This window comes from Papio anubis, chromosome 13 (genome assembly GCF_008728515.1).
Source record: "Papio anubis isolate 15944 chromosome 13, Panubis1.0, whole genome shotgun sequence".
Lineage (NCBI taxonomy): Eukaryota > Metazoa > Chordata > Mammalia > Primates > Cercopithecidae > Papio > Papio anubis.
The window spans coordinates 96,209,409-96,273,214 of record NC_044988.1 but is presented as its reverse complement, the minus strand read 5'-3'; the positions used below and the strand labels follow the sequence as shown (position 1 = coordinate 96,273,214).

General features: G+C 44.9%; 1 protein-coding gene across 6 annotated transcripts; it reads right to left on the bottom strand.

Moving 5' to 3' along the window:
- Positions 1 to 15,238: 15,238 nt before the first annotated feature.
- On the bottom strand, positions 15,239 to 50,286 carry ZBTB43 (zinc finger and BTB domain containing 43). Of its 6 annotated transcripts, none has more exons than XM_003911938.4 (3): positions 49,880 to 50,013; positions 46,093 to 46,215; positions 15,239 to 20,973 (listed from the first exon to the last, which is right to left on the bottom strand). In XM_003911938.4, exon 3 carries the CDS (start codon positions 20,948 to 20,950, stop codon positions 19,547 to 19,549), a length of 1,404 nt encoding a protein of 467 aa, XP_003911987.2. In that variant the 5' UTR covers positions 20,951 to 20,973; positions 46,093 to 46,215; positions 49,880 to 50,013; the 3' UTR covers positions 15,239 to 19,546. The 6 variants fall into 6 exon arrangements, 4 of the variants coding, with proteins under 4 accessions (XP_003911987.2, XP_009187426.2, XP_017805508.2 ...); XR_004178005.1 differs by lacking the exon at positions 15,239 to 20,973 and adding an exon at positions 32,001 to 32,050 and having other exon boundaries at positions 49,880 to 50,286; XR_004178004.1 differs by lacking the exon at positions 15,239 to 20,973 and adding an exon at positions 35,212 to 36,009 and having other exon boundaries at positions 49,880 to 50,286.
- Between the last annotated feature and the right edge of the window lie 13,520 nt (positions 50,287 to 63,806).

Sequence of the window (63,806 nt, the reverse complement as noted above, 5' to 3'; positions counted from 1 at the left end):
AAAAGACTTTCCCTAATACCTGCCTCCAGTACTCCCAGGACATTCGGATAAATGGGTAACCTGCACCCATTCTCTTCAACAGAACTTTCAGACCTGAAGTCTAGTTAGGGGTGGTTCAACTTCTGGTCAAGCAATAAATTAAGGACACAGTTTCCATTGCCAAAACTCACTGAACAAAGAAGATGCTTAACTTTTCTGAGCTTCTGTTTCCTCATCTATAGAATGGAGATAATTGTTTGATCCCACAGGGTTGTTGGGAATAGCCCTAGGAGATGATTGTACAGTGCTTTACAAAGTGCCTAGTGTGTGATAAACATGCAATAGACAGTAGTTCTTACATCCAGGTTGGAGTTTATTGAGGTGAAGTCTTATTTTCCTGCAGCTTCTCTATCACGCCCAACTTACCTGGGAACTATCACACTGAGCCTGGACATCTGCTGTCAGGCATAAGCAGCTTAACAACAGGGACCTTGTGTTGCTCTCTCGTGGTTCTTAGGAGTTACCAGCATCTCCCATTGTCACGGGCATCCTGCGATTTGAGGGCAGGGACTGTCTTATTTCCCACTGTGGTCCCTGAGCGTAGCACCAAGCTGGGCACAGGCAAGTGTTCAATAAATGTTTTAAAATAAGGAACAAAGGAAGGACAAAAAGAGGTCAGGCTCCTGCTAGGATGAGATGGCTTGGAACCAGGGAACGCAGATTCGTGGCACCCTCTGGATTAGGCAGCATTCCAACCACCCTGCCTGTAGGCAGACCATCTCCCACCATGCCAGCCTTCCTGGGTCCTTATGCCAATATCATCTCAAAACTGCTGCTCACCGTGCGTTTCCATACAGTTGAAAAACAGGCAGAGTCCACTTGTAAGAGAACCAACGGTGAAGCACCAGGGGGGCTGGGTGTAACTGACCCCGTTCTCTCTCCCCGTGGGAGAGTCACCTGCAACAACCTCTCCTCCATCATCACTCTTGTACCCACAGTATGTTCCAGAAACCCACTTGTGGGACAGCGATTCTTTTTATTTTTTATTTTTATTTTTTTGAGATCGAGTCTCGCTCTGTCCCCCAGGCTGGAGTGCAGTGGCACGATCTCGGCTCACTGCAAGCTCCGCCTCCTGGGTTCATGACATTCTCCTGCCTCAGCCTCCTGAGTAGCTGGGACTACAGGCGCCCAACACCACGCTGATTTTTTGTAGTTTTAGTAGAGACGGGGTTTCACCATGTTAGCCAGGATGGTCTTGAGACCAACCTGGACAACAAAGGGAGACCCTGTCTCTACAAAATAACATTAAAAAATGTTTGCTAGATATAGTGGCATGTGTTTGTGGTCCCAGCTACTCAGGAGGCTGAGGTGGGAGGATTGCTTGAGTTCAGGAGGTCAAGCCTTGGCCTCCCAAAGTGCTGGGATTACAGGAGTGAGCCACCGTGCCCGGCCTGGACAGCGATTCTTTTCAGTGAAATGGATGGAGCATTTCTTCATGTTTGCTGATATCTTAGCTTTAGATTCCTCTACCAGTTAACCTTCTTCAGCAGAGGCCGGGCGCAGTGGCTCATGCCTGTAATCCCAGCACTTTGGGAAGCCAAGGAGGGCAGATCACGAGGTCAGGAGTTCGAGATCAGCCTGGCCAACATGGTGAAACCCCGTTTCTACTAAAAATACAAAAACTAGCCGGGTGTGGTGGTGCATGCCTGTAATCCTAGCTACTCCGGAGGCTGAGGCAGGAGAATCGCTTGAACCTGGGAGGCGGAGGTTGCAGTGAGCTGAGATGGCACCATTGCACTCCAGCCTGAATGACAGTGAGACTCTCAGAAAACAAACAAACCAAAAATCTTCTTCAGCAGAAAGGCCTTGAATTCTAAATCACACTCCAAAGACAGTCGGATCATAGCCTTCTTGATCAGGAGGCTATGGAAGTCCAGAAACTCATGAGAAAGAATTTAAAGCAAAATTGTACACGTGGCCTTTTCTGTGCTCATTACAGTTTAAGCTATATCGTTTTGCCCATGCAGCTCCCCAGATACCTATGGTTACTTGCTTGTGTCATGTTCCTGTAGACAGGAATGCTATGGTTAGCAGGATGAAGATTGTGTACAACTATCTTAATCATAGCTGGAACTGTCTGCTGTGGAGTATGACACTCTAATGGAACTTGAGCTGCAACTTGGGGGGACACCCCCTTTAAAGAACAAATGAATTCAGAACGAGTGTGGGGAATTCCAATCACAGGCAACACGGACAAAGTTCAGAAACATAACATTGAGAAAATGAAGCCAGATGCAACAGCATTTGCTGAATGATTTTTTTTGAGTTGAGGTCTCACTCGGTTGCTGGAGTGAAGTGGTGCAATCGCTGCTCACTGAAGCCTTGGCTTCCTGAGCTCAAGCGATCCTCCCACCTCAGCCTCCTGAGTAGCTGGGACTACAGACACACACCACTGTATCTAGCAAACTTTTTTTTAATGTTATTTTGTAGAGACAGGGTCTCCCTTTGTTGTCCAGGTTGGTCTCAAACTCTTGGGCTCAAGCAATCCTCCCACCTCAGCCTGCCCAAATGCTGGGATTACAGATGTGACCCACCGCACCTGGCCACTACAATCCCATTTATACTGAGTTCAAAGACAGGTGAAACTACTCTATAGTGCTACTAGTCAGGATAGGTTACCCTTGGAAAGAAGAAGGAGGGAAATTTTGAGCTTCATGTTTTTTGATCTAGATACTTGGTGACATGGGCACATTCATTTTGTGAAAATTCATTGAGTTGTACATTTATGATTTGTGCTTTTATGCTTGATCATACTTCAGTTACTAAAAAAAAAAGTGAATGTGGCCAGCAGGAAATCCTGAGGTCCATAACTGAATCACACAATGATAATGCAAGCTTTTGTGTAAATTTCTTTAAATTTAAACTAACAGCGCAATGGAAAGAATGGTGCATTCAGTCCAGTTCTCTTGTGTCCATAGGGGTCATTAAACTCTACCAAGAGAAAACTTTCCTTTTCTAGTGAATAAGGGGTGGGTGGGGAGGGGGAATGCTTATCCAGGGTCTCTTCCTTGGATCACTGTCTGTGCAAGTTCCGTATCATTACCCCCGATGCAGGCCAGGGGTCAGTAGCTGCTGGAAAGTGCAGCTGTTACAGGAGAAAATCTGTAAGAGCATGTAACAATTTTGCCTGGAGCAGATAAGGGTCATATTTGGGGAGGGGCTGCCAACCACAAAGGAGGCTGCCCTTCCACCCGGCAGAATCCCCCCAGCCCCCAACTCTGATCACAGGACAAGCTGCCTCCCAGGCATTTGGTAGAATAACAAGTTGACTTTCATCCTGCCCAAGGTAGAGGGAGGCAATCTGGGGTCCAGACTTCTGAAAGGGAGGTTTGTGACCCTGATAAGATGACTCAAAGAACAAGAGACTGTTTTTAAAGTCAGCCAAGCCAGTCATTTTTCTAAGTTCCAAAAGCAAATCCAGCCTGAATGACCATGGGCCTCCATTTGCAGAGGGTGCAGAGACCAGGAGGCGCAGAAGCAGCTAGGCCAGGGGTGGAGTAGAGGGTGGCTGACGGACGGCCCGGTCAGACAACTTTAGCTTGTGAACAGTGATCAGTTCCTGATCCCAGGCGCCGCACGCCAGCTGTGACAGATGCTCACGGGCCAGGCTGGTGGAGGAGCTGCAGGAGCTTCTTTGTGGCTCAGCACATTTCAGTCCCCAAGAGGGGAGAAACTTGAATGTGACAAAGCTGACCTGCGACACCCAGTAATTTCTTTTTCTTTTCTTTTTTTTTTTTTTTTTGAGACAGAATCTCGCTCTGTTGCCCAGGCTGGAGTGCAGTGGCGCGATCTCAGCTCACTGCAAGCTCTGCCTGCCAGGTTCACGCCATTCTCCTCAGCTTCCCAAGTAGCTGGGACTACAGGTGCCTGCCACCATGCTTGGCTAATTTTTTTTTAATATTTTTAGTAGAGATGGGGTTCCACCGTGTTAGCCAGGATGGTCTCGACCTCCTCACCTCATGATCCACCCACCTCAGCCTCCCAAAGTGCTGGGACTACAGGGGTGAGCCACCGCACCTGGCCAACACCCAGTAATTTCTGAAGCGGGTCCTGCCTGGCTTGGGAGTGGCTGGTAATGAAACATCTGTATTTACTGGATGATTGAATTTACAAGAGGCAACACAACCAGTAAGGGTGCAGTTTCGTACATTTGTAGCTCTCACCAGAAGAGGAATTGGGTATCTCTGGATCTCAGGGAGTATTTTGGTTTTCCCATTCTCTCACCCTGCTAGTGCCACTCCCAAGCCTGGCTCAAGACCGTAGGAACCTGCTGTGACCTCAAATGAACAAGCACCAGTTGGGGGCCAGGCCCTAGGCTGTAAGGAAACAGAAGTAAGCTGATCTCGCAGCCCTGTGGTCCTCACAGAACTAGAAATGTGCTCGAAATGATGACTGTGTGCAGGACACAACCTAAGCTTTATGGGGTTCTAAGGAAGGACAGATGATGCTGGGCTAGAAGGGCGGAAGTTTCTTAGAGGAGTTGGCATTAGAAATAGCCTTGCCGGCCGGGCGCGGTAGCTCACGCCTGTAATCCCAGCACTTTGGGAGGCCGAGACGGGCAGATCATGAGGTCAGGAGATCGAGACCATCCTGGCTAACACGTTGAAACCCCATCTCTACTAAAAAAAAAAAAAAAAAAAAAAAAGCCAAGTGAGGTGGCAGGCGCCTGTAGTCCCAGCTACTCGGGAGGCTGAGGCGGGAGAATGGCGTAAACCCGGGAGGCGGAGCTTGCAGTGAGCTGAGATCCGGCCACTGCGCTCTAGCCTGGGCGACAAAAGCGAGACTCTGTCTCAAAAAAAAAAAAAAAAAAAAAAAAAAAGAAATAGCCTTGCCTAGGCTGGGCACGGTGGCTCATGCCTGTCATCCCAGCACTTTGGGAGGCCAAGGCAGATGGATTGCTAGAGGCCAGGAGTTCGAGACCAGCCTGGCCAACACGGCGAAACCCCGTCTCTGCTAAAAATACAAAAAAATCAGCTGGCTGTGATGGCATGCGTCTGTAGTCTCAGCTACTTGGGAAGAGACACAAGAATCACTTGAACCCAGGAGGTGGAGGTTGCAGCGAGCAGAGATGGTGCCACTGCACTCCAGCCTGGGAGACAGAGCAAGACCTCATCAAAAAATAAAAAATAGGCCGGGCGCGGTGGCTCACGCCTGTAATCCCAACACTCTGGGAGGCCAAGGTGGGTGGATCACCTGAGGTCAGGAGTTGAAGAACAACCTGGCCAACATGGTGAAACCCTGTCTCTACTAAAAATATGAAAAATTAACCAGGTGTCATGGCATATACCTGTAGTCCCAGCTACTCAGGAAGCTGAGGCAGGAGAATCTTGTGAATCTGGATGGCGGAGGTTGCAGTGAGCCGAGATCATGCCACTGCGCTCCAGCCTGGGCAGCAGAGCGAGACTTCATCTCAAAAAAAAAAAAAAAAAAAAAAAAAAAGCTTTGCCTAATTGGTAGGATTCTAGCAGGAGGAGAGAGGACAAAGGGGGCATCCCAAAGGGTACAGCATTAGCAATGCCTACCTCCGGACACAGGGGAACGTTCAAGGAATATGAGATTTGGCTGCAGAGTAGAGTAAGTAGGATGCAGAAGTGGGGAAGGAAACAAACCAGAAAGAAAGTCCAAGCCTATGGTCTGGACTAGGCATAGGTCTACAGTACGTATGCTTTGGCAGGAACTGGGAAACCCGTGGAGGTTTCTGAGCAGCCTGGCGGCATGAGGTTTTTGAAAAGTGAGGCGGATAGGAATGTGTAGGATGATGTGGAGCGGGGAGGCCAGGCTGCAGCAATCATCCAGGTGAGAGACAATGAGGATAGGCGAGGACAGCCACCTTCCAGGTATGAAGGACTGGACCTCTGAAGTATGTGTGTGGGATGGGGTTCTTGACATTCCCTGCCAGCTGCGCTTCCCTGCGTGAGCCTCATGGAAAGGAGGACATGAGCATGGCTCATCCTGAGGACGCTGGTGGAGCAATGCTTGGGTTATATGAAAGGAATTGCTCCTTGGAGTTTCGCTGGCATACATGACTGGAAGGTTGGGTGACCACTGCCAGAGGCAAAAGTCCCATGGAAGAAAACCAGATTTAGGAGCCTCTGCTTGTTCTCAGATGGCCCTACTTAGGCTAACAACAGCCCCCCATTAGGCTACTAGGAGTTGGGTTTGCCTCATTTCATCACTGACTTTGAATTTGACCTACCTGGGCTCCTGGTGGCTCCTCCCTCCAGGCACCTGTTCCACACCCAGGAGACCATATTGGTAAGCCTATTATTAGCCACTCAGCCCACGTAGGGAATGCAGTGCACACACCACGTCCTAGATCCTATCATATCAGGCTAATCTTCCTGGCAGCTCTGATGAGCTCCTATGAAATCAAGTCCACTGCTCCTCAGCCTGGGATCTGCAGCCCTTCGTGACCTTGTGCAGCAATGCGGTGTCATCATCGTGAGCTGGGATGCTAGTGTCAGACGACCTAGTTCAGAATTCCAGCTCCATCACTTAACCTGTCTCAGCCTGTTTCCCCACACCTGTCAAGCTGGGTTGTAGTATGGACCTAATGATATTACACATCTGGAAGGTAGCACAGAGCCTGGCATAAGTAAATGCTTGCAAGTTGATATCCATTACTATGGTAACAATCTGGCCCCCAACCTACCTTTCCTACTCTCTTTCCACAGCTACCTCCACACTTTCCCACCTCCGTGCCTTTCTTCACACTTTGGTGTTGGTGGTGGATGCCCTCTTCTTCACTCCAATCCACATTTCCCAAGGTCAGAATTCCACCCATTCATTCTTCCTGCATCTTTCCTAGGTATTCTGTTCCTACATGAGAGTCCGTGGTACTTCTCATTAGCATTGGAGAGGGACCACTCTTATGTGTCTTTAGAATGTGAACTCCAGGACAGCAGGGATTTAAAAAATCTATTTTATTTACTGCTGTATCTCCAGTGCTTAGAACAGCACATAGTATTAGGCTCTTACGGTTTTTTGAAAGCATGACTCTGCCTACTAGATGGATAGTGCTGTTTGAGTGTCTGATTTATTCTACAGCTTCCATGCTGCCCTTGTGAAGTCGACGTGCTGAACTATGGCAGGTGAAACATAAGAAAAAGGTTCTGCTCAAAAAGGGGAATGGCAAAAGCCTAGGAGGCAGAAATAGAAATCTTTGATGGGGAAGTTTTGCCCCTTTTCAAAGTCAGGTGACAAGTTATGAGTTAACTGAAAGCGCCCAGCAAAGGAGATGTGATTGAAGGTAGCTACACAGCTATTACAAGAAGTGGCCTTAACTTTGGTCTTGTCCTACAGATCAATTAAGCTCAGTAGCTTGGACCACATTCACAGTTAAGAGTGTCCCAGTTAGGCCGGGAACAGTGGCTCATGCCTGTAATCCCAGCACTTTGGGAGGCTGAGGTGGGCGGATCACAAGGTCAGGGGTTCGAGACCGGCCTGGCCAACATGGTGAAACCCCATCTCTACTAAAAATACAAAAATTAGCCAGGCATGGTGGCGCATGCCTGTAATCCCAGCTACTCGGGAGGCTGAGGCAGAAGAATCACTCGAACCCGGGAAGCGGAGGTTGCACTGAGCTGGTATCGCGTTACTGAACTCCAGTCTGGGCAACAGAATGAGACTCTGTCTAAAAAAAAAAAAAAAAAAAAGAAAGAAAGAAAAAAGAGTGTCCTAGTTACCAAGCACAGTTAGCTTTGTTTGAGAATTGTTCTCTTTAAGTTGATGGTTAAATTTTATTTACAGGTCTGGAGTCTTAAGGTTTAGCCAATTATGAGACACAGACAGCAAAGGACTTATCTCCTTTGTGTACTGGAGTGATTTTCACAACCCCTGAAGACAGGGAATCGCCATTGTAGACCCAGCCCAGAGTCAAAGCTGACGGTCAATAAATATTTGGTAAATAAAGGAGTGAATGACTAAGCCAAAGAACAGACTCTGGAAGGATATAAAGCTACTTTTGAGGTCTCCCATATATTTGCACTACTACTGATCAATTGTATATTTTTTTGAAGAACAAATATAAATGCATTAAGCATTACTGAATTCATAATAGTTTTGTGATTTTGAATTTTTCTTGACCAACTATTATGTGGTGGAGGGGACACTCTGCAAAATTTTCTAATGTCCAAAACAGGCCGGGTGCGGTGGCTCAAGCCTGTAATCCCAGCACTTTGGGAGGCTGAGGTGGGTGGATTGTCTGAGCTCAGGAGTTCGAGACCAGCCTGGGCAACATGGCGAAACCCGTCTCTACAAAAAAACAAAAAAAAAAAAAAAAAAAAAAAAGCCAGGCATGGTTGTGCGCACCTGTAATCCCAGCCACTCGGGAGGCTGAGGCATGAGAACTGCTTCAACCCGGGAGGCAGAGGTTGCAGTGAGCCGAGATCATGCCACTGCACTCCAGCCTGGGCAACAGAGTGAGACTCCATCTCATTAATAAATAAATAGATAGATAGATAAATAAAAATCCATCATTCTACAGTACTTGAAAAGATTGGAAACAGTTGTCCTAAGATGCTTCTGAAGCCCCTGCCAGCAGAACTGCATGGCATCTTCTTGGCAGAGCTCCTTGTGTGAGTCACAGACTTCACTCCTGCCCTTTCTAACTTTGGGTGGTCTGAACAGGCTCACACCATACTCTTCAGAGCTGATTCACACGAAACAGTTTTTTATTACGTATAACCTCCTAAGTTATCTAGCCCACATTCTGTGTTTCCTGACTACAACGTGCTACTGTTACTTGAAGCTCAGATTGGTGAAATCACAATCTGAAAGTTGTCCAAAAGCAACTTTCGGTCCTTAATCGATTGCCACAAATTTCAGTATTAGATGAAGCACCAAATAACATGTAACCATCTGCTTTAGATTGTGCCAAAACCTCACTGAAAATATGCCCTTCTAGAACAAGCTTCCCAGCAGAAATTAACAAAATTAGTCACTTTTTACAACTATAGGTCTGGTATATTTAATCGAGAACGTGTCAATTCCATTCGTTCTACCTCCAAAGCTAGTTGCCAGCTGTCATTCTCTTGACACACACTGACTCTACCAGAAACCCTTTTCTGATCAATCCCACTGCCGCCTTCTGCCTGACTTACATAAACCAGTGTCCAGTATTTCAGCTGAGTGTCTCCTGAGATATAAAATCTTTCATTTGGGTTAGAAAAGAAGACCCATACTTATCTCAGAATTCTCAGCTAACAGGCAATTTTGGCAACACTTAGGTGACATTCAGTTGGAAGAGGGCACTTTGTAAGATTGTCGTGTGCCTGTACTTCCTAAGATCTTGGAAGCAAAAAGTCCATGGCTATAACTGGTAGATAAAAGACTCAAGAGTGAATCTGCATTCATTTAAAAAAAAAAAAAAATTCAGCAGTATTGATTGAGTGTGGATCAGGACTGTGCCAGGAACGGGCAGACAATGAAGTCATAGTTCCTGTTTCAGAGGAGCCCGCTGTCTAGCAGGGGGCATGTGGGTGTGTGTGGCAGGGAGGGGAGTGAAGAACGGATGGTATATACAAAATTACAAAGTGACAAGTGCCACAGCAGAGCTAAGTTCAAAATGAAATGGGGCCAGGCATGCTGGTTCACCCCTGTAATCCCAGCACTTTGGGAGGCCGAGGCAGGTGGATCACTTGAGGTCAGGAGTTCTAAGACCAGCCTGGCCAACATGGTGAGATGTTGTCTCCACTAAAAATACAAAAATTAGCCAGGCGTGGTGGGAGGCGTCTGTAGTCCCAGCTACTCGGGAGGCCAGGGTAGCGGAATCGCTGGAATGCAGGTGATGGAGGTAGCAGTGAGCCAAGATCATGCACTCCAGCCTGGGGGACAGAGGGAGACTCCATCTCAAAAAAACAAAAAACAAAAAAACAAAAAAACCTGTAATCCCAGCACTTTGGGAGGCCAAGGCGGGTGGATCACAAGGTCAGGAGATCGAGACCATAGTGGCTAACACAGTGAAACCCCATCTCCACTAAAAATACAAAAAATTAGCCAGGAGTGGCGGCGGGCGCCTGTAGTCCCAGCTACTCAGGAGGCTGAGGAAGGAGAATGGTGTGAACCCGGGAGGCGGAGGTTGCAGTGAGCCGAGATTGCACCACTGCACTCTAGCCTGTGCGACAGAGCGAGACTCCGTTTCAAAAAAAAAAATTGAAATGGGATCACTGAGTGGTAAGCAGCTGGGTGGGATGCTCAGGGAAGGTGTCACGGCAATAATTTTTGCAGAGTCTACAACAATAGAAAGGAGCTCACCCAGGAGGGGAAAAGTCAGAGGGGAGTGAATAGAAAAGAAGAGGAGGGAATATTCAAGACAGAATCATCATGCAAGAGCCAAGAGAAGCCTTAGGAGAGTAGCCAGGTCCCAAGTGGGGAGCAGAGGAACAGAACCAGCAAGAGGGCTGATGTCAGATCTGGAAGGGTCTTGGAGGCCAAGCTGAGGAACTGAGATCCTGTCAGGCAGACCTCACGTGGGAGACGATGGCATCAGATCTGCTTAGGAGGCGGCCTTGGAGCAGTCAAGGGCAGACGACTACGTGTGGAAGGGAGGCTGCTGTGAGGGAGTGGCTGTGCCGGAGCAAATAGGAACAGGGCAGGCCCGCTTGGGGCCCAACGACCCGGAGATAAGCAGGTTCTGCTGGTGTTGAGACCCACAGTCTCTTGGAGATAAACACTGGGGCAATGGTCAGGGGCCCAGATAAGCCCTTGGCCTTTGGAACCCCTCTCTAGGGCACCAGCAGGCAGAGTGGGGTTTCCTCTGATGTTCTGGGCCCTTGGGCCGGCAGTCACAAGATAGCAACAGGGTACATGTAGCTCAGTGGGGCCCAGGACACCAGCTGCCTGGGTTTCTTACATCTGTGAAAGTCAGTGTTCTCCTGTTAGGTAGGGACGGCAATGGCACCTACCTGGCAGGGCTGGTGTCAGGGTGAAGGTTTAATCCATGGAAAGCATTTAGAACGCTGCAGAACACAATGGGCCCCGGGGAAACGTAAATGCTAGCAAGGAGTGAGCGCTTGGCCACTGTGGCACGTGAGATTAAAACTGCTCTGGATGGTGAGGAGGGGTCAGTGCTCCCTTTCCCCCGCCCATTCCTTGGAGTAGGCCTTGATGAAGCTTTTCTACTAGTTTGAAAATCACTGGACTTTGCATTCCTGGGGTTAATTTCTACATGTATTTCCTAAACCCGAGGGTTCAAGTAGGGTTAGCTGCTGGTGCCAGGCCTAGAGCACAGTCTGGGGGTGGAGTCTCTTTTTCTCCTCAGAGAACACAGTGCAAGAGCCTGAGGGGGATCCGGCGAGTCACCCGCCACCTAAAGGCTTCAGTAGGAAAGCCTGGTCTAGGTTCTTTTTTTTTTTTTTTGAGACGGAGTCTCGCTCTGTCGCCCAGGCTGGAGTGCAGTGGCTGGATCTCAGCTCACTGCAAGCTCCGCCTCCCGGGTTAACGCCATTCTCCTGCCTCAGCCTCCTGAGCACCTGGGACTACAGGCGCCCGCCACCTCGCCTGGCTAGTTTTTTGAATTTTTTAGTAGAGACGGGGTTTCACCGTGTTAGCCAGGATGGTCTCGATCTCCTGAACTTGTGATCCGCCCGTCTCGGCCTCCCAAAGTGCTGGGATTACAGGCTTGAGCCACCGCGCCTGGCCCTGGTCTAGGTTCTTGCTCCCCAGCATCAGAAGCTGGGCTTGGTGCCCTGAGAGGGACAATTGTCTGCATCTCATTCCAGACATAGACATCCCTGCTGGCCCAGGAGGAAGGCCTTACAGAGGGGTTCCCCTGAAGAAGAAAAACCATCTCGCCAACAGAATAGGAAGCTGTCAGCCTTTCCCACTACACGAGGCCTGGAAGGAAATTCTCCTTCATGGTTCTGTTATAAATGAGTTAATCCAAGTTACGTTCTTAACACGTTAAGCATGCAGTGCATCTTCACTTAGAGCTGTTATTTTTACTCCATAATCCCAATTTTTCTTATATCTATTAAAGTCGGCATGGTGTTTAGTGAGTTGAGTGGGTGTTCAGAGTCCAATAAATATATAGAATTGCAGTAAAAAAAAATTCTCTCCAAGAAAAATTCTCTTATATTCTTCATATTATGAATAGACAAAAGAGATTCACACAATATGACACACTGTATGTGAAGCAAAAAGAGTCCTTTCTAGTTTGGCTGAAGGTCACTTTGCTGTCATGTTAAAGCCTAGAATTTCTAGCTAAGCCAGATCCTGCAGGAATTCTAGCAGCATTTACAGCATTGGCATCCACCTATCCTGAGTGGAATGCTGTGCAGTTGAGGATCTTTCCCGAGAATCCTAGTAAGTGAGATTTTATCACAGCATTGCTAATCCCAAATTAACAAGACGGTGGCAGTTCTAGAGGCAGCCTTTAGCTTCCATTAACAAAGGTTAGCTGTTGCACTAAGCAGACCAGAATACTCTGGGGAGTAACATAGTATCTTAAGTTATAAATACATTTAATGGCTTTCGTATTGGTTTCTTATTTTGGAATGAGGAAAAAAAATAGATCTCATAATCACCGTAGTCTAAGTAAAAAGCCACTTTAAAAAAAATGTGTATTAGCCGGGCGCGGTGGCTCAAGCCTGTAATCCCAGCACTTTGGGAGGCCGAGGCGGGTGGATCACGAGGTCAGGAGATCGAGACTACCCTGGCTAACATGGTGAAACCCCGTCTCTACTAAAAATACAAAAAACTAGCTGGGCGTGGTGGCAGGCGCCTGTAGTCCCAGCTACTTGGGAGGCTGAGGCGGGAGAATGGCGTGAACCCGGGAGGCGGAGCTTGCAGTGAGCCCAGATCACGCCACTGCACTCCAGCCTGGGAGACACAGCGAGACTCCATCTCAAAAAAAAAAAAAAAAAAAAAGTGTATTTACCTACAATATTGTTTATGAATTATCTTTTTTTTATAGAGCCCACAAAGTCCCTCAAAGGACAGCGGTAACTCTTCCAACTACTTGCAAGGCTAAGTTTTGGTTTATTTGGAAGAAATTAAAAGTAGTACAAGATTTTAAAATCAATTTTTTTTTTTTTTTTTGAGACAGAGTATCTGTCGCCCAGGCTGGAGTGCAGTGGTGCAATCTCAGCTCACTGCAACCTCTACCTCCTGGGAGAAGCGATTCTCTTGCCCCAGCCTCCTGAGTAGCTGGGATTACAGGCATGTGCCACCACACCCGGCTAATTTTGTACTTTTAGTAGAGATGGGGTTTCACCATGTTGGCCAGGCTGGTCTCGAACTCCTGACCTCAGGTGATCTGCTCACCTCAGCCTCCCAAAGTGCTGGGATTACAGGTGTGAGCCACTGCACCCAGCAAATTGTTTGGTTTTGATTCAAACAAGTCAAACCAGTTCAGAAAAAGTCCCCAAGACTCCTCTCCCCACCACTACTTCACTTTGTTTCCCTGTTAAAGGAAAAAAATGTTATTTGCACCCAACGTCACTCACTGAACTTTAAATGTAGAGCATTTTCTTAAAAAGAACTTAAGAGTTGGAACCGAGGGTACAGAGTTCTTATCCTTCACTTACCTGCACTGACAAAGTACATATTTTACATCATTTACGGAATAACAGACTGTTACAGCAAGTTCAAGCTTAACTCATTTCCAATGACCTGCTAACTGGTCCACTGACTGGGCAAATTCTAGAGCCCTGAACCCTCCAAGATGCCCAGGGATGGAGACTGTCTCAAGGAACGCTTCGGTGGTTTGGTGGGAAGTGGCAGTCCCTGCGTTGACTGTGACGGAATCAAAATAACCGCACAGGTGTGAAATGCTCCATGTGGGTGACACCCCTCACATCCCACCCACTTCTGTTCCCGAGCACAAAGGAACCACTCCATCTTCTTTCTCCTCACAAGAACCGCAGCGCTGCTCTCCTTCAACCCCACCGGCCTCCACCCCGGGGAGAGGCACGTGCCGTGGGGACACCTGCTTCCCAGGTGTGCACGGCTGGTACCCAGCGCCTCGGCGGGGTCCTCTGCAGGGCTGAAAGTGGGGGTCACAGAGATCACCACGCTGCAGGGACTGAGCTACTTGTCCTTGGTCAGGATGGACAAGCCCTGCCTCAAATAAAGGCTGGAAGTGTTTTTTTCTGGATGACTTCTTCCCCATACAGAGAATGGTTAATCTCGCTGAGGCAATCTGGAGTTGGCTTCAAAATCAGCAATGGGGAGGGGGAAGAACCTCACAACAAACAGTGGTAACAGAAGGTTTGTGTGGGAAGGTGGTTGAGTTTGGTCTAAAACAAGCAGTGTCTCTGGTAATGAGCTGTTGTTAGGAAATACCCGGCGCTTGCAGCCTTTGAAAGAGCACCACTGCTGCTTCTAGAGGGCAGGGTTGTGGGGGTAGGAGAGGGCACAGTGAAGGGAAGCGAAGACCCAACCAACACTAAAGTGCGTGGAGGTGACAGAGCAGTGGAGATACCCACCGCCAAGCGTGCCAGCCGCGGATCACACAGAGAAGCCCAGCTCCGCTCTGGGCGCTAGACCACCTTTGGTATCTTACCTACCTTTTCTGAATCAGTTGGCTCACTGGTAAAATGAGGACACCTAAGCTATCAGCCAGGGTCCTGGCAGGAGACAGATGGGGTACACTCAGATGGAGTGACCAAGGAGAGTTTCACAAAGGGACTATTTACAAAGGGTGTGGGCAGGGTTAAGAGACTCCATTGAGGACAGTGATGTACCCGAGGCCTGGCAAAAGCAGGGAGTGAGGACTGAGACTGGCTTGGGGGAACAAGGAGAGGGTGTGGCTACTAAACCCCAGAAGCTGCCTGACAGGACTTGTGGGCCTTGGCAGAGGAGCCCAGCCACCGCCAACCCACAGCTGGCGGGAGGGAGTCGGGAATGAATTCCCTGACTTCCCTGTCCTCTCACCTGCCAGGCTCCATCCAGAGTGTCTCTGGATCCTGACCAGAAGCCAGGACAGGTCCCCAGTGGCCAGCCTCCTGGAGAGAAGCGCACAGCAGGAAGGGGACCCAGAGGGACCCACAGAGAGCCTCTAGCACACCCCAAGTACCCGATGGGGCCAGTGGGGGTCTAAAATATTACTACAAATGCCTGCCTGGCAGTCACTCACCGCCCATTGGATCAGATTATTTGGCGTTTACTTACCAAAAGGCCACCATATAACTGTATTCTCAGGTGGCAAAACCCAGAGTCAAATACGATGTGGTCATCTACTCATAGTGAAAAACAGAACTTTTACAAAGTTGACAGATAACATTTATTAAAACATGTCATACAAAAGGGCATGATCTCTTCTATAAGAAGAAAATATTAAACATTAACATTCAATTAAGTAAAACCATGCTGTACACTGAAGACAGCAATATATAAAGACAAAACTATTCAACTTTTGCAACATAGGCATAACATTTCACAAAATATCAATAAGATATGCACCTAATGATAATCTGTTTATCATCAAATGGTTTTGTGGCCTAAGAGTCACCTGACTTGCATAAATAAAGTACTTTTCTGGACGAAACATTGGGAACCTCCTAAAAGGAAAGAAGGCAGCAGCAACTAACATGACACAGGCTTCAAGCAAAAATTAAAAAAAAAAAAAAAAAAGTCACATTTGCAAAATGTGTTCCAGCATCTTCCCATAGGGTACTATCAGTAGAGATTTGAAATAAGAAACTTGTACCTTTAAATATGTAAGTAGCAAAGAAAAAACTCCAGACAAACCCTGGTTTCACTGAACAAAGTTAGTCACCCACTAAAGCAACCTAAATCACAAAATTGGCGGCACGGGAGGGATTGGGGATAACGTGATGCTGGTTTCCAGCATCCCCAAGTTATCAGAGAACTTCCAAAAGCAAAAACCTGGCCTCGCTGTGATGGCACCCTCTCTACGCCCACCCAGGAGGCCGCAGCACATCCCCTTCCCCAGGGAAAGCACGGCTTTGCAGCTTCTGCTCTGTCTCAACTTCACTTCCACAGCAGCTCGGGGGTGTGTGAGCCTCTCAAGGAGGGAGCCCCAGAGGCTAAGCAGCTTTCCCCAGTGGTTAGAAGCCAGCCTTAGGGTCAGGTTAGTTCAGCAAATGCCTACTAGAATGGAGGGGATCCTTTTGGGCAAGCTTTTAAAGTCGTGGCCAAAAGGGACCAGATGAAGAGGAGACCTAGAAATCAGAGTCAACAGGCTGGGGCCCTGGAGCGCCTGCAGGCAACCCACAGCCTTGCAGGGTAAGTTACCGCAGTCCTTCCTTAGTTAACGGTGACAGGCACTTCACCATGTGGGGATTACTCTAATGTGTGTATCTAAAGGTAAAAGCATGGTATAAGTATGTTTTTTGTTTTGTTTTTTTTTGAGACGGAGTCTCACTCTGTTGCCCAGGCTGGAGTGCGGTGGTGCAATCTTGGCTCACTGAAACCTCCGCCTCCTGGGTTCAAGTGATTCTCCTGCCTCAGCCTCCCGAGTAGCTGGGATTACAGGTGCGTGCCACCACGCCCAGCTAATTTTTGTGTTTTTAGTAGAGATGGGGTTTCACCATGTTGGTCAGGCTGGTAACGAACCCCTGACCTCACTCAGGTGATCCACCCACCTCGGCCTCCCAAAGTGCTGGGATTACAGGCGTGAGCCACCACGCCTGGCCCCAAGTATGAATATTAAATACCACTGGTGGTGCCTTGAAGCCCTTTCCCACGGGGATTGAAGAAAAACCACAGTTAAGACTCAGAGTAGGGGACAAATAGCTTGGTTGTAGGCCACTGACGTGATCCCTGAAAGATTATTTGAACAATGTTACCCAGAACTACCCAAACTCATTAGGAAGGATAAAGATTTTCTAAAGCTATCCTGAGGTGAAGAGAAGAGACTATTCCTCCAACCCAAGGTAAAAACCAGAGTTTACAAAAATTCACTTTTAATATTCAAATGAAAGCAATCCTCTTCTCCTGCCTCTCTGAACATGGCCAGCATTTCAGACACCCTACCACCTCACAGGCTCTGGCTGCCTGATAAAAAAAATGCCAATTTTTACCAAAACCTCAAATACCACAACAAACTCAAAAGAACAGATGTGAGCAACTTATTTAAGTTCTACGTTTAGTAGCTGATGGACGCATAAGGCTTTCAAGAAGACACTCTTCTCTTCACAACATATTAAATAAGTCCTAGCACAACCGACTGCTTCCAAAACTACCACCCAAGCGTGCCACCACTCTCGGCTGAACAGAAACTCTTCCTCATGACGAGGGCACTACGCTGACTTCAGCAGAACTGAAGGACCACAACTCTCCCGGAAGAGCTGTATTTTCACTTCTCAGACTCTTCTCCCACAGTGTCCTAATGATCATGTGAGTAGTACAATGAGAAACAGCACACCAAACCTTCCAAACAGGCAGGAAACGCTCTGCTAACACCCTGGGAGAGGGTGATCAGTTTTTGGCAGAACAGAATGGCATCACCACTTTAGTACTGAAACTGGTAGTAATAGAACAATTTCTCCTCAAATATAATGGCTAGGATCATACCTAAACCCCACTGGCCTCTACCATGAGAAAAAGAAAAGGAGACATTAGGCTTGATTGTACAGTCCCCTCTGTATACATGTGTCAGGTACACAGAGAAAAGACTGCTAACCAGTAACGTTTCAATACTAAGAGAAGCTATTAATGTGGTAAACAACCAAGAGGTAATATCTAGTTTCTAGGTTTAAAAAAAAAACTATATATATATATTTATAATAAAGTTTTAAATACAAAGTGCTTTTTATATATCGAGAATGATACAGTGTTGTGAATAAATCCCTGTTTGTAATCTTGCTTACAAGAGTTAACTGGTAAATAAGTATTTTCCTTCCTCTTTCCAGACAATGTTTAACGAGTAAACACCTTGGTGTTAGGAGCTTGAGAATCAGAGGCCATTGCCAGCAATGTCTATTACATTACAGCAAAGCCAAACTTTTCAAATAAAATGTCACCCCAAATCCAAGAAAAATTATTTTTATTTTAAGGAAAAACGTTTCTATTTAGAAGTAAATAACCCAGTACGTTTATGGAAAAGATGACATAGTAGTAGCACCCTGTCCTACCCTGGTGATAACCTCAGGTCCATTACACAGCTTAAAAGCCCTCAGGTCCATTACACAGCTTAAAAGCATGTGTAATATACCTTTCTTTTTAACCTAAACCATCTAGCTGATGGGCAGAAAAGGTCTCAGAATAGCTGCTTGTTTTTTTGTCGTGTTTTTTTTTTCTGGTCGGCATAGCTTTGTGGACTTGTAAGTTTAAGCAGCTTTATCTATAATTTGGGAGCATGATTCTGTAGACTACTTTGCTAAACTTAGGACTCCTTTTAAAAGCACATTCCGGCGCTCATAAAGAACTGGCAGTATTAGCTCAGTGTACCCCCTAAAGAGTATCTCCCCCACCTTGAAAGAGTGTATTTTCAAGATTCTCCTTGGGCACGTTTTTTCCCCTTAAGTATAATCACTCATAGAATCCTGCCTATCTGCCCTCTCACTCTGGTTGGTGGAGTGTCACCTTAGCACTCTATGAACTGCCAAAGTTCACAGGGAACTCTCAGCCACAACTTGGGGCTCCTTCCCACTAAGTGTGGTCATGGACCACCCTCTTTGTAAAGCACCATAATCTAAGACAGAGCAGGGGCTGCAGCGGCCCGTGGTACCGTGGTCAGTCACAGCAGCTTGGTGTCTACCAGCCACAGAGCAGACCCCAATGCATGGAGGCTACAATTAACCAAACAGGATTTGGGAAAGCAAACCAATGAGAAATACCTATCTCTGGCACCCTAGAGAATTACAATTAGAGACAACTGTTCAAACTCAATGTTAGAACTAAAATACAAAACACTGCCTTATCAAGAGTCTGAAACACCTTGTGACAGTAGTGGCATCTCACAGAAACTGACAAGGGCACTATGTCAGTCTTGTACCGTAAGTTATCTGTTTCATATTTAGAACGTCATTCTCTTAGCATCTCCATAGTTTTAGTGAAAATATCCTTTAGAAAGAATAAAACCAGACAACAGAGCTCTGTTAACCAATTTCTCATCCTAGGAATCACATTAGTTGTAGCTTTTATATAAGTAGCACTTCCTTCAGGGAAATAGCTATCAAAACAAATCCACATTACCTAAGTATCTATAGCAAGAGCAAAATAAAATTTCAGCATGACCTTGTAGTAATGAGTGATCCAAAGCTGCTGCCACCCGAAACGGAACTGGTGGGTGGAGTCCAGTTCCAAGTGCAGGTGTCTCTGTCCACCTGTTTCAATCACAACCGGTCAGAAGGTTTCCCTTGCCAGCTGGGCGGTGGGTTAACTCACCCCATTACCCATTCCAGGCCAGGACTGGAACACACAAATTTGAGGAATTAGATTTTTTTAATTGGCCTACTTAGAGCTGGTCTTTCAGAAATATCTTCCTTTTTTTTTTAAGCTTCTCTCATAATAGCAAGTAGCACGCATCATCTGTGCCCAGATTTGCATTAATTACCATAGTTTATTTTTGTGCATGCCACTCAAGGGCCAGATCCTATTTTTAGTTAGCCTCAGTTGTATTCTGCTCAGCCTTTGCAGCTTCGTAGGACTTGGTACAAGAAGTCACATGCCGGTGGAAACTGTCCCTCCACATAAACCTCTTTGCACAGATATTACACTCATACGGCTTTATGCCCGTGTGAATTTTCATGTGGCCCACGAGGTGGTGCTTCATTTTGAATTTCTTACCGCAGACGCCACAGCCGTAAGGCCGCAGACCGAGGTGCATGCTCATGTGCCGATCTCTCTGACTCTTGTGAGTGAAACTCTTCCCACACTGACAAGGATACAGCTTGTCGGTGGCTGAGAATCCTAAGTGGGAAGCTTCTTCTTTAATCCCTGTTACCATTTCAATATTCTCACTGTAGCCTGCTGCGAGGGCAGCCTCCTGTCTGTGCCCAATGAGGTTCCCGTCCGACCTCTCTCCGGAAAACTCTTCCATGGAAGAGCCATAGAAATCCACCTGCTCATCATAATTGCCCTCATCAGCCTGTTCATCAAACTCGGCTTCCACTTTCTTCTCCCCGATGTGGAAGTCCTCCTCCACTCCCGAAGGCTGGACGGTGTGCTCGGTCTGCACGGTGTTGATGGACTCTGTGACCTGATGCTCGTCGTAGGCCGCGTGCACATCCATGCCCTCGCAAGCCTGTTCTAAGCGCTCGGGCTTCACGTGGATCCAGCGTTTGTGAGCCATGATGCTGGGCTTGCTGTACATGGGCCGGGTGTAGTGGAACTCGGCGCTGTCGCTGGCGCCCTCCTCCCCATCCTGGCTCGCCATTTCCGTGCTCAGGCGGTCATGCTCTGTGGACGAGTTGCTGGGCAGGTATTCGTGCTCGGTGAGCTGGGATGACAGCTCGTCTTTGGTGCTCTCCTCTTCATTTTCACCATCCCTCAGTTCTTGGGCTTTGGGAAAATCAGTATGACCCCCCGAGCCCAGCTCAAAGCTCTCTACCAGGCCATTGTAACTACTGCTGCTTGGCGACTGGTGGTCACTGCCATGATTTAGCTTCTGACAAAGGACTGTAGGGTTTCCCTCTAAAACTTCAGTGCATTTGTCTACCACATGCCACATCTGGAGGAAGCTTGCCGCTGTCAAGTAACTAACAATTTCTGGAGCGGGCATTACTAGACGTCCTGTATAGCTGGATAGGAGAATGTTCTCAAACACTCTTGGGTTCATCACATCAGGCAAAACAATTCTCCTGCTGTTTTTCAGGAGTACCTGGTCACAAAAGTAGGGTGAACTGGCAGCAAGAACGGCCTTGTGTGCCCGGAAAATGTGGCCTTGGACAACAATGGAGACGTCACATAATTGTCCTTGCTGGCGCTGCTGGTTCAGTTTCTGTAGAATGGTGCTGGAAAAATCAGGAAATTCTACCCGAAAAGAGTTTGCTCCAGGCTCCATTTCATCACAAATCTTGTTCGGTGCTACAAGAAAAAGAAAAATCAGTACTAATTCCAGCCCAAAGATAAATGTATTTTATCCCCTTCTCCATCCTTAAGACAAGTTCCAAAGTTCCACAAGGTCCTCTAGCCTATGGGCCCCCCAGGATTCAATCCCTAGGGTAAAGCTTGCAGGTGCAAGTTTGCCAAAGGCAGGACTCACCACCGCTCCTTGTGGAACTCCTGATTTTGGCTCTGTGTCTGTGGGTAAGAGGACGGAATCCAGTGACAGGATTTGTAAGCTATACAAATCTCCCAAGTAAAACCAAGTACTGTAAATATTTACAGTTAAAACAAACGATACCCATTCAAATTATATATATATATATATATATATATATATATTTTAATGAGATGGGGTCTTGCTTTGTTGCCCAGGCTGGAGTGCAGTGGCACAATCATAGCTCACTGCAGCCTTGAACTCTTGGGTAATCAAGCAATCTCCTGCCTCAGCCTCCTGAGCAGCTGGGACTATACGTACATGCCACCATGCCCAGCTAGTTTTTTTTTTTTGAGACGGAGTTTCACTCTTGTTGCCCAGGCTGGAGTGCAATGGCGTGATCTCGGCTCATTGCCACCTCCACCTTCCGGTTTTGAGCGATTCTCCTGTCTCAGCCTCCTGAGTAGCTGGGATTACAGGCGCCCACCACTACACCTGGTTAAATTTTTTTTTCTTTTGCATTTTTAGTAGAGATGGGGTCTCACTATGTTGGCCAGGCTGATCTCAAACTCCTGATCTCATGATCTGCCCACCTTGGCCTCCCAAAGTGCTGGGATTACAGGTGTGAGCCACCGCGCCTGGCTGCCCAGCTAGTTTTTTTTTAAAATTAATTTTTTTCTTTTTTTTTTGTAGAGACAGGGGTCTCACTTTGTTGCCCAGGTTCATCTTGAACTCCTGGCTTCAAGTGATCTACCTGCCTCAGCCTCCTAAAGTGTTAGGTTACAGGCATGAGCCACTGCTCCTGGCAGAATTTTTTTTTAAAGAGATGAGGTCTCACTCTTTTACCCAGGCTGGAGTGTAGTGGCACCATCATAGCCACTGCAGTCTCAAACTCCTGGGCTCAAGTGATCCTCTCACCTCAGCCTCCTGTGTAGCTGGGACTATGGGTATACACCACTGTGCCCATCTCAAAATGACAGAACTTTTAAGCCTCAGATTTAACTGCTATTTGACAGGTTGTGGTGAGGGTGGGAGAACAGAATAGAGGGAACAAGGAAAAGCATATGCAAAGGCTCTGAGGCAGGAATGCATTTGGCAATTGCAAGGAACTGAAAGGAGACCATTAGACTAGAGTACATTAAGGGAGTGAGGGGCCTGGGGGCTGGAGCAGTGAGGACAGGACAATTGCACCTTTGGTCTTTCACCACTAAAGGGGCACAGTCACTCAGGCCCTGAGCTTTCTCCAGCTGCTGCCAGAATTTTAGCCCTTTAAGGGCTTCTGAGGATATGAAACTGAATGAAACTGCAAGGTGAGCTATTTTCTTATCTGGTGATCTCCAAACTGTCTAAAGAGTTATAGACCAAACACGATAGTTAAGTAGTCCCTGCTACTGAACAGAGTCCATCAGAAGACAAAGTTATAACAAAGAATAAGGCATTGCCTGTGTTGCTACGGTAAATATATTCTGTGGGGTAAGTCAAACATTAGAAATAATTCCTAACAATGGCACACAAGATGAGCTGTGCTAGAGATCCTGCCCATACTCTGTAATTCCCCAAAATTCTGTAATTAAAGCAAAAAAACCACCCAAACGATTTATCAGTGCTATATGTCACCTTGCTCTGATACTATATCCAAACATTACTAAATTATCAAGTTTTCTTTTTTTTTTTTTTTGAGACAGGGTCTCACTCTTGTCACCCATGCTGGAGTACAGTGGCGTGATCACAGCTCACTGCAGTCTTAAACTCCTGGGCTCAGGTGATCCTCCCATCTCAGCCTCCTGAGTAGCTGGGACTTCAGGCATGCACCACCATACCCGGCAAACTTTTGTATTTTTTGCAGAGACAGGGTTTCGCCACGTTGCCCAGGCTGGTCTCAAATTCCTGAACTCAAGCGATCTGCCCACTTGGCCTTCCAAAGTGCTGGAATGACAGGCGTGAGCCACCGTGCCCAGCCCCAAGTTTTCTAAGTATAAACAGAGCCAGACAACCCAGACAAAGACTGAAAGCCATCTTCGAGGGACAGGGAGAGATGACGAGAAGAAATGAAGGTTTCTTGAGTAATTATGATTTGCTAGGGACTGTATACCTTTTTTCACTTAATCTTTATAATTTACTCTGCAAATGTAGGGCTTGATTGTGTGAAGTTCAGCTATTTTAAGAAATTTTCCCAAGGTGGCCGGGCGCGGTGGCTCAAGCCTGTAATCCCAGCACTTTGGGAGGCCGAGACGGGCAGATCACGAGGTCAGGAGATCGAGACCATGCTGGCTAACACGGTGAAACCCCGTCTCTACTAAAAAATACAAAAAATTAGCCGGGCGAGGTGGCGGGCGCCTGTGGTCCCAGCTACTCGGGAGGCTGAGGCGGGAGAATGGCGTGAACCCGGGAGGCGGAGCTTGCAGTGAGCTGAGATCCGGCCACTGCACTCCAGCCTGGGCAACAGAGCGAGACTCCGTCTCAAAAAAAAAAAAAAAAAAAAAAAAAGAAATTTTCCCAAGGTTAAAAGCTAGTTTTTATTACGTTGAGATGTGAATCCAGGTCTGGATGACTCTGAAGTCTATGTGATTTCTCCTATCACATCACTCTGCCTCCTCTAAGATGCCAAAAATGCCAGATTAGGCACTAATAATTTTAAAAGACAGCATTTTTAGAGTGAAGTATTACAGTTTTATACATCTTAAAACATTTCATAGTAATTTAAAACAAAAATAGATCATGAAATAAATGATTTAGGTATTCGTCATTTCAAAAAGAAAAGTTGACTATATAAATGAGTGCACTAAAAGTATGTAAATTCTGGAAACTACATCTGGGTGAACAGATTCTCTGCTAGATCTCACCACTGTAGAATTTTGTTTTTAGCTATTTGAAAAAGGGGGTGTGGGATAACACATGCACATGTAAAAAAAATTTATAGAAAGGTGTAAAAAAAATCTCTCCATCATTTATTCCTAGTCTCCCCCAAAGGAAATCACCATTAAACTTCTGTTTATATTTCTAGAAACTTCTCTGTGCATATATCAGAATAAATCATATACATCCTTTAAAAATCCCTACTCAACTGGGTTCATTACCTACATTTTATTCTACACTTAGCTTTTGTCACTTAATATATCTTGGAGATCTTCCCACATTAGTACAAGAAGAGCTAACTCATTCTGTTTAATGGCCACATAGCTTTCTATTATATGGATGTATCGTAATTTAAGCAGTTCTCCTCTTATAGAATTTCAGTTGGCAGGGGTTTTAAAATCACAAGCAATGCTATAATAGATATTTCTGCATAACTATCTTGCATACCTTTGGAAATATCCATAGCTTAATTTCTACCAGTGGAACTGCTGGGTTAAAGGGCTGTGCACTTGACATAGCCTTGAACTCTTGGGTCATCAAGCAATCCTTCTGCCTCAGCCTCTCCAGTAGCTGGGACTATAGGCATGCTACCACGCCTGGCTAATGTTTTTAAAAATTTTTCTGATACATATTACCAAACTACTTGCCAGAAAGGCGGCACCAAGTCACACCCTCACCAATAATCAACGCTCTTACCGAGTCTGGATATCATTTAACAACAAAAATAAAGCCTGCCTATCTGCTAAGTGACATGATTCATTCCTGTTCTGATCTGCATTCCTTAATTACAAATGAGGCTGGCACTCTGTACTTAGTTTACTGGTCATTTGTGGTTTTCTCTTATAAAATCAATCACATCCTTGATGCAAATAAATTGGGCAATTAATCTTATTGATCTGTAGGGCTTTTTGTAAATTCAGGAAGTTAACTTTATCCTATGTTGTGATTTTTTTTCAGTTAGCTGATTTTATAGATTTTTTTTGCCAAAATGAAATTTACATAAAATAACTACTCTTGCTTTTATCCTTTGCTCCAGGGTTTGTGTCAGACATAGGAGGGCATTTACACCTCCAAAATTTATTATTATTTTTTTGAGATGGAGTCTTGCTCTGTCGCCCAGGCTGGAGTGCAGTGGCCGGATCTCAGCTCACTGCAAGCTCCGCCTCCCGGGTTTATGCCATTCTCCTGCCTCAGCCTCCCGAGTAGCTGGGACTACAGGCGCCCGCCACCTCGCCCGGCTAGTTTTTTGTATTTTTTAGTAGAGACGGGGTTTCACCGTGTTAGCCAGGATGGTCTCGATCTCCTGACCTTGTGATCCGCCCGCCTTGGCCTCCTAAAGTGCTGAGATTACGGGCATGAGCCACTGCACCCAGCAAGTATATGTTTTAATCAAAAGCTTACTGGAGTTTTGATTGGGACGTTTGCAAATTTTCAACATGAAAATCTTGCATATATTCTATTAGATTTATCTTAATGTATTTCATGGCATTTGGTGCTATTAGTATTTTTGAAAATTTTAATTTTTAATTGTTCATTGCCAATATGCAGAAAAACCACTTTTTTATTTTTTACTATGACAGCTTTGCTCACTGCAAGCTCCGCCTCCCGGGTTTACGCCATTCTCCTGCCTCAGCCTCCCGAGTAGCTGGGACTACAGGCGCCCGCCACCTCGCCCGGCTAGTTTTTTGTATTTTTTAGTAGAGACGGGGTTTCACCGTGTTAGCCAGGATGGTCTCGATCTCCTGACCTCGTGATCTGCCCGTCTCGGCCTCCCAAAGCGCTGGGATTACAGGCTTGAGCCACCGCGCCTGGCCCAAATTTATTATTTATTATTATTTTTTAGAGATGGAGTCTCACTGTGTTGCCCAGGCTGGTCTGAAACTCCTGGGCTCAAGCAATCCTCCCGCCTCAGCCTCCCAAAGTGCTGGGATTACAGGTGTAAGCCATCGCATCTGGCCCAAAATTATTGTTGAAAATAAAAATGAAGGCTGGGTGCGGTGGCTCACACCTGTAATCCCAGCAGTTTGGGAGGCCGAGGCAGGCGGATCACGAGGTCAGGAGATCGAGACCATCCTGGCTAACACGGTGAAGTCCCGTCTCTACTAAAACTACAAAAAAATAGCTGGGCGTGGTGGCGGGCACCTGTAGTCCCAGCTACTCGGGAGGCTGAGGCAGGAGAATGGCGTGAACTTGGGAGGCGGAGCTTGCAGTGAGCCGAGATGGTGCCACTGCACTCCAGCCTGGGCGACTGAGCGAGACTCCGTCTCAATAAATAAATAAATAAATAAATGAAAAATAAATAAATAAAAAATAAAATCTTTAATACATGGGATTTTATTTTGGCATGAAGAATAAGGTTGGGACCCAGTCCTTTTTCCTCCAAAATGGCTAGCCTATTTTTCTAACACTATTTGTCAAATAACCTATGCTTTCTTCATAAAGTGCAGGTATCTGTCGTGGAATTCTTTTTTGTTTGTTTGTTTTGAGACCGAGTTTCACTCTTGTTGCCTAGGCTGGAGTGCAATGGCGCGATCTCAGCTCACCACAACCTCCACCTCCCAGGTTCAAGCAATTCTCCTGCCTCAGCCTCCCAAGTAGCTGGGATTACAGGTATGTGCCACCACGCTCGGCTAATTTTGTATTTTTTTGTTTAGTAGAGACAGGGTTTCACCATGTTGGTTAGGCTGATCTCCAACTCCCGACCTCAGGGGATCCACCCGCCTCAGCCTCCCAAAGTGCTGGGATTACAGGCGTGAGCCAGCTCTCCTGGCCTCTGTTGTGGAATTCTAAATGACTGAGAATAAGACATTTAAAATCCGTTCTAAAAAAATAAATGCCACAAGGGAGGTTATGGAAAATGGTGGAGTCAGAAGCTTCATGGGTCGGTCCCTCCACCAATACAATCAGGAAGCTGAAAAAATGATCAAAATCACGATTTCAGGACTCTGGAAGCAGATCAGACACTCACAGCAATCAAGAGAGTGCTGGATGAAGGGAGGCTGCTGAAGCTCAGGAGAGATCAGTGTGCATAAATCCCCATTCCGCAGCCCTGCCACACGCAGCCTGCAGGAAGGTGGCCTGTGTTCCCACAGCAGCTGGCTCATACAAGGAGTGGGGGGGGTGGTGGAGGAAGGACCTTGTCCTCCAAAAATGTGCGGTTGTGCATTTTGTCCAGTCTGGCAAACTCGCTCAGCTTTGTTTTGGCCCCCTCAGGCTGCAGTGGTTTCCCTGGTGGCACCTATCACAAGATTTAAGACACCTACACCTACATCTGTACATTCACATACACAGATCCAGACAGTTAAGAAAATCTTCCAGGTCACAGGCTGGCTGCATGGATAAGAGAAAAAAAAAACTCGAGCAACTACATACAACAAGGAATAGAGACTTCACAAAATAGGAAAAGTCATTGTACAAACAGATAACTGTAACCTCACCAAGTCACAAAAGCAATCCCTGAGGCGGCGTAGAATCTGATTTCCAGAGTTACCACAATATCCTACTCCAAATGTCCAGTTCTCAACAAGAAAGTAAAAACATACACACAAAAAGGAATATACAGTGCACTCACAGGAAAAAGAATCAGAAACACTGTCACTGAGGAAACACCAACACTAGAATCACATGTCGCAGAGGTTAAATCCACTGTTTTAAATATGCTCAAAGAACAAAAGAAAATGATGAATAAGGAAAATCAGGGTAACAATGTCAATAAGGAGACAGAAACCATAAAAAGGGGCCAGGAGGCCAGGCACGGTGGCTCACGCCTATAATCCCAGAACTCTGGGAGGCCGAGGCGGGTGGATCACGAGGTCAGGAGATGGAGACCATCCTGGCTAACACGGTGAAACCCCGTCTCTACTAAAAAAATATAAAAGGCCGGGCGCGGTGGCTCAAGCCTGTAATCCTAGCACTTTGGGAGGCCGAGACGGGTGGATCACGAGGTCAGGAGATCGAGACCATCCTGGCTAACACGGTGAAACCCCGTCTCTACTAAAAAGTACAAAAAAAACTAGCCGGGCGAGGTGGCGGGCGCCTGTAGTCCCAGCTACTCGGGAGGCTGAGGCAGGAGAATGGCGTAAACCCGGGAGGCGGAGCTTGCAGTGAGCTGAGATCCGGCCACTGCACTCCAGCCTGGGTGACAGAGCGAGACTCCGTCTCAAAAAAAATAAAAATAAAAAAAATAAAAAATAAAAAATTAGCCGGGCATGGTGGTGGGCAACTGTAGTCCCAGCTACTCGGGAGGCTGAGGCAGGAGAATGGCTTGAACCCTGGAGGTGGAGCTTGCAGTGAGCTGAGAACATGCCACTGCACTCCAGCCTAGGCGACAAAGCGTGACTCCATCTCAAAAAAAAAAGGGGAGGGGCGGCAGGAGTAGTGGTGGCTCACGCCTGTAATCCCAGCACTTTGGAAGGTCAAGGTGGGCAGATCACTTGGGGTCAGAAGTTTGAGACCAGCCTGGCCAACATGGTGAAACTCCATCTCTACTAAAAATATAAAAATTGGCCGGGCGTGGGCCGGGTGTGGTAGCTCACGCCTGCAATCCCAGCACTTTGGGAGGCCGAGATGGGCGGATCACCTGAGGTCAGGAGTTCCAGACCAGCCTTCAACAAATACAAAATTAAGCTGGGCGTGGTGGCGGGCGCCTGTAATCCCAGCTATTTGGGAGGCTGAGGCAAGAGAACTGCTTGAACCTGGGAGGTTGAGGTTGCAATGAGCCAAGACCGTTCCACTGCACTCCAGCCTGGGTGACAAGAGCAAACCTTCGTCTCAAAAAAAAAAAAAAAAAAAAAACAACACTGGCCGGGCATTGTGGCATGAGCCTGTAGTCCCAGCTACTCAGGAGGCTGAGGCATGAGTATCGCTTGAACCTGGGAGGTGGAGGTTACAGTGAGCCAAGATCACGCCACTGCACTTCAGCCTGAGCGACTGAGTGATACTCCGTCTAAAAAAAAAAAAAAAAAAAAGAAAAGAAGTAAAGAAATTATAAAAAGGAACCAAATGGAAAAAACTGGAGCTGAAAGGTACAACAATGCATTATGGGCTGAACTGCATTTCCCCGCTGCCTGTCAGTTCACACACTGGAGCTGTAATGCCCTGCACCTCAGAGTCTGGCTATATTTACAAGTAGAGCTTTTAGGAGGTGATTAACCTAAATGAGGCCATTTAGATGCACCCTAACACAGTATGATGGGTGTCCCAATAAGGTGAGATTTGGACACACAGAGACACTAGGGATGCACAAAGAAAAGACTCTGCATGGGCCCAGTGAGAAGGAGGTCATCCGCAAGCTGAGGAAGAAGGCCACAGAAGAACCCAAACCTGCTAACAACTTGATTGCAGACTGCCCACTTCCAGAACTGTGAGAAAATACATTTCCATTGCTTAAGCCACCCAGCGTGTAGTATTTTGTTACAGTAGTTCTGGCAAACTAATACAAGCTGAAATTACATGTTCATAAGAGGGGGTTCAATGGCATGCTTGAGCAGGCAGAAGGAAAAAAAAAATTAACAAACTCAAAGATAAGGTAAATAAAATTCAGTGGAAGAGTAGAAAGAAAGAAGAATGAAGCAAAATGAGCTGGGCACAGTCACTCATGCCTGTAATCCCAGCACTCTGGGAGGCTGAGGTGGGAGGATCGCTTGAGTCCAGGAGTTCGAGACCAGCCTGGGCAACATAGTGAGAACCTGTCTCGACCAAAAATACAACAGCCAGGCATGGTGGCATGCATCTGTAGTCCCAGCTACACAAGAGGCTGAGGTGGGAGGATCGCTTGAGGACAGGAGGTTGACGCTGCAGTGAGCCACGTTCATGTCACTATACTCCAGCCTACATGACACAGTGAGACTCTGTCTCAACAACAACAACAACAACCACAACAAAAGAAAAATGAAAGGAACCTGAGGTGCCTGTGGGACACCATCATACATATCATGGGAGTTCTGGAAGTAGAGGCACAGAAAAGGGCTGAAAAACAATGGGAAGAAATACATAATGGTCAAACACTTCTAAAAACTGATAAAAGATTTGAATCTACACATCCAAGAAGCTCAACAAACTCTAGGCAGGATAAAATACATTACAGTCAAACTGTAGAAACAGCCAAAGCCAAAGAGAATCTTGAAAGCTGCAAGAGAGAAGCTCCTAGTCAAGTAAAAGAGATCCTCACTAAAATTAACAGCTAATTTTTCATCAGAAACCATAAGCAGAAACCATATGGAGGCCATAGGCAGTAGGACAATCTATTTAAAGCGCTTAAAAAAAAAATCTGTCAATTAAGATCTGGCAAAAGTATCTTTTCAAGAATGAAGGAGAAACTAAGACATTCCCAGAGAAACAAAAGCTAAGGATGTTCACTACCTGTAGACTTGCTCTACAAGAAATGCTAAAGCGGTCCTTCAGGCTGAGATAAAAGAACAGCTAAACAGAAATTCAAAGCCACATAAAAAAGCTAAGATTGCTGGTAAAGGTTAACTACTCAGGTAAATATATAAGTCACCACTGGTTGGGCTCAGTAGCTCATGCCTATAATCCCAGCACTTTCGAAGGCCAAGGCAGGTGGATCATTTGAGTCAGAAGTTATGATCAACCTGGTCAACACGGTGAAATCCCATTTCTACTAAAAAAAGCAAAAATTAGCCAGGTGTGGTGGCACGCACCTGTAATACCAGTTACTCGGGAGGCTGAAGCAGTAGAATCACTCCAACCCAGGAGGTGGAGGTTGCAGTGAGTGGAGATTGCACCACTGCACTCCAGCCTGGGCAACAGAGTGAGAATCTGTCTCAGAAAAAAAAAAAGCCATCATTGCTGTACTTTCGGTTTATAATTCTTTTGTTTCTATATTATTTAAAAGGCTAATGAATGCATAGAACAATAATTATAAATCTATGTTAATATACGTATTATACAATGTATAAAAATGTAATCAGTGACAACGACAACATGAAGGTGAAGGGACAGGAGATACACTGTGCTGTGATTGTACTAAACCTAAGTTGGTATTATTCAAGGTAAGTTGTTAAAAGTTTAAAATGTTAATTGCAAACCCCAAAGTAACTACTAAGAAAATAATGAAAAACATACACAAAAAGAAGAGAATCAAAATGGTTTACTGCCAAACAAACCCAAAACCTCTAAATAATAAAAAATACGATGAGGGCAATAATGGAAGAATTGAGGAATAAAAAACGTGTAAGACATACAGAAAACAAATATCTAAATTGTAAAGTGAATCTTTCCTTGTCAGTAACTGGATTAAAAAACGACTCATCTACGTGCAGTCTACAAGAGACTCACTTTAGCTGCCCAGGTGAGCACGAGACTCACTTTGGATATAATGACACAAAGAGGTTGAAAGTAAAAGGATGAAAGAAAATATTCCATGTAATCGCAACAAAAAAATGGTCTGAGATGGCTATATTATTAGAAATGATCGATTTTAAGTCAAAAAAGGTTACAAGAGACAATTATATGTTGAGTAAAAAGGTTCAATTCTATCAAGAAAATGTAACAATTATAAACATATACACACCTAACAATATAACTCTAAAATACACGAAGTAAAAGTGGATAAAACTGAAGGAAGAAATAGACAGTTCTATAACAATAGGTGGAGACTCCAATACCCCACTTTCAAGAATACACAGAAAAAAGCAGACGGAAGGTCTATAAGGAAATAGAAGACTTGAACAACATTATAAACCAGTTAAGCCTACTATAAAGACATATACAGGCATACCTCAGAGATATTGTTGGTTCAGTTCAAGAACACCACAATAAAGCAAACAGCATAATAAAGTGAGACACACAAATTTTGGTATCCCAGTGCATATAAAACTTACGCTTACACCTTGCTGTAGTCTGTTAAGTGTGCAATAGCATTATGTCTAAAAAAAACAATGTACTCACCTTAATTTAAAAATACTTTATTGGCTGGGCGTGGTGGCTCACACCTGTAATCCCAACACTTTAGGAGGCCGAGGCGGGCGGATCACGAGGTCAGGAGATGGAGACCATCCTGGCTAACACGGTGAAACCCCGTCTCTACTAAAAGATACAAAAAAAATTAGCCAGGTGTGGTGGCAGGTGCCTGTAGTCCCAGCTACTTGGGAGGCTGAGGCAGGAGAATGGCGTGAACCCTGGAGGCAGAGGTTGCAGTGAGCCAAGATCGCACCACTGCACTCCAGCCTGGGCGACAGAGCCAGACTCTGTCTCAAAAAAAAAAAGAAATTTATTGCTAAAAAATGCTAACAATCATCTGAGCCTTCAGCCAGTTGCAATCCTTTTGCTGGTGGAGAGTCTTACCTTGAGTGGATGGCTGCTGACTGATCAGGGTGGTGACTGCTGAAGGGTAGGGTGGTTGTAGTAATTTCTTTCTTTTTTGTTTCCCAAGATAGGGTCTCACTCTGTTGCCCAGGATGAAATGCAGTGGTGTGATCATGGCTCACTGCAGCCCTGACCTCCTAGGCTCAAGCAACTATCCTGCCTCTGCCTCCCAAGGAGCTGGACTACAGGCGTGTGTCACCATGTTCAGCTAATTTATGTATTTTTTGTAGACAGGGTCTCACCATGTTGCCCAGGATGGTCTTGAGCTACTGGGCTCAAGCAATCCGCCTGCCTCAGCCTGCCAAAGTGCTGGAACTGTAAGCATGAGCCACCGTGCCTGGCCTGCCAATTTCTTAAAATAAGACAACAGTGAAATTTGCCACATCAATTGACTGTTTCTCAAAAGATTTCTCTGTAGCATGCAATGCTGTTTGATAACATTTTGCCCACAGAACTTCTTTCACAAAATTTGAGTCAATCTTTTTAAATCCTGCTGATGCTTTATCAATAAAGTTTATATTCCAAATCGGGATGTCCAATTTTTTTGGCTTCTCTGAGTCACAGTGGAAGAACTGGACCGCACATAAAACACACTAACACTAGCCATAGCAGATGAGCTTTAAAAAAAAGGCCGGCTGTGGTCAGTTTCCGTAATCCCAGCACTTTGGGAGGCCGAGATGGGCGGATCATGAGGTCAGGAGATCGAGACCATCCTGGCTAACATGGTGAAACCCCCGCCTCTACTAAAATACAAAAAACTAGCCGGCGAGGCAGGCGCCTGTAGTCCCCATACCGGGAGGCTGAGCAGTGAGAATGGCGAGAACCTCGGGAGGCGGAGCTTGCAGTGAGCTGAGATCCGCCATCGCACTCCCAGCCTGGGCGACAGAGCAAGCACCCAGTCTCAAAAAAAAAAAAAAACAAAAACTCGCCAGGCATGGTGGCTCACGCAATCCCCAGCATTTGGGAGGCCAGCAGGAGCACCTGAGGTCAGGGGTTCGGTGACCAGCCTACCAACATGGTGAAACCCCATTTCTACTAAAAATACAAAAAATTAGCTGGGTGTGGTGGTGGACGTTTATAATCGCTTGGGAGGCTGAGATAGGAGAATTGCTTGAACCCGGGAGACGGAGGTTGCAGTGAGCCAAGATCGTGCCATTGCACTCCAGCCTGGGCGATAAGAGAGAAACTCCGTCTCAAAAAAAACAAAAACAAAAACAAAAACAAAAAAACTCATGTTTTAGGAAAGGTTACGAATTTGCGTTGGGTCACATTCAAAGCCGTCCTGGGCCACAGGTTGGAAAAGCTTACTCTAAATCCTTTGTTGTCAATCATGTTCACACCATCTTCACCAGGAGTAGAGTGTATTTCAATAAATCACTTTCTTTGCTCATCCCTAAGGAGCAACTTCTCATCCACTCAAGTTTTATCATGCCTTTGCAATAATTCAGTCCCATCTTCAGGCTCCACTTTTAATTCTATTTCTCTTGCTATTTCTACTACACCTCCAATTAATTCCTCCACTCAAGTCGTGAGCCCCTCAAAGTCATCCACAAGGGCTGGAATCAACTTCTGTTAATGTTGATATTTTGATTTCCTCCCACCAATCACGAATGTTCTTAATGGCATCTAGAAGAGTGACTCCTTTCCAAAACATTTTCTTTTTTTTTTTTGTTTCTCTTTCTTTCTCTCTTTCTCTTTCTTTCAACAGAGTCTTGCTCTGTCGCCCAGGCTGGAGTGCAGTGGCGCAATCCCAGCTCACTGCAACCTCTGCCTCCTGCCTTCAAGCGATTCTCCTGCCTCAGTCTCCTGAGTAGCTGGGATTACAGGCATGTGACACCATGCCATTACACTAATTTTTGTACTTTTTTAGTAGAGACAGGGTTTCACCATGTTGGCTAGGCTGGTCTCAAATTCCTGACCTCAAGTGATTCACCCGCCTTGGCCTCCCAAAGTGCTGGGAGTTACAGGTGTGAGCTACCGTGCTGCCTCCAAAACATTTTCAATTTACTTTGCCCAGAGATCCATCAGAGCGTCAGAGGAATCACTACGGTGTGACTGTGGCTAACTGCAGCCTTGACTCTCTGGTTCAGGTGATCCTCCTACCTCTGCCTCCTGGGTAGGTGGGAATACAAGTGCATGACACCATGCTTTGCTAATTTTTTGCATTTTCTGTATTGACAGGGTTTTGCATGCTGCTCAGGTTGGTCTTGGACCCCGAGGCTTAAGCAATCTGCCTGCCTTGGCCTCCCAAAGTGCTAGGATTACAGGTGTAAGCTGCTGCACCTGGCTCAAAATGTATTTCTTAAATAATAAGATTTGAAAATTGAAATTACTCCTTGGTCCAGGGGCTACAGAATGGATGTTGTATTAGCAGGCATGAAAACAATACTAATGTCCTTGTACATCTTCATCAGAGCTCTTGGGTGACCAAGCGCTTCTCAATGAGCAGTAATGTTTTACAAAGAATATTTTTCTGAGCAGTAGGTCTCAAACAGTAGGCTTAAAATATTCAGTAAAGCATTCTGTAAACAGGCTGTCTCCAAGGTTTCACTGTGCCATTTAGAGAGCACAAGCAGAGTATACTTAGCATAATTTTTTTGAGATCTGAGTTCGTCACCCAGGCTGGAGGCAGTGGTCGGATCTCAGCTCACTGCAAGTTCATCTCCGGTTTACTTATTCTTCCTGCCTCCTCAGCCTCCCTAGAGTAGTTGGATTCATACCACACCTCGCCTGCTGTTTTTAGAGTTTTTAGTAGAGACGGGTTTCACTGTGTTAGCCAGGATGGTCTCGACCTCCTGACCTCGTGATCCGCCTCGCCTCTGCCTCCCAAAGTGCTGGGATTACAGGCTTGGAGCTGTCACAGCCTCGCCCACCCCATGGGCCCTAGGACTTTGGGAATGGTACCTGAGCAGTGGCCTCAACTTAAAGTTACCAGCTGCATTAACCCCTAACAAGAGAATTATAGCCTGTCTTTTGAAGCCAGGTATTGTCTTCTCCTCTCTAGCTCTGGAAGTTATAGATGGCATCTCCTTCCAATAGAAGGCTTTTTCATCTACATTGAAAAATCTGTTGCTTAGTGCAGCCATCTTTACCAATTATCTTAGCTAGATTTTCTAGATAGCTTGCTATAGTTTCTACATCAGCACTTGCTGCTTCACCTTGCACTTTTACTTTATGGAGACACTTCTTTCCTTAAATCTCATAAACCAACCTCTGCTAGCTTCAAACTTTTCTTCTGCAGTTTCCTCACCTCTCTCACAGCCTTCAGAGAAATGAAGAGAATTAGGGTCTTGTTCTGAAGGCTGTGGCTTAAAGGAATGCTGTGGTTGGCATGATCTTCCATCCAGACCACTAAAACTTTCTCCATATCAGCATTAAGGCTGCCGCTTTCTTATCATTCACGAGTTCATTAGAGTAGCATTTTCAATTTCCTTCAATAACTTTTCCTTTGCATTCACAGTTTGGCTATTTAGAACAAGAAGTCTAACTTTTGGCCTCTGTTTGCTTTTGACATGCCTTCCTCACTAAGCTTAGTCATTTCTAGCTTTTGATTTCAAGTAAGAAGCATATGACTCTTCCTTTCACTTAAACACCAGGTCATTTTAGGTTTATTAATTGGCCTAATTTCAAGATGGTTGTGTCTATGTTCAAGATGGTTGTGTCTCAGGTAACAGGGAGGCCTGAAGAGAAGGGGAAAGATGGGGGAATGGTGGCTCAGTGGAGTAGTCAGAGCACATATTTATTGTCTAAGTTTGTTGTCCCTTATGGGTGTAGTTCACGGTGCCTCAAAGCAATTACAATAGTAACATCAAAAAATCACTGATCAAAGATTACCGTAACAGATAAAATAATAATGAAAAGGTTTGAAACATTGCAAGAACTGCCAAAATATGACACAAAAACACAAAGTAAACATGTGCAACAGGAAAAATGATGCTGATAGACTTCCTTAATGCAGGGTTGCCACAGACTATCAATTTGTAAAAAAAAATGCAGTATCTGCGAAGCACAAAACAAGGTATGCCTGTATATGACATGTCAACCACCAAGTGCACACAGGACATTCTCCAGGATAGATCATGTGTTGGACCATAAAACAAGTCTCAATACACTTAAAAAGACTGAGTCTTTTTTAAAATACAAAGTATTTTTCTAACCACAATGAAATGAAAGCAGCAATCAGTAAGAGAGAAAACTGAAAAACTAATAAATATGTGGAAATTAAACAATACCCTTAAAGACCTATCACTATTAAGGGCATTGACTCTCTCAATAAAGAGATCCTAACCTGATGGCTTCACTGTTAAATTCTAACAACATTTAAAGAAGAACTGACACCAATCCTTCTCAAACTTTTCTAAAACACTGAAGAGGAGGGACCACTTCCTAATTTATTCTATTAGGTCAGGAGTACCCTCTGATATGAAAGCCAGACAAAAACACTATACAAAAACTATAGACCAATATCCCTATGAACACTGGAGTAAATAGCAACAAAATACTACCAAACCAAATTAAGCAGCATATTAAAAGAATTATACACTACCAGCAAGTGGGATTTCTTCCTGGAATGCAAGGATAGTTCAACATACGAAATCAATCAATGTAACACAAATTAACAGAATAAAGGAAAAAAAAAAAAAACCACGTAAAACACATATCATCTTAACTGATATCGAAAAAGCATCTGACAAAATTCAGCACCCTTTTGTGACAAAAACACTCAAGAAGCTGAGAATGGTGACTCACGCCTGTAACCCTAACACTTTGGGAGGCCGAGGTAGGCGGATTGCTTGGGGTCAGGAGTTTGGGACCAGGCTGAGCAGTATGCTAAAACCCTGTCTCTACACAACTGCCATGTGTGGTGGTTCTCATCTGTAATCCCAGTTACTTGGGAGGATCACTTGAGGTCAGAAGTTTGAGTCCAGACTGGACAACACAGCAAGACCTTGTTTCTAAAAATAAATAAATATGTATTTTGTAATTAGCCAGGCATAGTGGTGCACAGCTGTAGTCCCAGCTCTTTGGGAGACTGAGGCAAGAGGATCATTTGAGCCCAAGAGTTTTAGGCTAAAGTGAGCTGTGATCATACCACTGTAGCCCAGCCTGGGTGACAGAGGGAGATTCTGTCCAAAAAGGAAAAAAAAAAAAAAAGAAAAGAAAAGAAAAAGAACTACAAAACACTGCTGAAAGAAATTAAAGACACAAATAAACAGACATCCCATGTTGTTTATGGATTGGAAGACATAATATTGCTAAGACAACAATACTACCCAAAGCAATACACAGATTCAAACCAAGCCCTATCAAAAATCCTTGCCCTTAACTTTGGGTGAATATGGCATTTATCCATATTCTCTGAGCTGCAACATGCTAAACTTCTACAGGTTTTTCTATTACAAACTCATACGCAATTGTGACCTATACTGAGAGTATAGCTGTTGTTTCAGTTATTTAGATGATGGCATAGAAGTAATTAATTAGCTCACTAAAAAACCTCATGGAACATTATATTCAATGTACTATGGGGGACTTCAAAGACAATCAAGAAATGTCACAGCCCAGCCGGGCATGGTGGCTCATGCCTGTAATCCCAGCACTTTGGGAGGCTGAGGTGGGCAGATCACCTGAGTCCAGGAATTCAAGACCAGCCTGGGCAACACAGCAAGACCCCATCTCTACAAATATACAAAAATTAGCCAGGCACGGTGGCATGCACCTGACACACTAGTTACTCAGGAGGCTGAAGAGGGGAAATCTTTTGAGCAGGGGAGGTCGAGGCTGCAGTGAGCTGTGACTGCCACCACTGCACTCCAGAGAAAGATTCTGTCTCAAAACAAAAAAAAAGATATAGTGGAAATGGGGCCAAGTTGAAGGGAAACACTGGCCTGAAACTCCACTTCTTATTCCAGGCAATTCTGACAGGATCAGTAACACTCTTTCACGTGGGGCCCAGAGCTAAAAGCCAGGGACAGACAGGTCCTGCAGATTGGCAAAACTCAGAGGTGGGTGGTATTAGAATACCAAAGGTTGCACACATTGCCTTGGCAGAAGGAAAAAAATATTAACATAAGGGGGTGGGGCTCAGTAGCCCCAAGAAAAGAGATAAAGGCATAGCCATCATTTGCCAGCTGGGCCAAAGACAACAGAGGGTCCTGGCATACCAATTTCACCAACTGCAAAGAAAGTACACAGAGCTCAAGCTCCCCTGAGAGTGCCTAAGCCCTAAGGCCTACCCCTTCAGCCCCACTCAGCTAATCCCAGATGTCAATGTGGTTCAGCCCTACGTCTAGCTTAAGAACTAAGAGCTGATTCTAACGATATTCAGGTATACAGCAAGGGACCCAAAAGCAAATTTCAGACCTGAACAGAAATTCAGGTTTCCCTCTCAAGAATTAAACAAAATAAAACCAACACGGGGTCTGTGGATATATTCCAGAATAGCAAAAAGGAAAAAATGGCAAGAAATAGACAAAGAGTGCATTTTAAACAATTTTTAAAATGTGTTTCACAAACTTCATGAAAACAGTCTCTTGAGTAAAGTATAAGGAAGATGAGACAAAATGGCAGAACGATATGAAAAAAAGGGTGGCCTGAATTAATGATAGGGTGTCATGAAACTAATATAGAGCAGAAATTTACACAGGCGACAAGAAGCAGAATTACAACAGTAAAAAAACGGAATCGATAATGTGGAAGGCACTTTGGGGACCTTCTACTAAAATACAGGAAAAGGATAAAAAAATGAAAACAGCGAGAGAGAAGATGATAAAGCAGGAGAACAGAGAAGATAGATCAATGTACAGCCCGTTAATGTCCTTGAGAGAAAGAACCAAACAGAGAACATGAAATAATAAAAAATAAACTTAATCGAAGAAAACTGCCCGGAGTGGAAAACCTTGAGTATTCAGAAAAGCCTTATCTCAGTAGTGGGGACAAATTAATTCCAGACAAAATGCAGTTCTGGTCCTGCCAAACAAAGCTTAAAAACAAGCCTCAGAAGGATCAAACTGTTTCCAACTTAATTATGTTCCAGAATGAAACTTGAGAACATTTACATAATACAAAAATATCCAGCACCGAACAAGGTAAAACTCATATCTGACATCAAATTTAAAAATCACCAGGCATGCCAAGAACTAGGAAAATATAACCCAGGATACTGAGGTGGGGGTGGGAACCAATCAACAGAAACAGATCCAGAAATGACAAGAGATTTATACAACTGGTAGACAATTCTACATTCTATATTTTCAAGAAGGTAGAGAAAAGATTAAGCATGTTAGGCAGAGACAGGGAAACTACTGCAAAATAAAAGAGAGACCCAAATAAAACATCTAGAGATTTAAAAAACACACAAACATACATTGGGATGAGAATAACAACAGAATTAACACTGCAGAACATTAGTGAACTTGAAAACATGGCAACAAAAACCTACCCAAAATAAAACACAGAGGGAGAAAAAGGCAAATAAAAAGGGAATAGAGCATCAGCGAGCTGTGAGACAACTTCCAGATGCCTAACGCAGACATGGTTGTGGTGGGGAAGGCAAAAAGTTTTATGTGATAAGCTATGAGACACATGAAAACAATATATATATATATATATGTATATGTTGGTTTTATATATTGAAAACTATATATATAAAAACAATACACACACACACATTTTATACGTATGTGAAAACAATAGCCAAACCTTTTTCAAATTTGATGAAAACTACAAATGCACAGACCTAAACAGCTCAACAAACTCCAAGCACAAGAAACATGAAAAAAACTACAGCAAGGCACATCATAACCAAATCACTTAAAATCAGTGGAGAAAATCCTAAAAGCAGCCAGAGAAAAAAAGACCCCTTTAGTACAGAGAACCTCAGAAGCAATGCAAGCCAGGAGACAGGAGACCAGCATTTTTAAAGTACTGAAATTAAGGTGGGGAGGGGTGGAAAGGCCTGTCAACTTAGAATTCTACACCCATGAAAATATCTTTCAAAATGAAGGCAAAATATATTTTTTTCTTTATTATTATTATTATTTTTTTAGACAGAGTCTCGCCCTACCGCCCAGGCTGGAGTGCAGTGGCGCGATCTCGGCTCACTGCAAACTCTGCCTCCCGGGTTCATGCCATTCTCCTGCCTCAGCCTCCCAAGTAGCTAGGACTACAGGCGACCGCCACCACGCCTGGCTAATTTTTTCTATTTTTAGTAGAGACAGGGTTTCACCGTGTTAGCCAGGATGGTCTCGATCTCCTGACCTAGTGATCCGCCCACCTCGGTATCACAAAGTGCTGGGATTAAAGGCGTGAGGCACTGTGCCCGGCCCAAAATACTTTTTCAGACATAGAAAAGTTGAAAGAACTTATCACCAAAAAGGTCAAAAGTAAAAAAAAAAAAAAAAGTCACCTGATCACATGAAAACAAGTCAAGCCACACAATACTAATATCAAAGTAAATTTCAATGCAAAAATCATCAGATAGGATGAAAGTTTATTGTTAACTGATGAATCCTATAATTCACAATGAAGTTTATTCTGTGAACATTTATGTGTCAGAGTACAATGTTAGAAAATAAGGCAATGGTAACAGAAATGTAATTGTAGCAGGAAATAAAAGTATCCCTCTTTAATTCTTAATAAATCAAGTAGGCAAAGGATAAGAATCTATAGGTTTAGACAGCTATCAATAAAGCTAATTTAATGCAATACCTATATACTCTACAAATAATAATACTCCTTCTTTCCTAATGTCTGCAGGACGTTTATAAAAATGATAATATACGTGGCTACAGAGAAAATCAATAAATTCCCCAAAGCAGAAATGCACAGAGCACATTTGATTACATGTGACTATACAATGGATTACATAATATGATAAAACTAGAAATGTTAAAAGTAGAGGAGGAGAAGAGGACCAGGGAATAGGGTAGGAGAAAATTCATAAATTTTATACAAAACTCTGGTATCAAAACTAGCCAACAACAAAAAACCCTACAAGCCAATCTCATTTATTAGCATAGAAAGAAAAATTATAAATCACATGGCATTCTGGTTTGTATAGTTCAATCTCTTGTGGGTTTGGTACATCATAAGTATGATATGTTGAAGAAACTGAGTTATTGGTCCCATCACAGTAAGGGCAAGATCCTAGACTATGGTGAAATTACCATCAGAAAGGCATTTCATTTCTCCCTTGGCTCTCTTCCACTCAAGACTAACTCTGGTGACACACACATCATTACCTGTGCTTCCTTCTACGAGTGACAATGAGTGATGGGAGACAAATCTGGAAAAAGCCGAATGAGACGTCTGCATTGGGCAGCATTGAAAACTTTTAAGTGACATGTTGTGAGGCATGGTTAAGGAAGGCTGATCTGCTCAAGGACTAAAGCAGGAGAAAGTCTGAAGCAGAAGTTAATTATAAGATTTCAACAAGTATAGTCTAGGTAATAATAAAAGTAACAGTGGGGCCGGGCACGGTGGCTCACACCTGTAATCCCAGCACTTTGGGAGGCTGAGGCGGGTAGTTCACTCAAGATTTCAGGAGTCCCAGACCAGCTTGGCCAACATGGTGAAACCCTGTCTCTACTAAAAATACAAAGTTAGCCAGGCATGGTGGCACACACCTGTAATCCCAGCTACTCGGGAGGCTGAGACGGCAGAACTGCTTGAACCTGGGAGGCGGAGGTTGCAGTGAGCCAAGATCATGCCACTGCACTCTAGCCTGGACAACAAGAGCGAAACTACGTCTCAAAAAAAAAAAAAGTAACAGTGCGTATGGAAAAGGGGTGGCATTGATGAGACTGACAGAACTGGTCAACAGGAAGATACAGCAGTAGCACAAGGTGTAAATGATACCATCAAGAAAGTGAACAGACAACCCACAGAATGGGAGAAACTATTTGCAGATCATGTGACTAATGAGTGACTTGCATCTAGAATACCTAAAGAACTCTTATGTCTCAATAATAAAAAGATACATAACCCAACTGAAAAATAGATAAAGGATTTGAAGAGACATTTCTCCACAGAAGATATACAAATAACCAACAAGCATATGAAAACCGCTCAACATCATTAGTAATTAGAAAAATGCAAATCAAAACTACAAAACACCCCTTCTCACTCACTAAGATGGCTGTGAAAAGTAAGACAGACAGTAACAAGTGTCGGCGAGGATGTGTAGGGACTAGAACTCCCATACATTGCTGGTGGGCGTGTAAAATGGTACAGCTACTGTGGAACAGTGTGACAGCACCTCGGGAAGTTAAACATAGTTACCACGTAATCCAACAGTTCTCCTAGGTACATACCCAAGAAAAATGAAAACATATGTCTACACAAAAACTTGTACGTGAATGTTCATAACTGCATTACTCTTAAAAATCAAAAAGTGAAAACCATCATAAGTTCCATCAACTTATGAATGGATAAATAAATGGGATATATCCTTAGAATAGAATATTTGGCAATAAAAAAGAATGAAATACTTATAGATGTGACAACACGGCTGGCACTTGAAAACGTTACGCTAAATGAAAGAGGTCGGACACAAAAGGTCCTATCGTGTATGACTCCATTTACATGAAATGTCCAGAATAGACAAATCCATAGAGACAGAAAGTAGATTCGTGGCTGGGGGTAGAAGAAATGGGGAGCGACTGCTAATTGGGTTTCTTTGAGGGGAGATAAAAGTTCTAAAATTAGATTGTGGTGATGGGTATACAAATCTGTGAAAATACTGAAAAAAAAAAACCCTCTTTATTGCTTATGAATTATGTCTCTATAACGTTGTTTAAAAAAGAGTAATGTGGCCAGGTGCAGCGGCTCATGCCTGTAATCCCAGCACTTTGGGAGGCTGAGGCGGGTGGATCACAAGGTCAGGAGTTGGAGACCAGCCTGACCAACATGGTGAAACACCGTCTCTACTGAAAACACAAAAATTAGCCGGGCGTGGTGGTGGGCACCTGTAGTCCCAGCTACTCGGGAGGTGAGGCAGAAGAATCACTTGAACCCAGGAGGTGGAGGCTGGAGTGAGCCGAGATTGCCCCACTGCACTCCAGCCTGGGCGACAGAATGAGACTCCATCTCAAAAAAATAGAAATAAGGCCAGGCGTGGTGGCTCACGCCTGTTATCCCAGCACTTTGGGAGGCCAAGGCGGGTGGATCACGAGGTCAGGAGATCGAGATCATCCTGACTAACACGGTGAAACCCCGTCTCTACTAAAAATACAAAAACTTAGCCGGGCGTGGTGGTGGGCACCTGTAGTCCCAGCTACTCGGGAGGCTGAGGCAGGAGAATGGCATGAATCCGGGAGGTGGAGCTTGCAGAGAGCCGAGATTGTGCCACTGCACTCCAGCCTGGCGACAGAGCGAGACTCAGTCTCAATAACAAATAAATAAATAAATAAATAAATAAATAAATAAAATAAAGAGTAATGCAAGGCAAACTGATGTACCAATGCTGACTTTGAAGTTTCATGACTGAGTGACTAGGAAAATGTCATCATTAATAGGAAATAACAGCAACTACTATTTATGATACACATATACAAATAAACTGCTTCATACAGACATTGTACAAAGTCTATGCAAAGCACTTTAGATGTTCTGTCTCACTTAATCTTCACAGCAACCCACTCAATAGGTATTTTTTACTTCCATTGTACAGAATTAGAGATAGACAAAAAAGCTAAGCAACTTAAGGTCATGTAACTGGTAAGGAGTAAAGTTGAGATTTAAATCCAAAGCACTTGTTCAGGCCCACTATAGTTTAAGAGGTAGAAAGAAAAGGTGAATATAATTTTTTCTTTTTTTTTTTTTTGAGATGGAGTCTCACTCTGTCACCCAGGCTAAAGGGCAGTGGCTTCCACTTCGGCTCACTGCAACCTCCGCCTCCCAGATTCAAGCAATTTTCCTGCCTCAGCCTCCTGAGTAGCTGGGACCACGGGTGTGTGACACCACGCCCCGCTAATTTTTGTACTTTCAGTAGAGATGGGTTTTCACCATGTTGGCCAGGCTGGTCTCGAACTCCTGACCCTCAGGTGATCCGCCCACCTCAGCCTCCCAAAGTGCTGGGATTACAGGTGTGAACCACTGTGCCTGGCTGTGAATATCACTATAGTTTGAGAGTATGGAAAGTAAACATGAATATCATTTTCACAAATAATCTAAATAATCTTATTATATACAATGCATTCATAAACTTTAGCATACTGACCATCCTTAGACTTAAGATGGCCCAGGCCAGGCACGGTGGCTCACGCCTGTAATCCCAGCACTTTGGGAGGCTGAGGCAGGCGGATCACCAGGTCAAGAGATGGAGACCATCCTGTCCAACACGGTGAAACCCCGTCTCTACTAAAAATACAAAGAAATTAGCTGGGCGTGGTGGCCAGTGCCTGTAGTCCCAGCTACTTGGGAGGCTGAGGCAGGAGAATCGCTTGAACCCAGGAGGCAGAGGTTGCAGTGAGCCGAGATCGCACCACGCACTCCAGCCTGGGCAACACAGCGAGACTCCATCGCAAAAAAAGAAAAAAAAGACGGCTGGGCACGGTGGCTCATGCCTGTAATCCCAGTACTGTGGGAGCATGAGGTGGTGGATCACCTGTGGTCAGGACTTTGAGACCGGCCTGACCAACAAGGCGAAACCCTGTCTCTACTAAAAATACAAAATTAGCCAGGCATGCTGGCAGATGCCTGTAATTCCAGCTACTCTGGAGGCTGAGGCAGAGTATTGCTTAAACCTGGGAGGTGGAGGTTGCAGTGAGCTGAGATCCTGCCACTGCACTCCAGCCTGGGCGACAGAGCCAGACTCTATCTCAAAAAAAAAAAAAAGATACCAGCAGTTTTATGTCACTTTGCACATGTATTTTATTTTTTTTAATCCAATAGCAACAGTTCTAAAACAAACACATCAATCCCAGCCTGTTCCACTCTGCTTCTTAAAAGCTATTTGGCTTTTTAAAAGCAGATGAAGGGCAACATACTGAAGAAATCTTGAACTAGATGACCTTCAGATTCCCTCCAACTTTGATGAGTTTAATAGCAGCCACTATTTATTATTCAGCTGAGGAACTCTAAGTCAAATTTTATACGTGATTTAAACACCAATTAAACATCCTAAAAACACAGATGACAGCAATATAATAGGGAAGCAGACCCACCAGTTACTTATTGTGAAGTCCTTCAGAGATTTCTTTAATCAGAGCATATGGTAATTTGCAGGCTTACTATAGAAAGCACATTTAAACATAGTAAATGTTGCTTCAGTAAATTTAAAGCCTGGCACAAATGTACAAAAATACCAATTCCCTATGCCTACTCTTTACATTAGTGAAATGCTTTAGAGTTCACAGAGCGCACTATGTAAACCTACATTGTGCAACACTCCCGTAGCATTGCATCCTTTTGAAAGATGAGTAAACCGAAGCTCAAATTAAAAGACCTGCCCATGGTTGCACACCTCAGAAATGGCATGTCAGGATTCAAACAGCAGCATAACTCCAAATCTAACATTTCTCTAAGTTAAAAAAAAAAATCACTTGGCAGAAAAATTTATCTGACATTAAATGTTCTATCAGTGCAAAGTATGTCATTGGTGGGCCTTAGAATGCGTAATATCTCTTCGGAAGAGAAGAAAGAATCTTCTGGTCTAGAGGAATTAAATATCTTAACAAAATACATTATTATTGTTGCTAAAAGAGAAATGATTACAGTACGTAATTTTTAACAATGGTATTATGAGCAAGTTTATAGCTTACCTAATGCAAAGCTGTATTCCTGGGATAAAGTTTCTTATGCCATGGCCATCAAAAAGCAATATGAATAGAATGAGGAAGAAGAACCCATTTCAGTTTTGCTTCAAATTAAAATCACATTGACTTCTGGAAGGAAGAGTAACAGTGAAAATGTAAAAGAGATGCTATGTACATGTATATTTGCTAATAAACACTGGAGATGTACATTAGTGGCAGAAAGAAAAGTAATCAAGACTGGCATTTTTGGTTATATTAAATTCATTCTGCAACTTTGTAGCTCCTGCCTTTGTACTTTTTTTAAAAAATAAACTTATTTTGTAATAATTTTAAATTTTCAAAACAATTGAAAAGACAGTGCATAATTCCCGTATACCTCTCATCCATTACTGTGGCATATTTGTTAAAACTAGAAAACCAACATGATCAATGACTATGTAATTTTGCAGAATTAACATATCCTTTGGAAGAGGGCTATTGGTCTCCTGACCATTGTCAATCAGTATTCTTCTATGTTTTTCCTAATTAGAACACTTTGGCCAAATAACTTAGTAAAATCTATTTTAAGATGTGTTTTAAAAAAACAAGCCACCTGCTTTATGAAGTTTGATTCATGACTCCCTTCAATTTTAAGCCACGGCTGAATGTTTTACTTAAAAATTTCCAGGACAAACACTCCATTATAGCAAATTCTCTGAGATTCAAAAGAGAAGGTAATGTTCTAGAAACTAACCCTCCATTCATCAGTCATCCTTCCATCAAATTTCAATAAAGCCAAGGAAATGTTTTTAACTGTGCCCTCATGTGCATTAGAATTCAGGATAAGAAGTTGAAATCAAGAAAGCAGAAGGCAGAAACAGCACTCATTTCATAAAATTAACAACGTATCGACAAATTTTAAAAAATCTTATGTCCTCAATATGTTACAAGTAAGACAAAAGCCCCTATTCTAACTGCAAATATAAACAGAGTGAAAAGGAAAAGTTCAGGTCCAGCGCAGCGGCTTACACCTGTAATCCCGACACTTTGGGAGGCCAAGGCAGGTGGATCATTTGAAGTCAGGAGTTTGAGACCAGCCTGGCCAACATGGTGAAACCCTGTCTCTACTAAAAATACAAAAATTAGCTGTGTATGGTGGCAGGCGCCTGTAATTCCAGCTACTTGGGAGGCTGAGGCAGGAGAATCGCTTGAACCTGGGAGGTGGAGGTTGCAGTGAGCAGAGACTGCACCACTGCACTCTAGCCTGGGCGACAAGGCGAGACTCCATCACAAAAAAAAAAAAAGAAAAAGAAAAAAGAAATGGAAAAGTTCACGAAAATGATACTATTCAATTAATTTTCAGACATGCATTTTTTCACATTTTAAAATTCCTGAAATCAGCATGTGATCACCAGGTGGCAGTTTTAATAGTTGTCACAGCCTGAGGCAATGACAGAGAACTGCTGAGGTCCTCATCAATGTTCTTGATGACACAAAGGATGACACGCTAGAAAAAATATGGACACACTCTGAACTGAAAAGTATAAAGAGTAGAACCTGGAATGTTAACTTTAATGAATACTTTAACCAATTTATTCTTATTTTTCCTTTGTATATACATGCATTAGCACAGGCATTGATACCATTTTTTAGTGTCTAAGTTTAAAAGTGTTTTCAATAATAAAAAGTCTAAACGATAAGAGCGCATTAAGCCATAGTTTAATTAGCAGGGTTTCTCTCTTCCTTAGTGGTACATGAAATAATCAACAGCATCTAGCATTCAATGAAATAAACTAGTAATTCAGTTGCGATATCTTATTAGAAAGTTTAATAAACTACCTTAAAGGCAAAGAGCTTAAATAAGAGATTTTAAAAAACAAAAAACCCACAAAGGCATCCCCCATAAGAAAACTCAAGAAATAACACATAATTTTGCATTATAATAAAAGGGCTATTTTTCAACCTTATGAGTTTTCTTCCTGTGAAGAGTATAATTATCAAGTATCCTACTTATGAGCAGATTCTTGCACTGATTCCAAGAAAGGCGGAGGGAAGAGAGCCAGGGCAGAAAGTAAGTAGAAAGCTTAAGGAAGATTTTAACCATATCCATTTAACTAAACTTTTCTAAGAACCTCAGCTGTACCCACTGCTGTAAAGAGAGTAGGAATCAATAAACCCAGGTTCAACTAAATGTTCCTAACAACTACAGAATGAATTTTGAAAAATTACACGTAAAAGGAGCTTATTGGTTTCAGGAGTCTCCAATGAATACTGTTTTTGTTTTTTTGTATTGTATAAAATATACATAAAACTTTAAGACTTAACAATTTTAAGCATTCTGAAGAGTCCAATTCAGTGAAGTACATTCACAATATTGTGCAATCATCACAACTCATTTTCAGACTTTATTCATCATCCCCCAAAACTCTGTTCTGTATCCATTAAGCACTAACTCCTCTCTCCAGCCCCTGGTAAACTATTCTACTTTCCGTCTCTTAATTGGTTTATTCTAGGTACTTCATTTAAGGGCTCTCAAACAATATTTGTCCTTTTGTGTACGGTTTATTTCTCCCGTGGTACTTTTGTAAAGCAAATAATAAATCCCCGATTATTAGGTTTCTTACAATTTAACCGAAAATGCTGACACAGTCTCTGAACTAAGCATGCAGCTCTCCCAGAAACTCTGCTACTGTTCCAGTAGCCCCAAAGATCTCAGTCTGATCCTTCTTTAGCCTGTAGGCAGGCCTGTTAAACAGCTGTAACTCAAAGAGCAGGCTCCAGAGATCCCTGGAGACCATCCCGTGGTTAAGTGGATGGAGTGAAGGGATTTGGGAAGCTGTGCGGGCCTGAAAAACCACAGGTGAGAAAAGGCTAGGACTCATCAAGCTGCTCTGGCCCTAAAATGGGCCTCCTGTCTCCCTGACAGACTCTCCTGCACTCTGACACTTATGTTGGGCGGCACCTGTCAGAGCTGAGGCCAAACTGCGGTCGAGTCACTGAGAGTGTCACCAGTGCAGGGAGCTTCACGGGGTCATGAGTCACCTTCCATGGCTCAGAGGTCTGGGCAGCCCTGCCCTACCCAGACAAACTCAGCTAGGAAACAGAAACAAGAGGAAAAAAGAAGTTGGAAGAAAGAGAGAAAAACAGACAGATGGCCAAAAAGCTAGACTGACAGGCCCTGAATTAGAGTAAGGGCTGAGTGGCAGAGACAGGGTGAACAGACACACAAGCAAGGTGGAGACAGATATGAAACAGGATCCATATACCCCGAGAAAGACAAAGTGGAGAGAAATATCAGGTTGACAGGGACCTAGCTGAAAGACAAAAAGGACAGGTTACAACAGGTGACAGAGACAGCAACCGGGGTGAAACAGAAGGGAAAAGAAGATCAGAGAAGTCCAGGCGCAGTCTTTCTGCCAGCTTGGCTCTTCAGGCTTCACGCATTGGTGGCTCGAACCCGAGACCGTCAAGCCGCGCCCACCCGACGCCCCGAAAGGCCAGCGGACGGACGGGGGCAGGATCTCTAAGCGCTGTGGCCGGCGGAGCTCCGCTGCCGCGAGGGTGACCTTGGGCGAGAAGCTGCTCCAAAGGCCTTGGTATCGCGGTCTGCGCGCCGTGTGGGCAGGAGACTGCGGGATTCGGAGCTGGGGCGCCGGGACCCCAACCTTCCGCGCGGGGCTTTAGCATGCCGGTCCACGGAATGGGCCTGGCGGGGCAAGCGGCGCGTGCGTCGGGGCCTGCAGAGGAGCCCTTAACTCCCCCACCAACTTCTCCTCCCTTAGCCTTGCCGCCCGTGGTCCTGGCCACTCAGTACCTGCCAAGGGCTCAGCGCTCACATCCCCCGTCCAAGGGATCCTCTCCGCCGCCGGCGCAGGCCTGTTCTAGCCTTCGCTGCCGCAACAGATTCAGCCTGTGCCTCAGCCCCCGGAAACGCTTCCCGGTCCCGCCCCCCGAAATTGACAGTGCTTCCGGGGGTGCGTCAGAGAGAAAGAGGAGTGCGCATGCGGGATTCACTGTCTGAGCTGGGCGTCCGGAGAGAGGGCATAGGTAGCGGGCGCCTGCGCAGTACAGTCTGGAGCGGGTCAATCAGTTTTAGGGACTGACTAAGCTGTTGAAAATAGGGGAGCAGATACCGAGTTCTAAACCTTCTTGAAACCTTGACATAGGCCAGGCGCGGTAGCCCACGCCTGTAATCCCAGCACTTTGGGTGGCCGAGGCGGGAAGATCGCTTGAGGCTGGAGTTCGAAACCATCCCGGCCAACATGGTGAAATCCTGTCTCTACAAAACATGCAAAAATTGCTGAGTGTGGTTACTGGCGCCTGTAGTCCCAGCTATTTGGGAAGCTGAGACAGGAGAATTGTCTGAACCCGGGAGGCAGAGGTTGCAGTGAGGCGAGATCATGCCACTGCACTCCTGCCTGGGCACAGAGCAAGACTCTTAACAACAACAACAAAACAAAAACACCTTGACCTTCTCCGTCTCTTCTCTAAACAAACAAAGGAAAACCTTGACCTCAGTTTGCCTGGCGGAGATTATCTCCAAATCCATTTCTGCCTCCACAGCACCCATCCAGCTTTTTGGCATGTAGTAGATGTTCAGTAAATGTTCAATGAAAGGACCAGTGCCTTTCTGTGGGCTGCGTTGTGCTGGGCACTGGGGTCACACAGATGGTGGGACAGAAACGATCTCTCTAGCCTCCAGTTCTCCCACTCCTTCCCAAAACCCTCCATCCTTCTCGCCCCTTTCTTCCCCCTTGCCCCACCATGTTAGTATAGAAGAGAGATAGGTCTTATAGCAGTGGGACTCTTACCTTTGGACCCGTTTACAGACCAAGTGCCCTCTTTGTAGAAGAGCTAATTTATACCTGAAATCCAGGCAGCTGAAGAGATGTGGTCATAATGCCTTCTGGATTTAGGGTGGATGTTCTCATGGGCTAGACATGCCCTTTTGATATTGTCTGTCTTAGTTTAAGCTGATTGGTTTCCCAGCTATTATGCCTGTCTTGCTTGTTGTTGGGCCCTAGGACACAGGAGTGTAGCTTTTCTAGAGAGAATTCTACCAAAAAAAAAAAAAAAAAAAAAGAAAAAAGAAAAGAAAAGAAAAAATTTCTAGAAAGCGAAATGAAAGAAAACAAATATGGAAGCACAGAAATGGGAATGGATGCAGAACAGCTTGTCAAAGATTCTACTTAAAACATGTATGCTCCAGCCCCCCGCCTTTTTTTGTTTGTTTGTTTTTGAGACAAAGTCTTGCTCTGTTGCCCAGGCTGGAGTGCAGTGGCGCAATCTCGGCTCACTGCAACCTCCGCCTCCCAGGTTCAAACAATTCTCCTGCCTCAGCCTCCCGAGTAGCTGAGACTACAGGTGCCCGCCACCACGCCCGGCTAATTTTTGTATTTTTAGTAGAGACGGGGTTTCACCATCTTGGCCAGGCTGGTCTCAAACTCCTGACCTCATGATCCACCCACCTTGGCCTCCCAAAGTGCTGGGATTACAGGCGTGAGCAACTGCGCCTAGCCTAGTTGAGTATACTCTTTAAGTGTTTTGCCACTTTTATTCCTGCCTCTAAGCAGACCTGAAGTTTGGAAGTTCAACTGCCATCATGTGCCTATGAAGTGGTAAGTAAATGCTAAGGCTGGCAAAGCAGGAAGATTGAGAGAACCTAGGTCCCATATGACATTAGGCCACAGTGCCAGCTTTGGACACCCTTAAGTGTTTTGTTGCATGAGACAAATAAACTTCTTACTTGGACTTTATTTCTGGCAATATTGAGGACTATATATTTCCAAATATTACTGCAACAAAATAGATAAAATTGCTAGAAGAAATATTTAGAATACCCTCTTAAACGCATGGATACACTTGCAAAAAAAAAAGTCAGGAAAATTATCTGAAGCTAGGAGGAAAACAAGAACACAGGCCTGGGAAGTCAAACAATTGATGTTCAGAAATTACGCAGAGGTAAAGTCTGCATCTGTTCTGATCCATTGGTGCATGCCCTGTACTGACAAATATTTTCAAAATTATCTCTGGAGATAGGTAAACACTGATACTGCTACCAACTATAGGAGCATTCACCTGGGTCCAGACAGGATTAAAGTCAAATTGCAACATCAGGTTGGGACTCAAGAAGAAATATGTCCTCAGGTGAAGGATAAACTACAGGGGAAAAAATCTGCCATACAGAGGTAGGCAGCAGTTAAAGATGTCTCTCTGTGCCTTGGTTCTCAGCAGAAGGGGAAATCATTGCCCTGGAGGATTCATGGCTAAAAAAGTCCGACTATCACATGGCCACACAATTTGCATAGTTCAAAAGCCCACAATCTGAACATTTTAATTTGAAATGAACCTGGGTAGGTGGTGCCTACAGTATTTGGCCAAAACACAAATCTCTGAAAGAACTTGCTGGCAACCCAGGCTTCAAAGAATTCCCACAGATAGGGTTCTAAATAAATATGAACTCACAACCGGAAACCACAAACCCCCTGAGGAAATAAGCAGAGAAGACAAGCAGTAGAGGTGGATCCACACCAGCTTTAGATATTTGATATTTTAGAACCACAATATAAAACAAGCATGCTTAGAAAAACAAAGGGGCTAAAAGCACAAGTATCAAGAAACTCTTGAAAAATTGCCAGGCAGCTGGGCATGGCAGCTCATGCCTATAATCCCAGCACTTTGGGAGGCTGAGGCGGGCAGATCACCTGAGGTCAGGAGTTCAAGGCCAGCCTGGCCAACATGGCGAAACCCCATCTCTACTGAAAATACAAAAAAAAAAAAAAAAAAAAAAAAAAAAGAAAGAAAGAAAAAAAATGGCCGGGTGCAGTGGCTTGTGCCTGTAATCCCAGCACTTTGGGAGGCTGAGGTGGGCCGATCACCTGAGGTCAGGAGTTCGAGACCAGCCTGGTCAACATGATGAAACCCTGTCTCTACTAAAAATACAAAAATTAGCTGGGTGTAGTGGTGCGTGCCTGTAATCCCAGCTACCCAGGAGGCTGAAGTAGAAGAATCTCTGGAACCTGGGGCGGGGGCAGAGGCTGCAGCAAGCTGAGATTGTGCCACTGAACTCCAGTCTGGCGACAGAGCAAGACTCCATCTCAAAACAAAACAAAACAAAAACAAAAAAATTAGCCAAGCGTGGTGGTGGGCGACTGTAATCCCAGCAACTTGGGAGGATGAAGTGGAAACATGAGATTAAAAAAAAAAAAAAATCTAGTTATACACTACTTAAAACACAAACCTAAAGAAAATTTGAGATCAGGCATGGTGGCTCCCACCTGTAATCCTAGTACTTTGTGTCATGCGCATCTGTGTGAAGAGACCACCAAACAGGCTTTGTATGAGCAATAAAGCTTTTTAATCACCTGGGTGCAGGCGGGCTGAGTCCGAAAAGAGAGTCAGCGAAGGGAGGTAAGGGTGGGGCTGTTTTATAGGATTTGGGTAGGTAAAAGAAAATTTCAGTCAAAGGGGGTTTGTTCTCTGGCGGGCAGGAGTGGGGGTCACAAGGTGCTCAGTGGGGGAGCTTTCTGAGCCAGGATGAGCCAGAAAAAGGAATTTCACAAGGTAATGTCATTGCTTAAGACAAGGACCGGCCATTTTCACTTCTTTTGTGGTGGAATGTCATCAGTGAAGGCGGGGCAGGGCATTTTCACTTCTTTTGTGATTCTTCAGTTACTTCAGGCCATCTGGGCATATAAGTGCAAGTCACAGGGGATGTGGATGTGCAAGTCACAGGGGATGCGATGGCTTGGCTTGGGCTCAGAGGCCTGATACTTTGGGAAGCAGGTGGATCACTTGAGCCCAGGTGTTTAAGACTAGCCATGGCAACATGGCGAAACCCCATCTCTACAAAAAATGGTGTGGTTGTACACACCTGTAATCCCAGCTACTTGGGAGACTGAGGTGGAAGGATCACCTGAGCCCAGGAGGTTGAGGCTGCAGTGGGCCATGACCATGCCACTGCACTCGAGCCTCGGCAACAGAGTGAGACCCATCTCAAAAAAATAGAAAAAAAGAAAGAAAAGGAAAAAAAGAAAAATTGGGGTGAAGGAATGGCAAAAGAGATTCTGTGCTGGTTAAATTATATTAACATCTGATAAATAAGGATGGTTGTGGCAGTTTATACCCCTAATCCCAGCTCTTTGGAAGGCCTAGCTGAGAGGATCACTTAAGGCCAGGAGTTTGAAACCAGCCTGGGCAATATAGTGAGACCCTGTCTCTATAAAATTAAAAAATTTCAGCCTGAGCAACATAATGAGATGCTCTCTCTTCAAGAAATGAAAATATTAGCCAAGTGTGGTGGCACACATCTGTGGTCTCAGCTACTTGAGAGACTGAGGTGGGAGGATTACTTGAGCCCAGGAGATCAAGGCCACAGGGTGCCATGATTGCACCACTGCATTCCAGCTTGGGCAATAGAGTAAGACCCTATCTCAAAAAAAAAAAAAAAAAAAAGCCAGTGTGGTGACACCTGTAGTCCAGGTACTCAGAAGGCTGACGCAGGAGAATCGCTTGAGTCCAGGAGTTTGAGGCTGCAGTGAGTTATGTTCACGTCACTGCACTCCATCCAGCCTGGGCAACAGAGCGAGATTCAGTCTCAAAAACCAAAAAACACTGGATAAATAGACTGTAAAACAAAAAGCATTTCTAGAAATATGTGGTAGCTTATATTGTTGTTTTCAATAATTTGGTGTCCATTCCTGTGAGAGGCTTTACTTCCCATCCCATGGATGTCAGGCTTGGTCACTGAAATGTGAGTGGAGGTTATGTGTGCACTCTGGAGCACAGCTTTCAGAACCATTGCTCTCTCCCTCTGCCACAAGAAGAGCGTGTCCCTGGTGGGACTGATTATTCTTCCTGCCTGGGTCCCCGGTTGAAGAGAATACAGAATAAAGAATGGAGACTGGGCGCGGTGGCTCATGCCTGTAATCCCAGCACTTTGGGAGGCCAAGACGGGCGGATCATGAGGTTAGGAGATGGAGACCATCCTGGCTAACATGGTGAAACCCTGTCTCTACTAAAAAACACAAAAAAATTAGCTGGGTGCGGTGGAGGGCGCCTGTAGTCCCAGCTGCTTGGGAGACTGAGGCAGGAGAATGGCTTGAACCTGGGAGGCGGAGCTTGCAGTGAGCTGAGATCCGGCCACTGCACTCCAGCCTGGGCGACCAGCGAGACTCCGTCTCAAAAAAAAAAAAAAAAATAGAATGGATAGTACCACAAATGACATACAAAAGTCATATAACGTAAGTGAGAAATTAACCGTTTGTAAGCTGCAGAAATTTTTGAAGGTAGATGTGTTCGGGTAGCTTTCTTTCACTAATGTATTATTATTATTTTTTGAGATGGAGTTTCGCTCTTGTTGCCAGGCTGGAGTGCAGTGGCGCAATCTTGGCTCACCACAATCTCCGCCTTCTGGGTTCAAGCGATTCTCCTGCCTCAGCCTCCCAAGTAGCTGGAATTACAGGCGTGCGCCACAACGCCCAGCTAATTTTGTACTTTTAGTAGAGATGGGGTTTCTCCATGTTGGTCGGGCTGGTCTCAAACTCCTGACCTCAGGTGATCTGCCCGCCTCGGCCTCCCAAACTGCTGGAATTACAGGCATGAGTCACTGTGCGCGGCCTCACTAATGTATTATAAAACATGCATCATTTCCAGGTGGGCACTTTAAGAGCGAGTGAATGATTCATGCTATCATGCTGTTACTATGGCCTAACTTGGCAAAAGATGAGTAATACAAATAGGTGATTTATAATGAGAAAAGGTTAAGCTCACCAGGAGTACATAATACTTCTAAATCGTATCCATATAAAAATACAGCTTCAGGCTGGGTGCAGTGGCTCACTCCTGTAATCCCAGCACTTTAGGAGGCTGAGGTGGGTGGATCACATGAGGTGAGGAGTTTAAGATCAGCTTGGTCAACGTGGCAAAACTCCGTCTCTACTGAAAATACAAAAATTAGCCAAGCATGGTGGTGCACGCCTGTAATCCCAGCTACTTGGGAGGCTAAGATAGGAGAATCACTCGAACCTAGGAGATGGAGGTTGCAGTGAGCTGATATCATGCCTTTGCACTCCAGCTTGGGCAACAAGAGTGAAACTATGTCTCATATATATATATATAAAATATATATAGCTTCAAACTATCATATAAATATTGATACAACTATAAGAAGAAATAGACAAATTCACTCTCATATGGAGATTATGCAACTCATTAGTTGCTATGGTTTCAGTGTATGTGTCCCTCCAATATTTGCATGTTGAAACCTAATCTCCAAGGTGATAATATTAGAAGGTGGGGCCCTTGGGAAGGTGATTTGTCATGAGGGACCCACCCTTATGAATGGGATTAATGACCTTATAAAAGAACTGCATGGAAGCTGTTCACCCTGTTTTGCCCTTTCTGCCCCTTCCATCCCTCCCACCATGTGAGGACACCACTGTCCTCCTCTCTGGAGGACTCAGCTTTCAGGGTGCCATCTTGGAAGTCGAGGGTGGGCCCTCACCAGACACAAAATATGTTGGCACCTTGGTCAATAACTGGCTCATGGTTATGGACCTTCCAGCTTCCATAATTGTGAGCAATAAATGAATGCTATTTTATAAATTACCCAGTCTCAGGTATTTTGTTATAGCAGCACAAACAGACTGAGAGAGGATATAGGTAGAACTCTGCACAGAAGAACTGGATAATGTACATCATTTTATTATATGACCTGTTTAGAACAGTTACAAAAATTGTGTGGTAGGCCATAAAGCAACCCCCCAAAAATTTCAAAGAAATAAAATCACCTGGGTTATGTCTCTTACCTCAGTGGAATTCAGTAAGGAATTGACAACAAAATAATACAAAATATTCCCTATTTGGACACTTAACAACACACATGAAAATAAGTAACAGGTAAAGAATTAAAAAAGAAAGAAAAAGAGAGAGAGAGAGAAAGCAAGCAAGCAAGGAAGGAAATAAGTAACAGGTGGCTGGACACGGTGGCTCATGCCTGTAATCCCAGCACTTTGGGAGGCCGAGGTGGGTGGATCACCAGGTCAGGTTTGAGACCAGCCTGGCCAGTATGGTGAAACCCCGTCTCTAATAAAAATACACAAATTAGCCGGGCATGGTGGTGCACACCTGTAATTCCAGCTACTCGGGAGACTAAGGCAGGAGAATTACTTGAACCCAGGAGGCGGAGGTTGCAGTGAGTCAAAATCATGCCATGGCACTCCAGCCTGAGCGACAGAGCAAGACTCTGTCTAGGGGGAAAAAAAAAGAAAGAAAGAAAAATAAGTAACAGGTTAAAAAAGAGATCCTAATGAAAATTTTAAAATATTTATAATTGAATGATTATAAAAACACTACCTTCCAAATCTGTGTTGTCAGCAAAAAAAGTTTTAAGGGGGAAATTTATATCCAACAATTCTGATAAAAGAAGAAAGGTCTAAGTTAATGAGTTAATCACTTAAAAGGTTAGAAAAAGGAAGCAAAGTAAACTCAAGGAAAGTGAAAGGAAAGACATAGGAAATGAAAAGGTAAGTTTGTATATTAATTAGAAAACAGAGATACAGGCCAGGCGCGGTGGCTCAAGCCTGTAATCCCAGCACTTTGGGAGGCCCAGATGGGCGGATCACGAGGTCAGGAGATCGAGACCATCCTGGCTAACACGGTGAAACCTCGTCTCTACTAAAATATACAAAAAACTAGCTGGGCGAGGTGGCGGGCACCTGTATACCCAGCTACTCAGGAGGCTGAGGCAGGAGAATGGCGTAAACCCGGGAGGCGGAGTTTGCAGTGAGCTGAGATCTGGCCACTGCACTCCAGCCTGGGCAACAGAGCGAGACTCCGTCTCAAAAAAAAAAAAAGAGAATGCAGAGATACAATAAGGAAGACCAATAAAGCCCAAAGTTAGGTTTCTGAATTGACTAATAAAACTGATCTCAGGCAAGACTGATAAGATATATATAACATAGAGAAAGATTTATGGAGATATCTTTGAGATATATATATCATAGATCATAGAGAGTATCTCTCAAAGATATCTCTGGAAATCTCTCTGTATGTATTATCTACCTAGAGAAGAGAGAATAAACAAACCTCCTATTTAAGCCACTGTTTTGGGGATTTTCTTTTGTTTGCAGACAGATGTTTTCAACTGATAAACCAATCAGTTTGAGAGCAGATTGTAGAGGCAAGAGGCAAGTGCAGAGTTAGCTATTGTTAAATAATAACTGCAAACTTAGTGGATTAAAAGGATAATAATTTGTCCTTCTTCAGCTTTAAACTGCATCTCTGGTGGAGCTTGGCTTTTCTGTCTGCAGGCTGGGGGCCAAGTCTGCTCCACGTGTATTCATTTAGGCAGGTCCAGGCTAAAGGGACAGCAGCTACCCGGGAAAAGCTCGTCTCATGATGATGTCAAAGGGGCTAAAGCGAAAGCCCTACCCTGCAAGCACATTTTAAGCCTTCATGGATGTCTTATTTGCTAATATTCTATTGGCCAATGCAAGTCACATGATAGCCCAAAGTCAAGGGCAGGAAGTGCACTTCACCTCTAGAGGGAGAAACTAAAACGTCATATGAAAACAGACATGTGCACAGGGAGGGGTGAAGGATTGGGAACAATAAACCAATTGACCAGAGTCGCCATCTTACAAATGTTCAAATTCCTCCCGCATGAAAAGCACATTCACCTCAATCCCAAGACCTTCCGAAAGCTTATCGAGACTTAAAATCCTCATAAGGATCAAAGTTCAGAGTCGTGTGATCTACATCGGATCCAGATGTGGCTCCTCTGGGTTCTAAAACATCTATGAACTAGAAAGACAATTGTCTGCCTTCTCATCCTCACACCCAACACACAGTGATAGAATAGGAATAAGATAACTGCAATAAACACTCTCATTTGAAAATAGTTGGCTGGGCGCGGTGGCTCAAGCCTGTAATCCCAGCACTTTGGGAGGCCGAGGCAGGCGGATCACGAGGTCAGGAGATCGAGACCATCCTGGCTAACACGGTGAAACCCCGTCTCTACTAAAAATACAAGAAAATTAGTTGGGCGTGGTGGCGGGCACCTGTAGTTCCAGCTACTCGGGAGGCTGAGGCAGGAGAATGGCGTGAACCCGGTGGGTGGAGCTTGCAGTGAGCTGAGATCGCGCCACTGCAATCCAGTCTGGGGCACAGAGCAAGACTCCGTCTCAAACAAAAAAAAAAAAAGAAAGAAAATAGTTAAGAATGGGAGGCACATAGCAGTCAGTCACTGGTCAACAGCAATTCCAAAATCCCAGTGGACAAATATTGCCAGGTCTCACTATGCTAGGATTAAGGCCCTTGATTTCTCCTTGAGAGTGGCTCCTCAGTCAATTCTCCTCAGCTGTTGGTTCTACCCTCTGGGAAATCCTTCCTTTTGCAACAACTCCCTTGCTTAATTCTGAAGCATGTCTTGAAGATAGCATTGAAAAATATGCACTCTTTTTTTTGTGGCTGATCAGCTTTCTCAGGTTGCTACATTCCCAGAGAGGGTTGGGGAGATCTCGGCTGGACGAGGTGGCTCATGCCTGTAATCCCAGCACTTTGGGAGGCCAAGGCAGGTGGATCACGAGGTCAGGAGTTCAAGACCACCCTGGCCAATATGATGACACCCTGTCTGTACTAAAAATACAAAAATTAGCCGGGCATGATGGTGTGCGCCTGTAGTCCAGCTACGCAGGAGGCTGAGGCAAAAGAATCGCTTAAATCTGGGAGGTGGAGGTTGTGGTGAGCCGAGATTGTGCAACTGCACTCCAGCCTAGGTGACAGAGTGAGACTCCCTCTCAAAAAAAAAAAAAAAACCGGAAGAAAGTTGGGGAGATCTCTGCCTCTTTCCATCCAGACTGATGGCACTTTTGCTAGTACATAGCCCTCAAAGACATTATAGATTTTCTATGTATTTGATTCCAGTCAACTTCATAAGACAAAGGTATAAAAGATATACTTTCTCAACATGTGCCTCTTTCTATAGACTCAATGTACTTACTGGCACTTTAGGGGTGTTAAAATTTTGTGGGACCATACCCTCAATACCTCTTAATCTTTCTAGAAGCCTTTTTGTCAGCTGAAAGAATCCATGCCCTTGATTTGATTTTTGTCCCCAAATTGTATTTTGATATAAGAATCTTTCACTGTCTGGAGAGGCTGGACGTTAGAAACCTTTATTTTTCCAACCTAGCAATTTCTGGACTCCATATTCTCTCTAATTACTGCTTGTGAAATTGGCCATTATTTTTTCTGGGCACATCTCCTTCTTATAGTAGTGTTTTTTCAAATTTATCTAACGTAAAGAAAGTCCTACTTTTTTTTTTTTGAGACAGAGTCTCTCTCTGTCGCCCAGGCTGGAATGCAGTGGCATGATCTCGGCTCACTGCAACCTCTGTTTCCCGGGTTCAAGCAATTCTCCTGTATCAGCCTCCTGAGTAGCTGGGACCACAGGCTGCGCCACCATGCCCGGCCAATTTTTATATTTTTAGTAGAGATGGGGGTTTCCCTGTGTTGGCCAGGCTGGTCTCGAACTCCTGACCTCAGGTGATCCACCCGCCTCGTCCTCCCAAAGTGCCAGGATTACAGGCCTGAGCCACTGCGGCCAGCCAAGAAAGTCTTACTTTTGACATTTTGCCTCTAAATATCTTCTCCCAACTCTAAAACTTCATTAGATACATTTTTCTCATTCAAATCTTCATACACAGGAGTTTAACTAAATGTTTCCCACTACTTAACACAGGCTGCCTTTTCCTGTTTCCTGTAAGTTTTCTCACCACTTTCCAGCCCCCTGTAAATGTTTCCTTGTTGCTTATTGCCTGGTCCCAAACCCAATGCCTCATATTTGAGGTTTTGATTATGGCAGACTCCCAGTTTCAGCACCGATGACTGCGTCCACCTGCTGTTATTACAAAACAATCCACCGCAAAGCTCAGTGGCTTACAACAGTAATTACTTATTCTCATTCGTGTGTCTGCAGATCAGTTAAGGGCTGGCTGGTTTAAGCTGGGCTCAACTGGGCAGCTCTGCTTCAGGCTGTGGGACCAGCTGGACACCTCAGGAGTTGTGTGGGGAGCTACTGGAAGAGACACCCTTTTGTTGGATGGTGTGGGAGGATGCAAGGTCAGGAACTGTTGCAGCCATTTTATTTCTCCTGGAGTTGCAGGAGCCTGTGTGAGGGGGCTGGAAATGAAGTTGACAGCAAGAAAGACATAAAACACAGGTAGAGAAAAGTCAGTGTCTTTTTTTTTTTTTTTTTTTTTTTTTGAGACAGAGTCTCGCTCTGTCGCCCAGGCTGGAGTGCAGTGGCACGATCTCCACTCACTGCAAGCTTGACCTCCTGGGTTCACGCCATTCTCCTGCCTCAGCCTCCCTAGTAGCTGGGACTACAGGCGCCCACCACCACGCCCCGCTAATTTTTGTATTTTTTTGTAGAGACAGGGTTTCACTGTGTTAGCCAGGATGGTCTTGATCTCCTGACCTCGTGATCCGCCCGTCTCGGCCTCCCAAAGTGCTGAGATTATAGGCTTGAGCCACCGCGCCCGGCCAAGTCAGTGTCTTGGTGAGAATCTGGATCCAGCTTCACCTGACCAGACCCAGGTGAACCAACACATTCCCTTCATTGCTCATCACTTTGCGATTTTGTTTTTGTTTGCGTTTCTTTACCACCAAGACAGTCTTAACTGATCCACAGGCTGTGAGGTGGTTGCTCCGGGGAGTGGTCGGAGGACTCATCCGCTCTTTCTTCCAGGGTTCCGGCTTTTGGGGCATGCGTGCACATGTCTGGGTAGACGTTCTAAGCTGCACGGAACAGAAATGGAGTCAGGCTGATTACAGTAGAAAAGGAATTCACTAAAGGAATCTGATCCCCAAAAGGACTGGAAAATGGAGCTCTGTGACTATGCAGCCAAGCCACACCCACAATCAGGCCACAGAACTGGGGTGGCCAGAACACCGCTGCCACCACCATGGCCGCCGCTGTTGCCACTGTGGTTGCTGTTGCCACCTGGATCCCCGATCCCCTCCAGCCTGCACTGCACTGCCCCTGCTACTTTGGAAGCAGATCTTGCTGCCACCGCTGCCCTCATGTGCCACTAGCTGCCGAGTCAGAGTCCACTGGTTGGCTGAGCCTGGCCCAGCGTCTGCTTCCTGGCTGCAAGGGAGGCTGAGGGAGCAACAAACTGGCCCTTTGGGGTTCTACAGTGGGATGTAGCTTCCGCCTCTCTCCAAGTTTCGGAGAATGGAGAATTCCTCAAACACAGGATGGGGTGTCATGCTAGGGAGGAAAACACTCAATACAGGGCATGAGGGATTGAGATCAAATCGAGACAATGGCTTTAGCTTTATTCCTGGTAGATCTAAATTGGAGAATGCAGCTAGAACCTGGGGCCAAAATGGGGCTACCGACTCTTCCCTGCCCCCTCCCAGAACTGAACTTCTTTTCTATTTTCTTTTCTTTGTTCATTTTTCGAGACAGAGTCTTATTCTGTCACCCAGGCTAGGGCGCAATGGCACAATCATGGCTCACTGTAGCCTTGACCTCCCTGGCTCAGGTGATCCTCCCACCTCAGCCCCTTAAGTAGCTAGGTGTGCCACCACCTGCCCAGCTAGTTTTTTGTAGAAACAAAAATACAAACATGGGGTTTCCCTGTGCTACCCAGGCTGGTCTCAAACTCCTGGACTCAAGTGATCCATCCACCTTGGCCTCCCAAAGTGCTGAGATTACAGGGGTGAGCCACCACGCCCAGCCTCCAGAACAGAATTTCTCTCCTGGCTGGAGGACAGCCTTCCTCCTGGAGCAGGGATGCTCTGCCTTGCTGAGATACTGCTTGATATCGGGAGCAGAAACAAGGGACAAGCTGTCCATGAGGGCAAGTGCAGGGGAGGCTGGTGTCCGAGCTGTCACCTGTCCTCTGCCTCCCCATACAGAGGGACGGAGGGGTAGGATTCTCTAATGCTATTTCCATTTGGGGATAGAAAGTCCCATCCATTTCCCAAAGAGGAAACAGCACAAAAACACAGTGTGGTGGGACGAGAGGGGGCATGAGGGGGTCAACGGGAGGCAAGCTTACGCAGGAGGCAAAGTCAGTGATGCAAATGAGAATAGTAGACATTTGCATATTAACTGTATAAGGATGCATATTCTTTTTTTTTTTCGAGACAGAGTCTTGCTCTGTTGCCCAGGCTGGAGTACAGGGGTGTGATCCCAGCTCACTGCAACCTCTGCCTCCCAGGTTCAGGCGATTCTTCTGCCTCAGCCTCCCGAGTAGCTGGGACTACAGGCACCTGCCACCACACCTGGCTAATTTTTTGTATTTTTAGTAGAGACGGGGTTTCACTATGTTAGCCAGGATGGTCTCGATCTCCTGACCTCGTTATCTGCCCGCCTCAGCCTCCCACAGTGCTGGGATTACAGGTGTGAGCCACTCTGCCAGCCAGGATGCATATTCTTAACATCCACGCAAAGCTATGCACTCTCATTTGTCCTTAGACATTGACTCCTCTATATGGATTTTTTTTGTCCTGCCATTTTTTTTTTTTTTTGAGACGGTGTCTTACTCCATTGTCCAGGCTGGAGTGTAGTGGTGCAATCTCAGCTCACTGCAACCTCCTCCTCCCAGGTTCCAGTGATTATCCTGCTTCAGCCTCCTGAGTAGGCTGCTTCACCATGCCTGGATAATTTTTAGTAGAGATAGGGTTTCACCATGTTGGCCAGACTGGTCTCAAACTCCTGACCTCAA

Excerpts from the sequence above, each read along its gene's own strand:
- ZBTB43 (XM_009189162.3), bottom strand. The coding sequence starts at position 20,950 with ATGGAGCCTGGAGCAAACTCTTTTCGGGTAGAATTTCCTGATTTTTCC.